The sequence below is a fragment of the Pipistrellus hanaki genome, assembly GCF_964339955.1.
Source record: "Pipistrellus hanaki genome assembly, chromosome: 8".
Classification (NCBI taxonomy): domain Eukaryota; kingdom Metazoa; phylum Chordata; class Mammalia; order Chiroptera; family Vespertilionidae; genus Pipistrellus; species Pipistrellus hanaki.
In genome coordinates, this window is record NC_140510.1 from 7,356,685 (window position 1) to 7,428,773 (window position 72,089).

General features: G+C 38.3%; 1 pseudogene across 1 annotated transcript; it reads right to left on the reverse strand.

Moving 5' to 3' along the window:
- Positions 1 to 43,061: 43,061 nt before the first annotated feature.
- LOC311626903 (glyceraldehyde-3-phosphate dehydrogenase-like) lies at positions 43,062 to 43,740 on the reverse strand (annotated as a pseudogene). The gene has a single exon. The product of its transcript is annotated as a glyceraldehyde-3-phosphate dehydrogenase-like (transcript).
- Positions 43,741 to 72,089: the final 28,349 nt, after the last annotated feature.

The window sequence follows — 72,089 nt, forward strand, 5'->3', positions numbered from 1 at the left end:
ATGGCAAAGTCAACAGTAATTCCTCCCAAATCCAAGATGGCTGGAAAGAGATGGAAGTAACATTCACCTCCTACCACAAATAAACTAAAATGTAGAATAATCAAACCGAATAATCAGTTGAAGTCTAGTTGAGCAGAAGTCTTATAACCAAGAATGTACAGAAGCAGTCACATTGAGACTGCAGAGGAGGGCAGAGGCATGAGAAGAGCTGCCCTGTTCCCACAGGTGCCAACTGAGAGTATAGAGGGCTATCTTTGCTGCAAAGGTCCCTACTAAGGAGCATAGGGTCTCAACCCCAAGCTGGGTTCTCCAGCTCAGAGCTCAGAGCCAACGAGTGGCACTCACATAACATCTGGCTGTGGAAATCAGTGGGAATTATGTCCATCAGGAAGAGACAAGAGTCTGTTAGCAACCCAGGCACCCTTTAAAGGACCAACACATAGCCCTAACCAGTTTGGCTCAGTGGATAGAGCGTCGGCCTGTGAACTGAAATGCCCCAGGTTTGATTCCAGTCAAGGGCACATGCCCAGGTTGTGGGCTGGATCCCCAGTGGGGGGCTTTCAGGAGGCAGCCGATCAATGATTCTCTCTCATCATTGATGTTTCTATCTCCCTCTTCCTCTTTCTTCCTCTCTGAAATCAATAAAAAACATATTTAAAATAATAATTAATAAATAAAAATAAAGGACCAACACATAAAATCCCATTTGCAGCCACTCACCCTGGGTTCTGGCAGACAGAGGATGGCTGAGAATGGACAAAAGTCATGTAAGGACAGACTGGGTTTTGTGGCTCCAGGTCGAGAGTTGAAGGGATAGCCACTCCTCTGCTGAATTCCTGTCCCCGTGGCTCACAGATGCCATCTCTCTTGGGTTGAGAACTCCTCCCTATGGCCTCAGCCTGGGGGAATGCAATCTCACTCTCAAACTTCCTGCTGCCTCTCCTGATGAGTTCACACCCTTTCAAGGAGTCAGCTGCCCAGGCCAATGTCATAGATGTCAAGGAAGACTCAGAGGTATCAGAGAATGGGTTGTGCACCTGAGGTGAGGACCATTCCCTACTTCTTGTGATCCTGAGTGGTGCTGCCCCCCCATGAGAGACCCACTCTCCCTACACTCATGACTCCTAGTGGATCCATCCTAAGGAACTAGGGCTCTTAAGGAGCGCTGGCCAGAACCAAGGACAAACTGAGTTGTGTAGCTCTAGTGAGGAGGACATTTATTTATTTCATAGCTGGCCAATGTTTAATTTATTGGTGCAGAGTCCTCCCTTCACATGGCCAAATTTAGGTCTTTGGGGGACTTATGAACTCTGCTGTCCTCACGACGACAACTTTCTGAGACTGTGCCCCATCATAAAAGTCTAAGGGCACCCAACAGGTAGTAGCTGATATTGGTGTGCCTTGGAATTATTGCTCGGTGCTCAGACCCAGCACTGGCACCGAGTTTGAATCTATATAAACCAGGTGAACACCATTTGTCCCTAACCTGGTGACTGAAAAACTACCTTATACAACTCACGTAATGCCAGAATCTCTTTCAGTGACTGAGCCCACCAGGCAGATGGCAGGTGAAAGCAGGTAAAAGCAGAATTTGGGGTGCCTTGGGTCTTTTGCTAACTTGTTCTGGGGCTCTGTGATGGTGGAAGCCAGCCTTAGTCCGCTACTTAGCCCCTCCCCAGATTAAGCTGAGGCAGGTACAGCTGAGGCAGCCATACTCTGTGGATAATTTTGTAGCTACAAACAGATAACCCAGGGCCAGTCACAAGCAGAGTCTGATATGGACCCACAACACAGTCCTTTCCAAGAAGTTCCAGAACCAAAATACCTAAAGACAGGATTAAGACCACATCAAAGCATGACCCAAGTAGCTCCATAAGTGGGTGGCACATTTAAGGGAGATCTAGACAGGCACCAGTCACTGTTGAGGCAAATTCTGCTTCCTGTGCTCAGAACCAACACAGCTGCTCATACACTGTGGTCAGAGTTGAAGCTCACAGTCAGCCAGTTGAGGGTGAACTCCATGCACAGAAGGGCCAACAGTAACCTGTACTCAACCTCAAAGAAGGACTTACATAATCCATAAGAGGATATTCCTAGAGTATCTCGTTTGGGTAATCAGTGACTATGCTAATGAGACCGACAACACACCTGCTATATAAGGCCACCCTACCAAGACTGGGACACTTGGTAGATCCACATAGTGAATAGAAATAAATACAGAGTGGCAGTCAATATGCTCCAAACAAAAAAACTGAAAAAAATCCCAGAAGAAACATGAAATGGAGGCCAACACACTACAGAAATGGAGGCCAACGCACTACCAGAAAAGTGTTCAAAACAAGGTTGTAAGGATGCTTAAGGCACTAAGGGGATGAAGAGATGAATTCAGTGGGAGCTTAAAGAAAGCTCTCTGGGACAAGAAGAAGATAACATACACATCATAGGGGTAGCAGAGAAGAGAGAGAGCAAGGGATTGAGAAAATATTTGAAGAAATGACTGAAAACTTCTCTAACCTGGTGAAGGAAAAAAACCCCCACACAGTTTCAGGAAGTATAGAGATAAAACCAAAGAGGCTCACACCATGACTCATTATAATTAAAATGGAAAAGATTAAAATAAAAGAGAGATTCTAAAAAGCAGCCAAATAAAGACTGTTATTTAATTTCAAGGGGCAGTTTCCTAAAACCATAAGCTGCTTTCTCAACAGAAACATTTGAGTCCAGAAGGGATTGTCACAAAATATTCAAAACATTGAAAAATGAAGTACTATAACCGAGACTACTTACTTAGTATAGCTATCATTTAAACTTAAAGGAGAAATAAAAGAGCTTTCAGGCCAAGACAAAAAAGTTCATCACCACTAAACAAGTACTAAAAAATATGTTAAGGGGATTTCTGGAGGAGAAATAGAAGGAGAAGGAGCAGAAACCGGTTTGGCTCAGTGGATAGAGCATCAGCCTGCGGACTGAAAGGTCCCGGGTTCGATTCCAGTGAAGGGCATGTACCTTGGTTGCGGGCACATCCCCAGTAGGGGGTGTGTAAGAGGCAGCTGGTCGATGTTTCTCTCTCAATTAACGTTTCTAACTCTCTATCCCTTTCAATTCCTCTCTATGTAAAATCAATAAAATATATTTTTTAAAAAAAGAGAGAGAGGGAGAAGGAGAAGGAGAAGGAGCAAGAGGAAGGGAAGAAGGGGGAAGAGGGGGAGGGGGAGGGGGAGGAAGAGGAGGAGGAGGAGGAGGAGGAGGAGAAGGAGAAACATAGTTATAAGGAATGAAAATGCAATATATGCAACTATCAATAATGAGTTTAAATATAAATGTCTTAAATGCTCCAACCTATTTATGTTTATGTTTATGTTTATGTTTATGTTTATGTTTATGTTTATGTTTATGTTTATGTTTATGTTTATATGCCACAGTGATTACCTGGAATCATGTTTTGAATGTCTTTTTTCCTTTCAAATTAAGTTAAGCTCTTTGCTCTAGTTCCTTTATAAAAGTTATATGTGCGTCTATGTGTGTCTGTTTGTATTGTCTAATATTTTGTTTGGCTTGTTGTTTTTGGTCCAGATAATGACATACCTTTTGAACTATTGACTTTATTCTCATACTGAATAATAAATTAGATTTGAGTCATATTCAATCAAATTCAGAGCACCTGCAATGTACTGAATACATCTTCATTTACCTTAACCCCACCTCACTTAGATGATGGGTTTTATTTATGTCCATGAACAGTATTCCTGAAGTAACTGTTAAATTAAAGAACCTGAAGTCCAATGTCTTTTTCACTGGAGCAAACTGAACAAGGCAAAGGTTTTCATGCTTTATAAATATTTAGGCCATTTGTTTGTTTGTTTGTTTTTAAGCATTAACATATAAGTAAAATTTAAAAAAAAAAAAAAAAGTAATTCTTTCAGTGAAGAGTTACTGAGAAGATGATTTACCTAGCCCACGGCTAACCTAACACCTCTGTGTGCAAGAACTGAGTATCAGAGCTAACTCAATGCCCGATCTCCTCACAGAATTCAAACTCTTGGTACCTGTGTGTTCTAAGAGTTGAAAGCAAGCCACAGATATTTAGAGAAGGCCAGCTTCATTGCAGATTGAAGTAGTTAAAAAAGAAGAACTAGCAGAAACTGGTTTGGCTCAATAGATAGAGCATCAGCCTGTGGACTCAAGGGTCCCGGGTTCGATTTTGGTCAAGGGCATGTACCTTGGTTGCAGGCACATCCCTAGTGGGGGGTGTGCAGGAGGCAGCTGATAGATGTTCCTCTCTCATTGATGTTTCTAACTTTCCATCCCTCTCCCTTCCTCTAGTAAAAAGTCAATAAAATATATATATTTAAAATAAATAAATAAATAAATAATAAAATAAAAAAGAAGGAATAATTGAAAAATGCATTTCAAAGCACAGAGTTTAAATATGTTAAGTAAATATTTTCTAGCATATAATTTTAACTATTTTTTTTTTATTCTTGGTACTATATGTACAGTTACATTCTTAACAATTGCCCTGGGATTATAGAGAGATTTTTTTTTTCAGAGAACACATTAATTTATAAAAAAAAATAATTTGAACTAATGCCAACTCATGCTCAATGTTATATCAAGACTTTGATGCTATGTAGCTGTACCCCCTTCTTGTTATATCTTTATACTTTGTATGCCCATCATCATAGGTTTATAATTATCACTTTACACAGTTTTCTTTTATATCTAATAGAACAAAATTTGTAAAAAATACATCTTTTATATGTTTATGCTATATTTACTTAATGAGTACCTTTATCAGTGTGCTTTATTATCTCATGAATATTTAACTTACTCTCTAGCACTCTCTCATTTCAATCTGAGCAAGTAAATTCCTTTAGTATTTATTTAAGGCATGTTTGCAAGTAACAGATTCTTTCAGGTTTTGTTTGTGGCTTTTTTTTTTTTTTAAATCTGTGAAAATCTTAAATTATCCTTCAATTTTGAAGTCTAGTTTGAGGAATATAAAATTCTTTTTAGATAATTTTTTTTAAATTATCTGGAAATTCCTTCATACAGCTTCTTGGCTTCCATGGTTTTGGATGAGAAATTAGCTGTTAGTTGTACTGAGGACATATATGTGGTAAATAATTTTCTTTGTGCTGCTTCCAAAATCCTCTGACTTTTTGCTTTGTATAGTTTTCTTATAATTTGCCTAGTGTGAACATCTTTCAGTTGGCCTACTTGCAGTATTGAGCTTCTTATATACTTAGATTAACTGTGTGCCTCAAATTGAGATTTTTTTAGGGGTTATCTTCCTTTAAATATTTGTTTAGCCCCTTCCTGTGGTTTGTCTCCTTCTTGGGCTTCCATTAAGTGAATATTAAATGCTAGGTGGCACCCCACATATCTCTGAAGTTCTGTTCTGTTCATTTATTTTTTTGTTTATTTTTATGCTATTTTTTTCTTTATGTACTTTAGACTGGCTAATCTCAACTTACATATTTTCAAGTGTACTGAGTTTTTGTTTTTTTTTCCTTTTGCCTGGTCAAACATGCTGAGTGCCCTAGTGAATTTTTATTTTCAGTATTGTACTCTTCACAGAGCATTCAGTATTGTACTCTTCAATTCCAGAATCACTGATTATTTTTACAATAATCTCTATATTTTTATTTATATTTTCTATTTGTTGAGGAACCATTCTTATACCTTTCTTTGATTACTTAGACATTATTTCCTTTTGTTTTTTAGACATGTTTAGTATAGCTGTTGCAAAGGCATGCTTTAGTATGTCCAAAGAATGATCTTTCTCAGGGACAGTTTCTATTAATAGGTTTGGTTTTCTATCTGTGGTTCAAATGTTTTTAATCTTGTCAGAGTTGTGGGTTTTGTTGTTGTTTTGTTTTGTCTTCATATCTTATTATTTAAGTTAAATATGAAATATTTTCAGTAATACTATAAGTTATATATACAAATAAAGTTGTTCCCTGAACCTAAGATTATTGCTGCTTTTGTTTTTGGTTGTTGTTCTGGATATTGTAGTTTGTTGGTTTTTGAATTCATGTGTGTATTATAAAACATGTATACTCATTAAAATCTTTGTTCAATTAAAGTAGTGGTCAACCAATTATCAGATACATGGTTCCTTAAATTCTTGAGACCAGTGAGTTTCCCTGACTTTGCTAAGGATTTCTGTGTCCATCTTGAAACACACCTTCAACAATAAGCCAGTTTACCACACTGCCTTAATCTTTACTTCCTGTTTGCATGAACACTCAGAATCAGGTAGAGGTGAGAGTCTAGATCTCTCTCTTTTTTGGTCATGTGCACAGCCCTATACATGGGTATGGCCTCCTAGATCATAAACAATATGTCAGAAATGTTTAAGCCTCCTATGGACATCTCATTTCTCAGGTTTTATGCATTTTGTTTAGTTAATTATTTTGTCCAACTATTATACATTGTCTCATGCATCTGTGAACTTAAGGGGAAAAAATTGAAAATTCCTGAAAAATGTTTCAGGGAAAAAGGATTTATTCATTGAGCAAGTTTCAAGTCAGGTCAAATCAAGACAGCCTTGAAAGTGTACTCTTGACTGAACCATTACACAGGCTAAGTAATAACAAATCTCTTAAAATTAGGCTATAATGGAGCTCCAACCTCAGTTTGCCTGCTCTGGTTGGCTGATCCTAGTTTTTCCCATGACTGCATTAGCTCTTTTTATGATTACACTGGAGCTGAAAAAAGGGGGCCTGGGAAGAAATCAAGTTAAATTCCACAAAATGTACTCTTCTTACCAAGATTTAGCCATTATTAAAACAAATGCTGTGAACCCTAAGTTGATTTTTTAGTTGTCATGCTTGCTTTCATTCAGCAGTTGTATGGCCATGTGTGTGAAAGAGATCACAGATTCATGACCACCCATCCATCATCCATCCATTGGTCCTTCTGTCACAAACATGGCATCAAGTTCTCACAAAGCTTCGCTTGAGCTCTGGAATTAGGTAAGGATAATAATATTATTTTTTTGAGGTCAATGTGGGCATCAGTGTTTGAGTGAGTAACCCCAGAATGACAAGGGGAGGCTAACTCTCAGCCCCTGAATGTTTTGAGACATTCTCAAATATCAAATGAAATTTAGAATTTCAGATTTCTGAAATGCTGATTTTTAAAACATTTTTCAAGATTTTTTACTGTTTTAATGGAGAAGAGATTTTTCTGGAGGTTTTTACTCTGTCATTTTCATTTAAATTTTCCAGTATTTAATTATGAAGAAAGGGGAAAAGAAAGCAATACAGTTGAGGACATCATTCTAGATATAAGCATTAAGGCAGGAATTAGCATACAACATGCTAACTAATGAAGCAATTAGTTGAACAGAAACAGTGGAAACTTGTGGAATAATTAGGATAAGTTGTTTGTAGTTAGTAATTGAGAATTTAAAAAATCAAGTTGGAAGACTGGGTAAGATATTAAGGCAATAGGAAATTTTTATTTGTTTATAAAAATACCAGTCAAGATATCCCATCATGAAATTGCAAAATATGACTTCTCATATTCACTGTATTAAATTACTTTTAGCAAACAGGCTTTTGTGCTAAATTAAAAACAAGATTTTACTTGTAGTGTCATTGTTTTTCCTCATATTCATTATAAACAAAGATAATTGAGATATTATTCATTCACAATAATCATGTTGTCTTGGGGTTATAACAACAACATTGGATAGATAAGATAAAGATAAAGATTTCATTCATATGTCCACCATGGTCCAGGAAATCCAATCTGTCTTGGAATTCTGTACTTTCTTCAAAAGTGTGAAGAGTCTAGCACCAGCAATTAAATGATTTTTGTTATCCATGCTCAATGTTCCTTGAGCAAAACAAAATTTATCACTTTTCCCTTACATGGCAATTCCTATGTTCAGTTCTGCCATTTGCCTGAGATCCAGAGAGCCAGAGAGCCAGAGGGATTCAGAGAATGTCACACATATTTCCACAAGCTCTTTATACCTCACATATTGCTATGCACTGAGCTTAGGATGGCTGGTGTATTAACTTTACAATAATAACTATAGGTCTAGAACATATCAGCCTTATCCTTTCATTCTTTTTGTTTTGTTTTGTTAATTCTTACCCAAGGATATTTTTCCATTGACTTTATAAAGTGGAAGGGAAGGGAAAGACAGAGAGAAATATGAATGTGAGAGAAACACATTGATTGGTTGCCTCCTGTACTTAGCCCACCCATGGCCAGGGAACCTGCAATCAAGGTGCCTGTCCTTGACTCAAATCAAATCTGGCACCCTTCAGTCCATGGGCTGAAGCTGTATCCACTGAGCCAAACTGGCTAGGGCTGATCCTTTCATTCTTATTATACTATTAGGGAAAGCCTTATGGAAACTTATTGACAACTTAAACATTGAAATTCATTAATTTTTATTGCTGAGGTCTTGACACATGTTGAATAAATATATGTCTATATATTTTATGGCAGAAAAAATATTATATTTCTTCTGCAAGAAGAAATATCTAGTGTTGTTATTTTTTTTGTTGTTTTTTTTGAAAGTGAAATTTAAAAAGAACAAACAAAAGTAAATGTAAGCTAAATGGATGACTAGGGTTTGGTTAATGAGATATATAACCAGGCAGCAGATACTAGCACAAGTTTGGGGAATTTAAATTGACCATTCAGGGGAGACAGGGTGTATAAAGTAGCAAATAGCCCATGCTCTGAATCTTAGTTACGTGGAGGTCAAGGCCTAGTTCTGACATTTACTAGCTCTTTGGCTTTGGACAAATTAATTGTATTGTGCTTCCCTAGGCCATCTAGAATACCAACAAGGAAAGTGTACCTTCCTAAAAAAGTGTTTCTGAGGATTGAGTTAATACATGTGAACTTCATAGTACATGACCTGTGTAGGCAGGAGCTCAGAAACTATCACTATTGCTATTATGACATAGCCCACTGCATTGCTTTACTTTCAAACAGTTCATCCTCTACTATTTCTTACAAGGTACATGCCCTTGACCAGAATTGAACCCAGAACCCTTGAGTCTGCAGGCTGAAATTTGTTTTAATGTTGTTTTTTTATTTTTTTTTCTATTACCATTTATCCCCTCTATGCCCTCTTCTACCTTCACTCTCACTTCCCTCATAATCACTGCATTGCTATCTATGTCCACAGCATGAGTTCTCTTTCTTTTTTTTCTTTTTTTTTTCTTTTTTGCTCAATTCTTTCATTCCTCCAATATCCACTCCCCCGGCCCACCAGAGGAGTATGTGTCTGTTTTGCTTGGTGGTACAGTGTGTTCATTAAATTCCACATATCCTTTGTTGATATCTGTTATATGCCAGATACAGTGGTAGGCCAGAACCATGTAACTAGTGAGAAAGCAAAAGGGGAAAAAGATGAAATTGCAACAGAGTGAAGTAGTAAATGCAGTAAGACTATTTTAAGTGTGTTGCAGATATGTAAAAATGTAAAAGGAGTGGCTTTAAATGCAGAAAATATTCCTGGAAGAGATAGGTGCTGATTGAGCCGTACATAAAAGGATAACCAGTTAGTTGTAGAACCAAGGGCAAAGGAGTGAGTGCTGCAGTGAAGGTGTGTCCTGCTCTGGCCTCTGCAGAGCCTTCCCACTGCTTTCTAGGAAATAACTCAGACCACTGATGTGTATGTGAAAGGTTCAGTTACTATATCTTGCATAACAAAGTACTCAAAGTTCAGCTTCTTTAAAAAAAATATATTTTATTAATATTTTTACAGAGAGGAAGGGAGAAGGATAGAGAGTCACAAACACCAATGAGAGAGAAACATTGATCAGCTGCCTCCTGCACACCTCCTACTGGGGATGTGTCTGCAACCAAGGTACATGTCCTTGACTGGAATGGAACCTGTGACCCTTCAGTCCGTAGGCAAATGCTCTATCCACTGAGCCAAACTGGTTAGGGCCAAAGTTCAGCTTCTTAAAAATATAAATAAATAAATAAATAAATAAATAAATAAATAAATAAATAAATAAATAAATATAAAATAAAATAAAATAAAATAAAATAAAATAAAATAAAATAAAATAAAAATAAAATAAATTTCTCATTGTTTCTGTGGGTCAGGCAAAAGAACATCTCTAGCTGGCCCCTGACTCGGGCAGGCTGAAATGAGGAGCTACCAGGGATGAAGTCTTCTCAAGGTTTGTGTGAGGAAGTATCAATTTCCAAGCTCACTCACATGGCTGCTGGCAGCCTCATTTTATTGGTGTCTTCCGACCAGCAGTGTTACTCAGTTACCTGTCAAAAGAACCTCTTTTTTTGGAGGAGCTCAGATAAAAGCAACAGGCTTCCTTCGGTGCAAGTGGGTGAGAGAGGTCACCTGATGAGAACCAAGATCTTTTTGTAACATAAGCTTAAAAGTTAAGTCCCATTATTTGTTTCAAAGTCTAGTTGAGTTGTCAGATATAGGATGTCCAGTTAAATTTGAATTTCAAATAAATGACACTTTTAATGTAAGCATATTTGAAATATAACATGGAGCATACTGATATAAAATATTATTTACCTGAATTTTATATGTCACTGTGCATCCTGATTTTTGCATGCTGAGGCTAGAAGAGCAAAGCTGGTGACATTCCATCAACTCTTCCACCTTCTGCTCACTAGTAACAAATCACACTGGGTTCAATTTATACTCAGAGGGGTGGAGAATTATACAAGTGTAGACATTGAGATGTGGGGATCATTGGGTCCATCTTAGAGACTGCTGGAAGCAGTGACTAAAGAAGGGTATTTAATTGTGTCCTTTATGATACCTTCTGAGTTAGCATTCTGAATATTTTTTCTAAGTTTTCTCAGCCCCACACTGAAGAGGTCTAGGCTAGTCTGCTAGGGCTACCATAATAAAATGTGATAGTCTGGGTGGCTTAGACATTTATTTTCTCAAATTGTTAGAGGTTTGAAGTTTAAGATCAAAGTGCAGTCTTCTCCTGGCATGTAGACAGCCATTTCCTTTATGGGCTTTCATCTGTGCTGGTGTGGCGAGAGAGAAAGAAAGAGATCAGGTGTCTCTCCCTCTTTTATAAGGACACTGGTCCCATAGAGTCTCACCCTTATAACCTTCTTCAACCTTAATTAGCTCCCTTAAACCCAAAACTACAAAAATATAGCACTCTGGAGATAAAGACTTTAACATGTTATTTTTCCCAGTGGAGAGGGTAACAGTTTAGTTTATAGCAGGGTCTTCTGTAATAAAATGATAATTAAGTGAAATTTAAGCTGTTGCCATAGCCACTGCCCATCTTACTAGATGATAACAGAAAGCATGTCCTATTCTTATTCTGAGATTGTGAGCAGAGGTAAAAGGAAAAGAACCTTTAGCTCTTTTTTTGCCTAAAATCAAACCCAAGTGAGAAATCATATGATGTATATTTCAGCAACTTTGCAATATAAAGCATATTAGTGGAGTGTTCTCTCTATTTGCTCCATAAAGGGTACAATTATGTTTAGTGTCTGATTGTTCATTGATATTTTATAATGCATAACTTGGGCAATATAATAACCTAAAAGTATATTGTAGTACTTAATTTAGGCAATTTGATAGCTTAAAGGTTAATGTTAAAAGTCAGGCATGAAGGAAACTCCCCTAAACACAGAAATTTTGTAGGAACTTGCTAATAAGGCCAGCATACAAAAGAGAAGCTGAGTGATGATGCTTGAGTAGGGACTTAGAGCTTACTTACTTTGCTGGAGGTTCTCCCAGTCACTCACTGCTGAATCTGAAATGGGGCTGTACTTTCTCTGCCCCTCCTATTTGAATCTATCAGATTAGCATCTGCTTACACAAAGCCTCTTATAGTAATGCTTCATCTTTAATGAAACTCCAAATGGAGCATTTGTTTCAAACTTAACTTCATACTTGGCATGTTACCTGAAAGAACTACATTCTGTCTGACAATCTACCAAAAATAAATAAATAAATGAATAAATAAATAAAAGAAAAGGAAAGGAAAGAAAAGGGGTGGGGGAATTAAGAAAGTAAGTAAATAATTCTAGAAAAGAAGGCCAAATGATAAAGGTTGGGTGAGTCTCACCTATGGGATTTAAGAGTGGGATCTTATGTGACTTTACAAATTCTTTTAAGTAAAAATTAAAACATTCTCCTTCAGGATAAAATTCAACATATTTAGATGACACATAGCCCATAATGATCTCATTTCTTTTTTTTTTTTCTATTGATGTTCACTATATTTATTTATTTTAATGTTATTTTATTGTTTAAAGTATTACACATAGTAGTACATATATCTCCTTTTCCCCCCACTGACCTTTCCCCAGCTTCCCCCACCCCCTGTAACATGCCCTCATCCCACCCCACCCCAATGTCTTGTGTCCATTGGTTATGTTATAGGCATGCATACAAGTCCTTTAGTTGATCTTTTTCCCCCTGTCCCCTGCACTCCCCAGCCTTCCTGCTTTAATTTTACTGTCTGTTTGATGCTTTACTGCCTCTATATCTATCTTTTTGTTTATCAGGTTATAATGTTCTTTATTTTCCATAAATGAATGAGATCATGTGGTATTTTTCTTTCATTGCCTGGCTAATTTCACTTAGCATAATGCTCTCCAGTTCCATCCATGCTACTGCAAATGGTAGGAATTCCTTATTTTTTATAGCAGCATAGTATTCCATTGTGTAGATGTACCATAGTTTTTTAATCCACTCATCTTCTGATAGGCATTTAGTCTGTTTCCAAATATTAGTTATGGTGAATTGTGCTGCAAAGAATATAGGAGTGCATATATCTTTTCTGATTGGTGTTTCTAGTTTCTTGGGATATATTCCTAGAAGTGGGATCATTGGGTCAAATGGGAGTTCCATTTTTTTGTTTTTTTGAGGAAACTCCATACTGTTCTCCACAGTAGCTGCACCAGTCTTCATTCCCACCAGCAGTGCACAAGACTTCCTTTTTCTCCACATCCTCAGCAGCACTTGTCATTGTTGATTTTGTTGTTGATTGCCATTCTGCAGGTGTGAGATGGTCCGGCAATATTGTTTTGATTTGCATCTCTCAGGTATTTAGTGACTTTGAGCATGTTTTCATGTGTCTCTTGGCCTTGCTTCTGTCTTCTTTCAAAAAGTTTCTATTTAAGTCCGTAGCCTATTTTTTATTGGATCATTTATCTTCCTTTAATTAAGTTGTAAGAGATCCCTGTAAATGTTGGAGATTAAACCTTTATCAGTGATAACATTTATAAATATGTTCTCCCATGTAGTGGTCTTTCTTGTTGCTTTCTTGATGGTTTATTTTGCTGTGCAAAAGCTTTTTATTTTGATGTAATCTCATTTGTTTATTTTCTCTTTAGTTTCTATTGCCCTAGGAGTGATATCAGTGAAGAAATTGCTTCAACATATGTCTGAGATTTCTCTGCCTGTGAATTACTCTAATATTTTTATGATTTCCCATCTTATGTTTAACTCCTTTATACATTTTGAGTTTATTTTTGTGTATGGTGTAAGTTGGTGGTCTAGTTTCATTTTTTTCTCTCGCATTTTTCTATCCAATTTTCCCAACACCATTTATTGAAGAGACTGTCTTAACTCTGTTGTATGTTCATACCTCCTTTGTCAAATATTAATTGAGCATAGTGATTTGGGTCGATATCTGGGTTCTCTATTTTATTCCATTGGTCTATAATATCTGTTCTTGTCCAAGTACCAAGCAGTTTTGAAAACAGTGGCTTTGTAATACAGCTTGAAATCTGATATTGAGATCTCACATACTTTGTTCTTTCTCAGAATTTCTGTGGCTATTCAGAGTCTTTTTTTATTTCAGATAAATTTTTGGAGAGTTCTTTCTAGGTCTATGAAATATGCCATTGGTATTTTAATGGCGAGTGTACTGAATCTATAAATTTCTTTGGGAAGTATGGACATTTTGATGATGTTGATACTACCAATCCATGAACATGGTATGCTCTTCCATTTGTTTACATCTTCCTCTATCTCTTTTTTCAATGTCCTGTAGTTTTCTGAGTAAAGGTCTTTTACCTTCTTAGTTAAGTGTTTTCCTAGGTATCTTAATTATTTTGGTGTGATGGTAAATGGGATTGTCTTCCTAGTCTCACTTTCTGTAAGTTCACTGTTGATGTATAGAAATGCTACATATTTCTTGGCATTGATTTTGTATCCTGCTATGTTGCTGAATTCATTTATTAAGTCTAATAATTTTTTATGGAGTCTTTAGGGTTTTCTATGTCCAGTATCATGTCATTTGCAAATAAGGAGAGTTTTACTTCTTCTTTTCCAGTTTGGATGACTTTTATTTCTTCTTCTTATCTAATCGCAGTGGCTAGTATCTCCAGTACTATGTTGAACAGGAGTGGTGAAAGCAGTTCTTAGGGGAAATGGTTTTAGTTTTTGCCCATTGAGTATCATGTTGACTGTGGGTATGTCATATATGGCTTTTACTATGTTGAGATATTGCCCTTCTATTCCCACCTTACTGAGGGTTTTCATAAAAAATAGGTGTTAATTTTGTAAAATGCTTTTTCTGCATCAATTGATATGACTATGTGGTTTTTATCTCTCAATTTGTTTGTGTGATGTATCACGTTTATTGATTTGCGGATATTGTACCATCCTTGCATTCCTAGGATACATCTTACTTGGTCATGGTATATGATCTTTTTGATATACTACTGGATCCGATTTGCTAGAATTTTGGTGAGGATTTTGCCATCTATGTGCATAAGGGATATTGGCCTGTAATTCTCTTTCATTGCTTTGTCTTTATCTGGTTTTGGTATTAGGGTGATGCTAGCTTCATAGAATGAGCTTGGAAGTGTTACTTCCTTTTGAATTTTTGAAATAGTCTGAGGAGTATCGATTTTAATTCTTCTTTGAATGTTTGGTAAGACTCCCCTATGATAGCTGTCTGGCACCAGGATTTTTTTGCTAGAAGCATTTTGATAACTGCTTCAATTTCTTCCATAGTTATTGTCCTATTGAGCTGTTTAGATCCTTCCTGATTGAGTTTTGGAATGTTGTATTTTTCTAGGAATATGTTCATTTTATTTAGGGTGTCCAATTTGTTGGAATAAAGTTGTTCATAATATTTTTTTAACAATCCTTTGCATTTCTATGTGGTCTGTTATTTCTCCTGTTTCATTTCTGATTTTGTTTATTTTAGGTCCTCTCTCTTTGCTTCTTTGTGAGCTTGGTGAGAGTTTCATCAATCTTGTTTATCCTTTCAAAGATCCAATTCTTGCTTTTGTTGATTTTTTGCATTTTATTTTTGGTCTCTATGCCATTTATCTCCTCTCTGATATTTATTATTTCCTTCCCTCTGTTTACACTGGGCTTTCCTTGTTGCTCTCATTCTAACTATTTGAGTTGTATGGTTAGATAATTATTACCATTGTTTCTTGTTTTTTGAAGTAGGTTTGTAGAGCTATGAACTTCTCTCTCAAGACTGCTTTTGCTGTGTCCCATAAATTTTGGATTGCAGGGGCCTGATGGCAGGGATCTCCCTTTTCCCCATCCCGCACGGAAAGAGAGATGAACGAACCGTTCTAAGTGGAGGTGCCTAGGGATTGAGAAATATTAGAAATAAAGAGAGAAAACACAGAGACAGATTTTAAGCTGGGAGCTGGGAGGGCCGCCGACCTCCTCTGCTGGAGAGGCAGACTGACAACCTCCAGAGCCACGCAGCACATCTATTTATACTCCAATCCACCAAGGGGATTTCACAGGAAAACAAGAAGCCTGGGAGGGAACAGGTCCCACCCACTCCTTCCTCCTGGACAAACACAAGCCAGGAACTAAGAACATCTCAGCACTCCCAAGGCGGGAGTGCAACTGACATGATTCTGCCAATATCCCGGGCCCAGTCAGCAACAATTTAAAGAATGTCCAGGTGTCTTCCCATTTGGCCCTCTACATTGGATTGTTGTGTTTTCATTGTCATTTGATGCCATGATGTTTTTATTTCTACTTTGATCTCTCTGGTAACCCAGTCATTGTTTTAGCATGCTATTTAGTCTCCAGGTGTTTGATATTTTTATAGGTTTATCAGAGTTATATATGTTTACCAGAGTTATATCTTCTGGTTGGATTGTTCTCTTTCGTAGTATGTAGTTGCTTTCCTTATCTCTTGTTATGGCCTTTACTTTGAGGTCTATTTTATCCAATAAAAGTATTGCAACCCCAGCTTTTTTCTCATTTCCATTTGCCTGAAAAATATTTTTTCTTCCCTTCACTCTCAGTTTGTGTGAATCCTTTGTTCTGAGGTGGGTCTCTTCTAGACAGCAAATATATAGGTAATATTTCCTTATCTATTCAGCTACCCTATGTCTTTTGGTTGGTATACTTAATCCATTTATGTTTAATGCTATTATTGATAAGTACATGTTTGTTGTCATACTTTTCCTTAATGTTTATGTTTCTTCTTGCTTTTCTCTTTCTTCTTTTTACAGCAATCCCTTTAGCATTTCTTGCATTGCAGGCTTGGTAGTGATAAACTCTCTTAGCCCTTTTTTGTCTGTTAAGCTCCTGATTCCTCCTTCAGTTTTGAATGATTTGATTGCCTTGCTGGGTATAGTATTCTTGGGTTCAATCACTTGCTTTGTATCACTTTGTAAATTTCATTCCATTCCTTTCTGGCCTAGAGTGTTTCTGTTGATATTCTATTAGGAGAACACTTGTAGGTAAGTTTCTGTCTCTCTCTGGTAGCCTTTAAGATTCTTACTTTGTATTTGCCAATTTAATTATGATGTGTCCTGGTGTTATTCTTTTAGGATTCATCTTGTTTGGGACTCTATGTGCTTCTTGGACTTGCATGTTTGTTTGTTTTTGTTTGTTTGTTTTGTTTTTGTTTTTTTCTTGCCAATATCCGGGAAGTTTTGTCATTATTTCTTCAAACATGTTTTCTATTCTTTGCTTCTCTCCCTTCCCTTCTTGTACCCCTATTATCGTTTTGTTTTGTGTTGTTCCAAAACTCCCTTAGGCTCTCCTCTTGCTTTTTAAGTCTTCTTTACAGTTGCTCCTTTGTTTGTGCATTCTTTCCTACCTTATCTTCTAATTCACTGATGTTGTCCTCAGTCTCTTCTAGTCTAATATTTAAGCTTTAAATTGGGCTCTTTATTGCAGCTATGTCATTCTTCATCCCCTGTTGGTTCCTTTTCATGTTGGCAACATTCTCATTCAGCTCTTTATAAGTCTCATTGAGTTGTGTGTATTTAACATTCTGCCATTTGAAAATCCTTAGGATCATTACTCTGAATCTTTCTTTGGTATGTTCCTAGCCTCAATTTCATTTAACTCCCTTTCTGGTGGTTCCTTTTTTTTTTTTTTTTTTTTTTTTTTTTCCCCCCTTTCCTTTGGGGATTGCTTTTTTGTCTTCCCATGTTTCTTATAATGCTTTAATTATAGATCCAATTGCTTTGCTAGCCAGGTTCATTTGGGGATGTTACTACTGGTGTAATCTCTCAGTTCTCCTGGGCTTGGTAATCTAATACCAAGCTCCCTGCTTGAGCTATTTTGGTTCTCTTGATGTAGGCCTATGAACTGGAGAGGTACAACTGCAGTGTCTAGAAGTCAGCAGCTGTGGAGAAGGGTGTCCCAATTTTTGGTGTCTTGCACCCTTGATTGAAATCACACATGGCCAGTAGGGACTCACAGTAGCACCCAGGAACCATCTGTTGGTGTGATGGGGGCAGGGGGCCTGAAGTCTGGAAAGGGGTGACTGGCAGGTCCAGAGTTCTATAGTTGTGGGGTGGGCAGACTCACCTTTTGCTGGTGCACCTGTGGTGGATAGGCGCTCGCACCAAGTGATGGCTCACTGGGGCACCTGGGGTATGTTTGCCAGTGAGGCACATTGAAACACTCTGAAGGACCCTGGCAGTGCAGCCACGTAATTGAGGCATCTGTGGGCAGGTATCCAGGATGAGTGAATTCAGAATTTCTACTGCCAGGGAGGAGGGTGGGTAGTGCACCCCTGTTTGTTCAAGATCACAACCAGGGAGAGCTCACAGTGGCTCCCATGAGTAACCTGTGGGTAGATAGATCAGGATGCCTGCCTGTTGAAAATGCTTATCTGTGGAGGTGTGTTTGCCAGTGCCAAGCTTTTAGGCACTCTGAGGGGCCCTGACACTGAGGTTGAGCAGCTGGAGTGGCTGTGGGCAGTTATTCAGGAAGAGGGAATTCATAATTTCTACTGCAGAGCAGGGCACCCTAATCTGTACAGAATTATCCCCAGCAGAGTCTCACAGCTGCTCCCTGAGTGCACTTTGGATAAATGGGCTCAGGGGTCCTGATCCTTGGAAATGTGCGAGTGTGGAGGTGCCTTTGCCTGCACAGAGCTCTGACACACTCTGAGGGGCCCTGGCACTGAAGTTGCATAACTGGGGCGTCTGTGAACTGTTATTCAGGAAGAGGAATTTCTACTGAATTTCTACTGCAGGGCAGGGCGCCCTTGTCTGTGCCAAATCACACCCAGAAGTCTCACAGCTGCTCCCCCAGGCATGCTGTGGATATATGAGCTCAGGAGGCCTGTTGGAAATTGCATTTCCAACCCCCCCAGGGCCCCCCAGGGGCTGCTAGGCGCTGCCTATGGAATGGTGGACCCTGGATGCCTGTGCACTGGAAACGCGTGAATGTGTTATCCAGAGTTCTGCCGCTGGGGAGGGGGAAGTTGCACTTCCTGCTGCCAAGACGTGCACCTTTGGAGGTAGACATCCCAGGGTTCAAGGGACTGTGAGTGGGACAGCAGTGTTTTGGCTGGAGTGGCTGCTGGGTCGAGGGATAGTTTCAAAGCCTGTCAGGTTGGTAGTGCTGATGAGTTCCAAAAAGAGACCATTCTCTCCTTCAAGATGGCATGGGCTCCATGCCGGATTCCAGCAGTTTGGGGAGTGCTGGCAGCGGTGGTAGCTTCTACATTTCCAAGAGAGCCTGATCTGCCAGCCCCTGCTGCTCCTTTGGGGATTTAACTGACCCTTACTCACACACACACCACACACTCTCCTTTCATAACCTCACTCACTCACTCACTTCCTCTCCCTCACCTCTGTCCTGCAAGCCGCCATCTTCTCCTGATATCAGTCCCCTAATATCCTTAATGATCTCATTTCTGCTTATCTGGCAAAGTCCATCTTTCTCCATCACCTTATGTATCAAACTTAACTCTTTTGTTAGCATTTTCCTGAAAACATCATGAACTCCTTCTCATCTCTGTGATTTTGAAGGTAACTTCTCCTTGCCTAGAATGCACAAATCCAATTTTAATTGCTTACTCTGAGCAAATCTTTGCAATTCCACTGACACGTCAATGTCTCCAGGAGGCTTTTCCTGATGGACACCCCTCCACTTCCTGGGTTAAATGAGCCACACTTGCTCTCCCATGGAAATTGCTCCTCACTGTATTTTAGCATGTATTCTCATTTTATGATTATTAGTTTACTTTCTATTCCTCACTCCCAAATGAAATGATGCATAGGTCTTTCAAGACAGAAATAATTCTATTTATGGCTCCATTTTTAAGTTATAACTTCCAATAGAGTACATGCACAGATAGTGCTAAAGAAGTTTCTTAATGAAATTATGAATTAAGGATGAGGCTTGTAAATTTCCAGTGCCCTACAGTTATAATCAAATGCTATCACATTACTTTCATCAGCAATGACAGTAAATTACACCATGCAAATGTATAGAAATATAAGTTAATCAGGACAATTTACTTGTCTCCTAAGAGAATAAGCCCCTGTGTTTGGTGTTAAAAAGCTTAACATATTATTCTGGCCCTTTAAAGGACTTACAATACAGCTGGGGGTAACCAATGAATTTTAATTAGAATTATAACTAGCATATAACAGTACTACTTTATTGATTTTCTAAAGTGTACTAAGCACTGTGCTAGGAATAAAATAAATTAAATGTAAGAGCAATTTTCCTTAAGAACTTAACATTTTAATCTGGAGACAAACAAGACACAGGTAATTAAATCATTGCTCAATAGTACTCTATTTAAGTATAAACTTGAAACTAATGGAACTAACCTAATGAGAAGGAGACTCTAAATATTTTCTCTTTGATTAACCAGAGCCTCACATATCCTCAATCTAGATGTTTTGATCAGCAATTAAATATTTTTTAAAAATTTCTAGACAAACAGTTGCAGATAAAGCTCATCTTGAGTGGCATCTTCCTATTTGGAAGAACACCTTCACATTGCATAAGAGGAAAAATGATTTCCCTTCTGCCCTTCAGAGTTCTTGTAATAATAAACAGAATAACAAGAGGATAATAAACAAGAATGTCCTAGCATCTGTACTGTGCCTCATGTGTGTGGGGAGATAACCAAAGAAAAATGAGTAACTCTCTTGGGCGGCTTAGAAATCTAGCTTAGATACCATCTTTAGTGAAAGACGAAAGGAACAAAGATGTGGGAGGTCAGTGACAGAGAGTTACCAGGACAAGCTAGGTAAATAAGATTAAGACTTGTTATGCAGATTTAAGAATTCATCTTCTCCATAAATAAAATCATTTTGTGATTTAACCTTTCTATTTTTGGTAGAATGGACAAACCTTTGCAAATAGAGATTCATTTTATAAATGTGAATTTCCTGTACAAAAGCGGGTAACTTCCACTCTGTTTTCAGAATTTTTCCTGTGTCTGGTTTCTCACAACATTCTTCTCAAAATAATTCTATATCAAAGAGTAATATTTTGGGGTGTTGTATTTTGTTGTCCTCCAGATCCTTCTCACAAATATAGCTTCCTATAAGTCAACTGAAAAGTGTACAGACTGAAAGTGGTCACCAACCAAACACCACCAGAAGGAGCACACAGACCGGTACCCAAACAAGGGAGGCCTATTGCTTATGGCAGCAAGAACAGCACACACTATAGGGCAGGGGTCCTCAAACTTTTTAAAGTGGAGGTCAGATCACGGTCCCTCAGAGAGCTGGAGGGCCGGACTATATGAACTACTAATTCCTACTGTAACACCTCGGCTGCGCTCACTGCCCAAAAAACCTGGCGGGCAGGATCAGACTCCTCTGCGGGCCGCATGTGGCCCGCGGGCCGTAGTTTGAAGACCCCTGCTATAGGGGATCAAGTTGTCTGTCAGTGACAAGAGTAGAAAGGGCATATTGTAGGAGTTGAGCTAACTTTACATGATTTATAGCAGAGTTTAAATAAGCAAAATTTCCTCTAGACTAAATGGTCAGGTAGACTAAATGGTCAGGAGCAATTCCATGATTGCATATAATCAATAATTGTTGTCTAGTAGACAAGAGGAATGGCGTGGGGCCAGATTTGTAATTGGTAATGTAGCAGTCATTCATGTTGCTGGGAGAGCAGGAAGTTTAGTTGTTTTCATGTTTTACACACTGTGTTTCTGTTTCTGTCTGGGCTCAGACAGGACGACAAAGTGATCTCTTTCATTTTGCTTATTCAAAGCCATTGATTGATCGAATCCAGTTTCTCAGTGTTGGTTAAAGGAATTTTTAGGGGTGAAATAGACAGGTTTTAGGAAATTTTAGGGATTAGAGGGTCCAATGAAAAATCACAGGGCTACAGAGCTGCAAAAGGTACATTTCCATAAGACAAGGGAACTGGGGGTGGCAGATGTTATGTTTCCATAAGATAAGGGAGCTGAGAGTAGGAAAAGGTACACATTTACAGAATAAAGGGAAGGAAGCCCCTCATTAAAGAGGGGGGAAGAAAAACCCAGGCGGGCTAGAAGAACAATAAGGGAGAAGAAAGAAGGAACCTCATATACATCATGTGAGATTTGCACTCAGGAGTTGCTATAGTGACTAAATCAAAGGGAATAGTGACCAAACCAGGGGATATTGAGGCACAAAATACTGCAGCCTTTATAAACCATGGAAAAAGGGACTCAGTGGGACTCTTGACCGCTCCCCATGTGGGAGACTTTGCTATGGGACTCTTCCCCATTCCCCACTTGGGAGCATGTGCTTTTTTCTCAATAAATTTCCACCTTTGCTATGCCATTTTTCGTCGGTGGTTTCATTCTTCAGCTCCACCAGACAAAGAGCCCATGGAACCATCCTGGCCAGGGAACTCGCTCATTCCAGTCCAAATTTCCCGTTTTATAATTGTGCATCAGCCAGGAAATCTTCATATGTCAACCCTCTTCAAGTGAAATGGTGACTCTGTCCCTTTTCTGTCACCTGTATGATTTTGGAGGCTGAATGACGCCTGACAGCCACTTACATTTGTCTGCCACCTAAAAAGCAGGCATCTCCCTCTCTCTCTTTCACTGCCCCTTTCTGATGCACTCTCCATCTCCAAGGCCAAACAAAAGCGGGCATGGGTCAGTCAAGTAAAAGCCACGAGGGTGACTGCCACCAGAAGAAAAAGTCTCCCATGCCAGGTTAAACTGGTGCTGGGTCGGGTTAGAGTGTTATGCTGCTGCTAGTCTCAAGACAAAGCCCAGCCACTGACTGAATGAGTGCTTGAGTCCTTGCCCAGCTCTAAAGATCAAAGAGGCAAATTTCTCCCCCTGGTTCAAGAATCTCAAATGTCCTTAGGTGAGTAAAGGACCTTACAAGGGTGTCTGGGGTTGAGCTCCTAGATGTGCAGGGGCCTCATAGGGTCTTAACAAACATGTAGCAGTAATTAAACTCTATCTCAGTCAGGTCAAACAGCATCAGCCAGTAAATCCACTGCCTCTGCAGTCCACTTCCCACTAAACTTAACGCCTCAGCCTCCATTTGTGCAGGCCTCTCTAGTAAGGGTCCTAAGTGAATGCTTTTAGATGGGAGCTAAGACAGGCGGGGCCAGCCAACTGCCTTCCACTCCTGGCATAGGAGCATGACCCCCTTACTGTGCGTGGCAGCATTACAGCCAGACTCAGCTGTCAAGTTGGTCCCTTAATTACTAGGTCACTTGCCTCTCCCCTTTATTGTGATCTCTGGGAGATGAATCTGGACTTGTGAGATGTCTTTTTCACTTGGTTATTTTGAAACTAGGTATGTAAAAGGAATGCTAGTGACTCACTTTTCTTGTTTGTTGAAAGAAAAAGAAAGGAATGCCTGAGGCATGGTGATGCATTTTTGAAGGACCTGGAAAGAGGGCTTGAAGGCTAATTGGAAAGTATGAAATTTGTGAAGGTTGCCTGTGTAATAAGAAGGAAAAGAGAAATGTTAAACCAGGGAAGTTTAAACAAAAGCCAGACCACTAGCTAATTTCTAGCCAGCCCATAACCAACAACCCATTATTCCTCCTCCCTCCCCTTCCCCCGCCTGGAGCAAAAAGGGAGGTGTGTGTGTGTGTGTGTGGGGGGGGGGGGGGGGGCAGCTTTGTTCTGAGAAGTGGCTAGTAGGTTTCAAAGCAGCAGAATGAGGTTACTACCATAGGTGATATTCTGCAGAGGAACTTCAAGATTTAATTTTAAGGCAAGGCTTGTGTTCTCAGGACTCCCTACTTCCTGCTTCTGCTCCACAAAACCCCATGATTTATGATAATTTGGCGTTTTATGGCCAGGCCTTTGCCAAGCAGCCCAGGTGCTGGGGAAGGGTAGGGCGGAAAGTCACAAAGCCCTGCCCAGCATCTTGCCATTAACTGTTCCACCTACAATATCAGTAGTAACCGGACTGGGTGGTCTTAAGGTGTGGCTTACACATCACAGAGCTGCTTGTGACATCACAAACCCGAACAGGAGGCGGAAGGAAAGCAGATGGGCTGCAGAGTGGGTAATCACAGCTTGGCTGCTTTGTGCTCCTGGGGGCAGGATGCAAGGGAAGGACGGGTGGTAGCCTTCCTCCCAGTGCTCTCTCCACAGTTCAAAGTATATCCTGTGTCTGCACTTCCGTGGCATTACCAGCATATAACAATTTATTGGCCAAATTAAAAGGGATTAATTCTGTGGCCCAGACCAAATCTTTAATGTTAAAACTGGTTTAAGTTGGATAATCTTAGGTTCAGTATATTTGGCAGTTCTTCCGAGTGTAAGATTTCAACCATTTAACTTTGTGACATCCCAAGGAGCCTTGGGTGACACAAAGATCTATTCTCTCTTTCTAAAAAGAAATATTTCTGAACTAAATTAGACCGATTCAATATATTTGAAATAACATGAAGAAGAACTGTCAATCAAAAATTAATAACAATGTTCTATTAGATACATACACTTTGAATGTTATAGAGGTTTCAGTCTGCTTCAGAAAAGAACTTGTACAGATTCAGAGCTAAGACCAAACAAAAAACTTTTAGAAATGGCATATATCCATCTGGTACATAGGGCAAGTGTGATAATTCTCTGTGTCTGCCAGTGACACTCTGGGTATTTCTCCTGCCCCGAGCCCTGGCGGTGGTGGCAGCAGTGGCAGTGGCAGTGGGTGAGCACACAGCAGGGGTGAGAGTCCTGCTGGGTCAATGGCAATCAACTGGTAATTACGAAGTCCAGGCTGGGTCCCTGACGGTGGTATGGGGTCAGACTGGGCACGTGCCAGGCTCACGGAGGTTCCCCAAGCCTCCTGTGTCTGGTGCAGGCACGTGTGGTCTGGACTGTGACCTCAGTGGTGGTGTAGAGTGCATCATGGGGTGCACATGGGATTGGGCCCAGGTCACATGGAGTCCAAGTATGCATGGTGACCAGGCATGGCACCTAGCTGTTGCTGCTCCCCCAGCCTCCTCCCAATGAGGACCTTGGAAACTCTGCAAGTTGCTGAGGTCTCTGATCCGGAGTAGGACTTGGGGAGTGGCTGTGGTAGAAGCAGAGGCTCATTGGCCAGGAAAGCCCTGAACTCTTGTATGATCTGTTCTCTCTCTCTCTCTTTCTCTCTCTCTCTCTCTCTCTCTCTCTCTCTCTCTCTCTCACACACACACACACACACACACACACACACCCTCTCTCTCACACTCACATTCAGCTCTGTAAGCTCTGTAGGTTACCTTGTTGAAATCCTCTTGCTCTGTGCTTAATAAGAAACTATCAAGGAAAAGTAAAGATTCTCTGTGTTACTAAAAGTATTTACTGTGCTCTATATCATCAGGTCTTCAATTGCTCAAGCAAACCAAATTTTCTAAAATGTTAAAAAGCCATTTTTTTTGTATTTAATTTAAATGTCTATAATTGCCTATAAAGTATTTGCTACCAGAATTAAGTAGATTATAAATTAAGGGAATCTTTCTTTACAAAAGGGGGGAACAAGTAATTTGGTAATCTGAGATTTGGAAAGAGGGTTTAATTCATTTCCACACTTTTCAAGGATAAAAATGTGCTTACTAGTGATTTGTATGTATTGTTCTTGGGTAGAAGCATATTGAAGGGTTAGAGCCACAGCAGTTACAAAATACTTCAGGAAAAAATATTTTTTCCTGCTTAAAAAAATCCCAGAGTCCCATAGTGATTGATGAAACCCACTTTATAAGACAAAATCTATGCCAGGTATGCACTGTTAATCTCAAAATTGTGCTTTCTATTGTCTTGGATGGATCCAGATTCAGCTACATCTGAAAATAATTAAAAGTAATGAAACTGAACAAAATCAAGAGCTAAAAAAGCAATAACCTTAGTCTTAGGTGTTTTATATTGATGGCATTTAAAATTGTACAACTGAATGTATTTGCTATACACATAAACTGATGTTGTAATTTAAAAAGCACCACTTACATCCAGGCAAAACTTGAATCATACTCTAATTTAAAACAAAACATAATAATGTGTGTACCCTGCAACTTGCTGTTTGTGAAATTGCAATAGTTAATGGAACAAAATTTCTTATGAACTTAATACTTACATGTAGGAAATTATACCAATTTATCAAACAACTCAAATTTATAACTGAAAGGCTAAAATGTACCTGAATTTCTAAGCTCTCATCTCATCATTTTATCTAAATGCCACCCATCAAGAGAGAAATTTTAAATGTTTCTCCCTCTTCAAAATCTCATCCTACTTTTAGTGAAATCTGGAAAAGGAGTTTTTTCTGCCTCAAGGAAAATGCCAATACATCACATGGCACATTTTAACTCTAATGATGTGGTGTACAAAGCATTACCTTTTACAATTACATTAAATATTGTCTATAATAACAGATATTTAAGTTGCTGGGTTTATTCCTTCTGACATCACTTCAATGCATTTTAACTTTAAATGTTGGCATGAGCTAGAAAAGGAGGATCCCAAGTGGGCTCCATGCTGTTTCAAAGACTGGATAACAAATTGTACTACTCACCACTGCTCCCGTTTGTTTAATGTACCTCATTGTCAAGCTGTTGATGTTCTGCATAACCAGGTGCCTAAAATCTCCTATAAAGACTCAAATGATGGTTGCATAAAGAAGAGAAATGATATCCCACCTGGAAATTATCTCATTTAGTTTTGAATAAGCTACTGTGCTTGAATTGCTTAAAAATACATCTGAATCAAGAAGATACAGGTTCACTAAGCTTATAAGTCTGATCATCTTTTGCCAGTTTCTTTTGACTTATTCATTATTTGCAGTGTGAATGCCTGTTCCTACTTTTCATTCCCTTTTTTTATTCCAGCAATTTACAACTCAGTGTTGAAATTTCTTGTTAAAACTTCACTAATTCAATGCCTCATGGAAAAATAAAATCACTTCAGAAACTTTCCAGGTTAAACAGATACCTGATGAAACCCTTAAAGGTAGGTGGCTATAGCCATCAATTCACACCAGAGGACTACATGGACCCAGAACAGGTGACAAAACCAATCATGCATTGACAAGGGGTTACACACAGCCAAAACAAACTGGCCTGATTGGTATCAACACTGTTTGCTAACAGGTTTTGGTCAAAAAGGGAAAATGTGGAACCCAAAGAAGAAAGATTTATCTGAAGTGAACCCCAAGAAGAAATTAATCTGCTGAAATGGATTCCCTATGGTCAACCAAAAGCCCAAATTTTATAAATAACTAGAAACTATGGGCTGAGAGTAGGCACAGGGGCAGGTCTTGGCTTATCTTATGAGCCAATGCCCAGCCCCTCCTGACACAGCCCCCAGTCCCCTGTCTGTTGGCAGCCCCTCTTCTGCTGCCCCCGCTCCCATGCACCTGGCCCCACTAGCACTGCTGAAGGTGCAGAGCAATTTGGGCTGGTGCCATCAGCAGGTGTGAGCAACAGCTGCTTCCCTGATAGCCCCTCAGGAGCAGGGGGAGGTGGAGAAGTCCTAAGGGTTGACAGAAGCTGACATCTGCCACTTGGCACCAAGGAATCTGGGCAAAAACTGGGTACCAGCAGTGGGTGCAAGCAGAAGATCCGGAACTGGCAGCCAGTGTGAGCAGGCCTATCTCATAGCCATGCTGTTCCACAGCTGTGCTATATCACAACTGAGCTGTTTGCACTGAACAGTTTCCTTCACTGCACCCCAGCCTGGGGATTTCTGTGGACATTGAATTGATGCCAACCACCATTGGTTGACAGTTTGTATTTTAACTGAGGTGGAATTCCTCCTCTTTCTCTTCCACTTTTTCTTGAATTCCCTTCTTTTTCTTCTTATTTTTCTTTTGCTGCCTAATTTTTTGTTTGTTTTTTCCTATCTGAATGCCTGTAGATGAGACCAAGAAAAATGGTCCTTGCCACATTTGGTGTAGAGCATGCTGGTTCAGAACCAGGATATCAGTGCCTGAGATGGTAATGAGTGAATCCAGGGTTAGGCTGTGCAGTTTGGTCTTATAATTAGGCCCCAGTGGTATGGGAGTTGAATTCTCAGTGGGTTAAAGAAATCACTAGGGAGGGAGCCTCTCATTGTATGCCAGAGCCCAAGTGGAGGGAAAGGGTACCCTTACAGAAGAGAGGAGGGCAGTAGCTATGACAAAGAGATGGTTACATAGAAGGAGACAAGAAATAATAAATATATTAAGGATAAGTGAATCCAGTCTTCTCAGTATTGAACAATGAAGTTAAAGACACTGACCCATAATAAAGAAAATATTATATACAAAAAACCTTCAAATGAAATCTATAAAATTGAATAAGAAATAGAGACACCTTTACAAACTCATGGTTTTCAACATACACAGATAGATGTAGAAACAATCAGTTGTAAAAGTATTTGCAATATAAACGTGTGGTTGCACGTATGTATGGAAATACAAAGCTATATTCCCTGACTCTCCAGTGAAGTGCCTTGGAAAGAGTAGAGGATGTAACAAATACTTAGATTCAGGCTTCTAAATATAGTTCTCCAATGAAAGGAACAGAGAATCCAATTAAAAAATAAGCAGGAGAAGAAAAAAAAATTGAACAGACATTTCATCAAAGAAGATATGCAGATGGCAAGTAAGTACATACAATGTGCTCAATACCATTAGCATTGAGGAGATGTAAATGAAAACCAGAAATGAGATACAATATCTCTTAGGACAACTAAATTTCCTGTTCGCAAGGATGTGGAATAACCAAAAACCTCATAAACTGCTGGTGTGATTGTCAAATACTATAAGCATCTTTGAAAACAATTTACATGTTTCTTATGACATTAAACATGTGTCTTCAATGGGATCCAATTATTTCACTTGTAAGTATTTACTGAGGAGAAATTAAAGCATATGCTTATGCAAAGACTACTGCATGAAGCTTTATCATCTGTAGCAAAAAAACTAAAAACAGACCAAATGTGATGGACATCAATAGCTGAATGGTTAAAAACATTGTATATATATTTACAACAAATACTACTTAGTCACCTAAAAGAAGGATCTACTGATACATGCAATAACATGAATGAATCTTTAAATAATTAAAATATGAGAAGCAAGATATTTAAAAGATACATATTGTATGGTTCCATTCATATAAAATTCTAGGAAGTACAAGCTATATATAGTGGCAAAAGGTCAGAGTTTAACTGTGCAGGAGGAGTGATGGGACAGGGAGGACAGGGTAGCAGGAAATGAAAATATTTAGGGTTTTAATGGGTGCTATAATTTGATAGTTGTATAAATAAAACTAGAGGCTCAGTACACAAAATTTGTGCACAAGGTGTGGGGAGGAGAGTGTATCCTTCAGCCCAGCCTGCATCCTCTCCAATATCTGTCTTCAGACATTCCTCTCGCAATTCAGGACTGCTGGCTCCCAACCGCTCGCCTGCCTGCCTGCCTGCCTGATTGACCCTAACTACTTCTGCCTGCGAGCCTAATCACACCCTAACTACTCCCCTGCCAGCCTAATCAATGCCTAACTGTTCCCCAGCTGGCCCAATTGCCCACAACTGCCCTCCTCTGCTGGCCATATTGTGGTGGCCATTTTCTGTCCACATGGGGGTGACCATCTTTGACCACATGGGGGCAGTCATCTTGTGTGTTGGAGTGACAGTCAATTTGCCTATTGTCTCTTTATTAGATATGATTGTGCATTTTAAATATGTCTATTTTTCTTGTATTCCAATCATTCCCCAATATGTTATGTTAAAAAAAATTTAAAAAAAAACAAAAACAAACAAAAAAAAAAACCCTCAATGGGATTTCCTGCATAATCTCTGGAAGAATAAAAGAAATGTATTTTCCATAAAATTTCCTGTGACTAGAACATTGAAACCCTTTATGAAAGAAGCAGGCATTTTAAATATCAATTTTTTGGGCTGGGTATAGTGTAAAAGTCACTATACAACGACATGATATATACATACATGATTTCAGCCCTCTTTTGCTATGCCAGGGACATATTATGTTATTACACAACAAACGTGTTCACTTACCTTCTCAGAAACCTGATATGGCTCCCTAATGCCTTAATAAATGAAGAAAATAAAGATGTATTGGTTTGAAATTGATGATCATAGTATTGACAATCAGTATTTTCATCTTTGTTCCATGATAATACCATTTATTCATTCTACCCACTATCACAAACAAAATTTTATTGAGTGCTGGCCCTTAAGTTTTTTCAGGTACCTGTCTACAGAAAACCTTCTTTTTTTTTCCAGAATATCTATTTCTTTTCTTTCACTATGTTCACTTTATTTCTGGTTACTGAAGTTCTGTCTGCCTTCAAAGTTCCACTCAGATGTGTTTTAGAAAATCATAAATACTTATTTAGTCCTATAAGGGGACAATCTTAATGACACATCACAATCTTTTTCATATTTTAGCTACAAATATGTATGTATGTCTTACCTGTCCTACCATATTGGTAAGATCACATAAATATTCATCATAGTATAAACATAATTATTTTTCTCAACTCAACCAAACAGACATTTAGTGGCATATCATATAGGTAATTAAGATATTGACTTTGAGTTCTCAATTGATAAAGGACATTTTATCAGTTAGGTGTTGCCACCATAATGCTACTTTTAAAAGTAGCATTTGTCTTTCTCTTCTGACATATTTTACTTAGTATAATATTCTCTAAATTCATTTATGCTGTTGCAAATTATATGTGGAATCTAAAGAGCAAAATAAACAAACAAACAAACAAAAAATAGACTCAAAGATACAAAGAGACGGATGGTTGCCAGATAGAAGGAAGGGTGGAGGGAGCTGAGTGAAAAAGTTGAAAGGACTAAGAAGTACAAATTAGTAGTTACATAACAGTCATGGGGATGCAAAGTATAGCATAGAAAATATAGTCAATTATAGTATAACTAGAGGCCCAGGGCATGAATTCATACATGAGGATGGCCCCAGTCTCAGAGTCCCAGCTCATGCCCCAGCTTCACAGCCCCTCACCCCTTCCTGGAACCCCACCTTGGCCTGGCACTGCCCACCATCACACCTTTGGGGCAATCAATTGGGTCCTGACCCTCTCTTGCTACTGCCACTGGTCACCATCTACAGGGCAACAATCAGGGCCCGTCCCCTGCCTGGTTCCTTCAGTGCCTGGGAGCCAGTGGCAGCCCCGCCCCTGCCACCACCACTGGTTGCCATTTCTCTACAATCGGGCCCTCACTTGCACCCTCCTTGGCCTGGTGCCACCCGCTCACCCGCTCCACATCCTGCCGCAGTCCCACTCGCATCCGGACCCATCAGGGTTGGCAGGGCCTCCACTGCCACCGGCTGCCAGTGCCACATCACTCATGCCTACAATTTTCTGTGTCACCTCCTGGTGGTCACCAAACTCCTGGTCTCCCAGTTGAAAAACCGTCGAAAGACTGCCTGAGAGGACAATTTGCATACTAGGCTTTTATTGTATGGGATAAATAGTATGGTCCAGGTGGGTTCTTTAAATATTGGGGTGTCACTGTATAAAGTATATGATTGTCTAACCACTATGCTATCTATAATCATGAAACTAATACAAACTAATATTTACTATAAACTACAATTCAAAAATAAATTTAAAAATAAAAGAAATGTAAGAGAATAAAAAAATAAGCACCACCTAAAAATATCCCAGAATTACCCCAACATGTAGTTATTTTCCTCACTCCTCAGTTGTGTGGAATTTGGGTTTCACTGTGGTAGGCTGCACTCAGCAGAGCTTGGATCCAGATGCAGGTGAGGGTTGGTCTGCTCCATGTCTGTCTGAGACTTGGGCTGAAGGGCAAATGATGGTTCATGTTATGTCTCCTGTCAGTGATGACAGAGCATCAGACGGCAAGCCCACCCCACAAGCACATCTGAGGTGTCTGCTATGTCATCTCGCTAATATCCCATTGGGCTACAGCGGGCCTCATGCCTCATGATGTATAAGAGCAGAGGAATAGCATTGCAGGGTGGTAAGGCTGTGAAAGTGCATCATTTAGTGCAACAGAAGAATGAGTTCAGAACAAGAATTCAATCTGCTATAACCATATAATTTATATGAAAAGCAACATAAGGAAGATATGAAAAAGAAATTACTCTTACTAGGAATAAAGTATTTTTCAGAAGAGAACACTTTAAAACTAACTTTTAGAGTGAGCTATTCGCCAGGAGCACATGAGGAGAAAAGAGGTTACTACTCTCAGCTACAAAGCGGAGTGCTGAGGTGACATTCCTGAGAGAAGCAGGATGGGTTTGTGCAAGTGGCTGGAGGACTTGCCTTTATAATATCATCATTTTGTTTGTAAATTATTCAACTTGTCATGTTGATAGAAAGTTTTTTTGTGTAAACACACCATATTCCACAGATTAAGCAGCTCCTGAGATGTGTGCTGCTGGCTGTATGAATCATTCCAGCATACATATCTGTTATAAATCAGCACATCACATACTGCATTAACAAAATTCTTTTGTGGCTGTTTCTTTTTTCTAAATTTTTATTGAATTTATTGGAGTGGCATTGGTTAATGAAATTATATAGTTTTGGGTATACAATTCTGTAATACATCATCAGTATTTTGTGCTGTGTGTTCACCAACCAAAGCCAAATCTCCTCCAGTCACCATTACTCTCTCCTGTATGATCTTCTATCTCTTCCGCCACCTTTCCCTCTAGTAATCACCATGTGGTTGTTTGAGGTTGTGAGTTTTTATTTCTTAATATATGCAACTTTTTTTACCCATTCCCCCAAGTCCCTCCACTCTAATAGCTCTCAGTCTGTTTTCTAGATCTATCAGACTTTTTCTATTTTGTTTGCTTGCTTATTTTGTTCAATATATTCAATATATAAGTGAAATCATGTGGTATTTGTCTTTCTCTGGTTGGCTTATTCTATTTAGCATGGTAATATCCAGACCATTGAATCTGATGCAAAAAGTAAGATTTCCTTCTTTTTTATGGCCTAGCATTATTCCATTGTATAAATGTACCACAGCTTTTTTTATGTCTAATTACTTTTTAAAAAAGTTAAATCTTTATTGTTGAAAGTATTACATATGTCCTCGTCTCCCCCATTATTTCTTCTAGCCTGCCCCTATGACCTACCCCAAGCTTTTAACACCCTGTTGTCTGTGTCCATGGGTTATGCACATATGTACAAGTTCTTTGGTTGATCTTTTTCCACGCACCCACCTCCACCTTCCCTCTGAGATTTCATAGTTTGTTCTATGCTTCTATGACTCTGGTTCTATTTTATTCATCAATTTATATTGTTCATTAGGTTCCACATGTAAGTGAGATCATGTGAAACTTGTATTTCTCTAATGGGCTTATTTCACTTAGCATAGTACTCTCCAGGTCACTCCATGCTGTCTCAAAGGGTAAGAGATCCTTTTTTTATTTATTTTTTTTACTGCTGCATAGTATTCCATGCTGTAAATGTACCACAGCTTTTTTATCCACTCATCTACTGAAAGTCATTTAAGCTGTTTCCAGATCTTAGCTATTGTGAATTGCACTGCTATAAATAGGGTGCATACATACTTTCTGATTGGTGTTTCAGGTCTCTTAGGATATATTCCTTAAGTGGGATCACTGGGTCAAATGACAGTTCATATTTAATTTTGGGGGGAAACTCCATACTGTTTTGCACAGTGGCTGCACCAGTCTGCATCCCCACCACCAGTGAACTAAGGTTCCCTTTTCACATCCTCTCCAGCACTTGTCATTTGTTGATGGTAGCCATTCTGACAGGTGGGAGATGATATCTCATTGTCATTTAATTTGAAACTCTCTGATGATCAGTGACAGAATTTTTTTCATATGTCTGTTGGCTTTCTGTATGTCCACTATGGAGAAGTATCTATTTAGGCCCTTTGCCCACTTTTTAAATTGGATTTTTTGCCTTCCTTTTGTTAAGTTGCATGAATTCTTAATATCCTATCTAATAAAAGAGTAATATGCAAATTGACCATCACTCCAAGACACAAGATGGTGGCCCCCATGTGAACACAAGATGTCCACCACAAGGTGGCCTGCAGGGGTGGGAAGTTGTGGGCGGTGAGCAGGCAATCAGGGAGGGCAGTTAGGGGAGACCAGGCCAGCAGGGAAGGGCAGTTAGGAAAAATCAGGCTGGCTGGGAAGCAGTTAGTTATCTATTCAGGCTGGCTGGGGAGTGGTTAGAGGTGATCAGGCTGGCAGGCAGAAGTGGTTAAGGGAAATCAGGAAGGCAGGAAGGCGAGCAGTTATGAGCCAACAGTCCTGGATTATGAGAGGGATCAGGCATTAACTGGTGGTTGGACATCCCTCAAGAGGTCCCAGATTGGAGAGAGTGCAGGCTGGGCTGAGGGACACTCCCTCCCCTGTGCACAAATTTCAGGTACCGGGCCTAGTATTTTTTATAGTACTAGTATTTTTTATAGTAACTGTTTATCAGATGTTTCACTGCCAAATATGTTTTCCCAAACAGTGTACTCTCATTTTGTTTTGTTGCTGTCTTCTTTTGCAGTGCAGAAGATTTTTATTTTGATGTAGTCACATTTGTTTATTTTCTCCTTAGTTTCCTTCACCCTAATAGATGTATTTTCTAGTTGTTCAGAATCAGTGTATACAATTGCAAGCAATTTCTAAATGTATATTTTGTATCCTGCTACTTTACTGAATTCATTCATCAGTACTAGTAGTTTCTTTAGTGAAATCTTTAGGGATCTCTATATACAGTATCATGTCATCTGCAAATAATGACAGTTTTTCTTCTTTTTTCTAATTTTGATTTTCTTTTTCTTATATGTTTGCTGTGTTTAGGACTTCCAGAAATGTTTGAGTATGAGTGGCAAAAGTGGACATGCCTAATTTTAAGGGAACAGTTTTTGTTTATTTTTTCCTTTTGAGTATGATGTTGGCAGTGTGTTTGTCATATATGACCTTTATTATATTGAGTTATGTTTCCTCTATTACCACTTTGATGAGAGTTTTTATCATAAATAGATGCTTGATTTTTTTCTGCATCTATTGATATGACCATGTGATTTGTATCATTCATTTTTATGTTGTGTATAATGATTATTGATTTGTGAATATTGTAGCAACCTTGCATCCCCCAGAATTCCACTTGATCATAATGTCTGATTTTTTTCATGTATTGCTGAATCTGGTTTGCTAATATTTTTGGGGAATTTTTGCATCTATGTCCATCGGAGATATTGGTTTTGGATTTAGGATAATGCTGGCCAGGTAAAATTAGTTTGGGAACCTTCTCTCCACTAGAATTTTGTGGAAAAAATTTAAGATAGATACCTGTTAGTTCCTTTTTTTAATGTTTGATAATATTAACCTTTGAAGCCAGCTTGTCTAGGCTTTTTCTTTTTTGGGGGGAGTTTGTATTACTGCTTCAACTTCATTACTTCTAATTTGTAAATTCAGATTTTTTGATTCTTCATCATTGGATATTAGATAATTGTGTGTTTCTAAAAATTTATCCCTTCCTCCCACATTGTCCAATTTGTTGATATATAGTTGTAATGTATTTTTTTATAATCCCTCATATTTCTTAAAATCAGTTGTTACTTTTCTTTCATGTCTGACTTTTATTTATTTATTTCAGTCTTCTCTTTCCTTGACCAGTCTGCTTAAAAATTTGTCAAACTTGTTTATCTCTTCCAAGAACCAGCTCTTTGTTTCACTGATCTTTTATTTTTTTAGAGTCTATTTTCTTTTTATTTCCTTCTCTGATCTTTATTATTTTCTTTCTTCTATTCCCTTTAGGCTTTGTTCATTTTCTAGTTCCTTTAAGTGTCAACTTTGATTGCTTCTTTGATATTTTTCTTATTTCTTGAGATAGACCTATAATGCTATGAATTTCCCTCTTAGGACTGTTTTCACTATGACCCATAGATTTGGGATTGTCATGTTCTCATTTTTATTTGTTTCAAGGTAGCTTTGGATTTCTCCCTTGATCTCATTATTAACACATTTATTCTATAAGATCATGTTATTTAGCTTTCATGTTTTTGTTTTTTTCTTGTGATTGTTTCTAGTTTCATACCATTTTTATCAGAGAACATATTTGATATGATTTCAACCTTCCTAAGTATATATTGAAGCTTGTTTTGTATCCCAACATGTGGTTTATCCTACAAAATGTTTCATGTGCACTTGAAAAAAAATTGTATATTGTGCTGCTTTAAGGTAAAATGTTCTGAAGGTGTAAACTAAATGCATCTGATCTAGTTTGTAATTTAAGGCCATTGTTTCCTTGTTGACTTTCTGTTTGGTAGATCAATCATTGATATCAATGGGGTGTTAAAATATCCTTTATAACTGTATTATTGTTGATCTCTCACTTTGTGTTCATCAAGATTGCTTTATGTATTTAGGCGCTTCCATAATGGATGCATAAATGTTACAAAGGTTATATCCTCTTGTTTGATTGCTCCCTTTATCATTCTGTAGTGTTCTTATGTGTTTCTTATTATACGTTTTTTAAGAAATCTATTTTGTCCGATATATATTGCTACCCAATATTTTTATTTCCATTTACATGAAATATTTCTTTCCATCCCTTACTCTTATTCTGTGTGTTTTTTACTTTCTGAAATGTATGCTATCTATAAGGTGGGTCTCTTATAGACAGCATACATAGAGGTCTTGTTTTATTATTAATTCAGCTAAACTGTCTTTTGATTGGATCTCTTAAGCCATTTACATTTAAATGAACTCCTTTGCCTTGATTTTTGGTGTCTGTGGGAAGCTCTTTATTTCTTCTTCAATTTTAAATGATATCCTTGGTGGATGAGTAGTCTTGCATGTACATCCTTGCTTTTCATCACTTTGACTATTTCATGCCAATCCTTTCTGGCCAGAAATGACTGTTGAGAAATCAGCTGACAGTCTTATGGGAGATCTCTTGTAAGTAAATAGCTGTCTTTGTTTTGCTACTTTTAAGAGTCTCTGTCTTTAACTTTGTATTTTAATCATGATGTGTCTTGGTATGAACTTCTTTGTGACCCAGTCACATGTCAGCAGAAGTCCCAAGGCACCCAGAGATCAGCCTGAGATCCTACTTCACCTTCTTCCACCTGCCCATTGTCTGATAGGCTCAACCACTGAAAAAAGCCTTTACTGGTATTCAAGTTTCATGAAGTAGGTTCTCAGTGAGTCATCAGGTAGGAGTGTTTGGTGTTTATCAGATTGATATATAGTTTCAAACTGAGTATCAGTCAGTGCCCCAGAGTATATTAAATCTAGCTGCCACCCATGTGATGATCGCAGACCTTTGTGGTGGGGCAATTGCAGGGGCTGACCGGCAGACCCTAAGTGACAGATGAATAGATTACTCTGACATATGTTTCTGTGAAGGAGAAGCTAAGGGGCTGTTTTGCTTTAGGTACATAAAGCCCTGTTTGCCTGCCTCCTTAGGCTTTTAGTGTTACAACTGCTTGAACTAAAATTAACCTCTAGATACAATCAGCAGGATGAGTATCCTTGAGAAGCACATGCTTCTATAAGGTCAGGTCTAAAAGATTAAACAGAGACCTTAGAAAAACACTCAGGGGTTCAGACTAGCTTGGAAAAGTCAAGGTAGGAGCTGCCTTTTGGATAATCTTCTTTACAGACATTCCAACCAAGTCTCATGCTTCCTCACATCTCCCCCCTTTTTATTTTGCTGGCTAGGGAAGACATAGGGAGGCAGCGAACTTTCTATTTGGAAAGACAGGGTTTGTGAAGCCCATTCACTGCTCAAGTTCTGATTTTGTAGAAGCCTGGACTCTGTAGACATCAGCTATTGTCAGGGGATGAGATAATGTTGATGAGATGATGTTACTCCTGCTGGGTCGGTCTGTCTGACCATGCTTAACAGTTCTGTTTGCTGGATTCATAGCTGAGTTACTTCAGGCATGTCTTGAAAAGAAAACTTTAAGAAAAACTTAATCCTCTGTTCACATACAAATATATGTGTTCTAAGATTTAAAATAATATGATTACTTTTCAGATTAATTCAGGTGCTCTATTAGATTTATTATTCAGTATACTTATAATTCCTTTTAAATATATTTTTATAAACCTTCTATGACCTTTATAAACATCTTATAACTTTTACAATTATTCTTAAGTATTCCTACTCTAATTTCCTTTCTTCCTATTATATTCCTTTCTTTATATTCCTTTTTACAATTTTTACTTACTTAACTCTAGTTCTTCTTTACTTGTATAGACCCTCTGTAACTTATACATACCTCTTATAATTTATACATACCTTCTGTAATTTATATATACCTTCTGTAACATACCCTTTTAGTTTGTCTACTTTACTTTCTTTTACTTTTATCTCTATATCTTCTAATATACAAAAACAAAAAATTCCTTCTAATTAGTTATAATTAAAGATTAGTTCTACACAAGTCTCTGTATTTCTAGCTTCAGAGAAGTTGGAGTGGTATTCAGAGAGGTATGTCTCAGAGCCTATCTTTCCTCTATTTGGCCTATCACCCTTGCTCTGCCCATGCCTTTCTAACTGCCTACTAGATCCCCCTCAAGGATCTTGGCTCTGAATTATTTTAGGGAAAGGAATGCCGGGTTCCTTCTGTAGTTGCTTTGTGCTGAGGCTGGTCTAAGGTTTCTCCTTAGAGATCCTTCCTGTCTGTCAGAGGGACGATGAGGCCTGGGCACAGAAGGAGGTGGCAATGATGCTTAGAGGTGGTATTCCCTAGGTGTAAGTAGGGCTTATAAATTCTGTTGAGACAAACTGCATTATAAAATTTAGTATCATTGGGAAAAAGCTAGAACAGTTTCTAATAATTTCCTGTTGAAACAATTTTTCTCCCTAAAATCAGCCTCATTTTTATTAAATACTAATTTACTTACTGTATTAAGTCTAGTTATAATTTGGCCTGATTGTTTGCATAACAAGATTGTAAACACAACAAGAATAACAGTTGAGTACATGGGCTATTTAAAAAAAAAATGCTTTGCTGGAATCTCATGAGAAGTTTACTGCAAAGAAGTTAAGCCACATAGTTGCCATCAGGCTTTGGAATTGGGTGCATTACTGAAGCTGAGATTTCTGCAGGTGTTTTGAGTTTCCTTTCTTGCTATATCTCAGGAAAGCAAACTTCCTTCCTTACCTGGAAAGACTTCTATGAATTATGTGACCAAGCAAGGTACCAGGCTATTTATTCAAAGGGTGTATCAGCTTCAAAGTCAGCCTTTATTCCTTAGAGCTTTCTGGTGACATCCAGAGTCCTGACATGTCTCTCTTTCAGACATGACATTCCAGTAAAGTTTTGCTTAATAAAACTATAATTGGAAACTGACGTATGTCCTCTTATGAAGAAATCAGATTCTCATTGGATTCATGCAAACAAACACATTGCCACGGGAATGATAATTACCCAAATTATAATTATTTTTAGTTTGTTTAGTCCTATAATTAAATTCTTTTTCTCCTGATTTTTCTTGATAATATTTCTACAAATCCATATATTTTATAGAGTAATGTAAATTACATGGAATCTTATCCTTTCTGTAAGGCACAATATTCCACAATATTATAACTTATAAAAATTAGTTATAAATGTAGCTATATTATAATCTATTTAATATGCATATATAAATATAATATAATTATATTTGACAGAGCTTCCCTTTACCTTAAGTATAAAATTTACCTTTATAATGAGAGAAAGCAAATCTTAAAATTTAAACCCTGAGAATGTAGTCAAATATATTATACTAGAGGCCTGGTGAATGAAATTTGTGCACTGGGGGGGGAGGGGTGTTCCTCAGCCCAGCCTGCACTCTCTCCAATCTGGGACCCTTTAGGGGATGTCTGGCAGTCAGACATCTCTCTCACAATCTGGGATTGCTGTCTCACAACCACTTGCCTGCCTACCTGCTTGATTGCCCCTAATTGCTTCTGCCTGCCAGCCTGATCAACACCTAACTGCTCTCCTGCTGGCCCAATTGCTCCCAACTTCTCTCCCCTGCCAGCCCTATTGCCCTCAAATGCCCTCCCCTGCTGGCCCAATCCCCCCTAACTGTCCTCCCCTGCCAGCCCTATCACCCTCAAATGCCCTCCCTTGCCTGCCTAGTCACCCCTAACTGTCCTCGCCTGCTGGCCATCTTGTGGCAGCCATCTTGTAACCACATGGGGACAGCCATCTTGTGCGAGGGTGTGATGGTCATTTGCATATTACCTCTTTATTATATAGTATTATTAAACAGTATTAAGTTTAATATTTATTTAAAGTAATAAATGTCCTTATTAACATAACATTTTAAAATAATATATGTAAAACCTTTGCTTTCTAGGGAAATACAAAAAAAAAAACCTTTTTTTCCTTACTTTCAGAAATAGCCTTATTTTTCTAACAGTAAACATACTTACATTCTTAAGAAGCATAATAGAAATAGTGAATTCCTTAGCTGAAAAACAATTCTTTCAAACTTGGAAATCCCAAGCAGGCTCCAATGACTTACTACACAGATAGTTAAGCCCTGTTCACCTGCCTCCTTAAGGTTTTCTTGTTGCAAACACTTGAACTAAAATTAACCTCTAGACACCATCAGCAGGGGAAGTATCCTTGAACAAGCACATTATTCTCCAAGGTCAGGTCTAAAAGACTAAACAGAGGCCTTTGCAAAACACGTGTGTTCGGCCCAGGTTGGAAAAGTCAAGGTAGCGGCTGCCACCTTTGGCAAGGTTTCCCCAGGGCTCCTGACCTTTTGAAGAATCCTCTTCATAGACATTCCAATCAAGTCCTGTGCTTCCCCACAGGTAATGTCTCAGGGGGTGACATTAGCAGAGTTTATCAGGCCCAAACAAGTCACATTTTGGCTGCATGTAGGGAGGGCTCTACTCCGTTGTGTGTGCAAGAGAAAAATAGCCCCTTAGAACTGCAAAACTCAGTCTCTCCAAAACATTTTTTAATCTTCACCTGAAGATATTTTCTCCATTGTTTTCTAGAGAAAACAGAAGAGAGGAAGGAGGGAGGGAGGCAGGGAGGGAGAGAGAGAGAGAGAGAGAGAGAGAGAGAGAGAGAGAGAGAGAGAGAGAGAGAGATAAACATCAATATAAGATAGATTGGCTGCCTCTCATATGCACCCTTACCAGGGCCAGAGAACATGCAATTGAGGTACCTGTTCTTGATTGGGAATTGAACCCAAGACACCTTGGTTTGTTGGACAGTGCTCTAAACACTGAGAAAAACTTGCCAGGGCTGCCTGTCTAAAATTTTGTCAGGGGCCCGAACTCAATCAAACTGAGCCACTGGGAGTTGGGATGGTGGCATTAGTGGGCCTCCCATTTTGGGGAGGTGCTATTGAGGCCTGTAGGAAAGGGGAAAATTAACCTCTGATTAAAAGTTTACAACTCAGTCTCTCCCAGCTTCTGCCCAGACCTCAATAAGGCAGGACCATCCGTTGTCAAGATAGTGGGCCCACTTGGATCCCTAATGGGGAGGTATCAGTGAGGTTAAAAAAAGGTGAGGAGAATGGTCCCCATACCAAAGCCACACTGCTTTGTCACAGACACCCACTCAGACAGCCCACACCTCTACATCCTAGCACAGGTAGCTGGGTCCTCAGCAGAGCATGAGCTCCACAGGGTGTGACATGGAGGATGGGGCTATTGCATTTTACCAGGATGATGCTCTAAAAAGGCCAGTGCTTCATTCAAGAAAGAGAGCATCTGTGGCACGGAAGAGTGACTCAGCACAGGGGCCTGGCAGCTGGCCCCTCAGCTCTCTTCCCAGTGCCACAAACTGCAGCCTCCTCTCACATGACTCCATCCCACTCTGCACTCCCTCTGCCGGAGATCAGGCTGAGTGGCTGCAAATGACATTTTGTGTATTGGCCCTTTAAGAGGGCACCTATACCTACCTCCCTGGTGGATAGAAACGCTGGTGATTTTCACAGCCCGATGCTATGTGCCTGCCTCTTATCTGTTCAGGTCCTCTGAGCCAGGGAGTCTGCTCAGGGGGACTTTTATGGCTGATATATTCCTTTGGAATCTCAGCTTTCTTGTGTGGGAACAGGTTCAGACATTTTTACATATCTGCTCCTCCTACTAATCTTGTGGCTTTTCTATAGATCATTGGTAATCAGACTTTAATTCAGATGGTTAATTCACTTGGTTATTCAGGTGGGTTGTTTTATATTTTAGTTGTAATTCCAGTTTGGCCTTGGGAGGAGATGAGTGTAACATCCATCTAGTACATACCATCTTGAATTTTCCCCCCAATATTGAGAATAATGGTTTGAAACCAGGTCACAAAGCATAGTTTGTAATTTGTGCAATACTGGTATAATCTTTTAACTTGTTGAGAGTTGGTTTCTTTATTTGTAAAATGACACTTATATTCTTTTACTTTATATCATATAAAACTATTTTATCATAAGTAGAACAAGTTAAAGCATCTTGACAACTAAAACAGTATTGCAAATTGAAAATATCTCATAAGAAAATTAAGGAAACAGGAGAGAATGTAACATCTATCTACTTAGAGACGATGAAATTTCAGGTAAACCTAGAAGAGAGGAAAACTTTTAAATACAACAGAAAGGAAGGAGCTGGTAGATCCAGCAGTTCTCACGTGTGTGACTGCCTCAGAGATTTTGCTCCCTGAGGCCATTTGGCATTTTTTAATATATATATTTTTTTCTTATCACAGCTAGTGGGAGGGCTAACTGGCATATTTAGGCTCAAGGCCAAGAATGCTGGTAAACATTTTATAATGCAGAGGAGAACAGTCCCCTAAAACAAAGAATAATCCAGACCAAATTATTTCCATTGCTGAGGTTGAGAAACCCTGCTACAGTGAGTCACATAGCAGTTAAATCAGAAAACGTTTGCTGGATTCTGCATGCTAAAATGGGACATTGGTACTTTTGTATAAAATGAGAAACTAAAGTTTACTTGTCAAGAAGTGATGGATTTTGCATGATAATAAAAGAGAATCATTTTGAATATAAACATTTGGATGTAATTTAGCAAATTACTTATGTGATTATTTATTGCAGACTAAATATAAAGGTAAATTAGATATGAAATAAATCTTAATTGATTCACTCAGTCTATAATATTGTGTCACTCATGGTGGGTCTCAAACAATCTTTTGCATCATTTCCATTTTCAGTGAGTAGGACACATGGGGGATTGGAGTCATTTATCCCCTTGGGTAATGCAAAATGGTATTGTGACATGTTTTATCCAATGACATAGGCGTAGAGTGAGGCATACTGTTCTGAGGGAAAGCATTCAAGCATTGTTATGCGATTATCTGCTCTCTTTATTCTCTCTCTCTCTTTTTCCCCGCCTGGGACAGTGAACTTTATTGATGGTGCACGACAAAATAAGGATCCCTATGCCCCTTCCCTTCTTTAGGGGGTCTGTGATGGAAACGGTAGCCAGGAGATTATCGGTGAGTTGGGCGATCAATTTGGGGCAAGGACTCCACAGCAGCTGAGGGCCTCTTTTCCTCTTGCTGGGAAGAGACCTTGGCAGCACCAGGAGAAACAGGGATGATGTTCTGGGCAGCCCCGGGGCCATAGTACCACAGCATCCATGGTTTTCTGGGTGGCGGTGATGGCATGGATTGTGGTCATGAGTCCCTCCACGATGTTTAAATTGTCATGGATGACCTTGGCCAGGGGGGGCAAGCAGTTGGTGGTGCAGGAGACATTGCTGACAATCTTGAGGGAGTTGTCATACTTGTCATCACAAACATGGGGCATCCGCAGAAGGGGCAGAGATGATGACCCTCTTGGCTCTGCCCTTCAAGTGAGCCCCAGGTTTTTCACTGGTAGTGAAGACACCATTAGATTCCACCACATACTCAGCACCAGCATCACCCCATTTGATGCTGGTGGGATCTTGCTCCTGGAAGATACAGATGGACTGTCCAATGATGACAAGCTTCCCGTTCTCTGTCTTTGCTATGCCTTTGTACTCACCACTAGTAGAATCATACTGGAACAGGTAGACCATGTAGTTGATGTCACTGATGGAGACAGTATCCACTTTTCCAGAGTTAAAAGCAGCCCTGCTGACCAGCGCCCAATGCGGCCAAATCCGTTCACTCTGACCTTCACCATCGTGTCTCAGGGTTGTGGCTGCTGTCACTGCGCAGGAGTGGCTGTCAGACTAACAGGAGGAGCAGAGAGCCTCTCTCTCTCTTCTCTTGCTGTGTAACACAGATGGGTATGTTTTCCAGATTTGCAAATACAAACTTGGGGAGCCTTCATTTCAGAAGCATGCCTTGCTCTGTCTTGGCTGACTATGAAATATGTGTGATACGGGATCAGTCACCACTCTTTTGACTTCAATCTTCACACATTTCAAATTAAGTTTAAGACAAATGCTTTCCAAAATCTTCTTTAGCTCCAACATCTTAAAACTAAATAGATATTACAAATTTATGAGAAGATGCTCCTTTTTAACCCTAAATACTTTGTTTTATGTAGACATCTGATAGGAGATTAAGCAGCCCAATATTCAAATCATTTGGAGCTTGATTATATCCCAAGCTTCCCAGAGGCAGAGTCATTTTATTATGAGTAAATACCTATCTTTACTCATTAGAAAAAATGAGAAGACGGGAAAGTCTAATTACCAAGGAAAACTTAGCTATTTCAGACTCATATAATTTGACTGTATTACTTAGATATCTGAAGATATGTGCACATAATTATTTCACATATAAAAACACTAAAATTCCAGACTTTAGAGTCCACAATCAGGCTGGTTCAGTTTGTGAAGTATGAACCATAATGTGCACCCAGCTCCTATCATGGTCCATGACACTGGAAAGCCTTGATAACTTCATGGAATTGACTGGGCTATTTTAGTAAATATCTCACTTAGATGTGTTTTATTCAGCATCTTTTACATATGATTATTCTTTTTTCTTTTCACTGCACAGTGAAAGATTTTAAAGACTATGGCCTGGATTTCTTTCCTATCCTGTTTTAATTATTAGTGATATCAATATTACTATTACCGCTTTTTATTTTGAGATCATTATAAATTATCATACAATCACCAGAAATAACATGGAGATATCATGTATCCTTTTAAAGAAATGTACCCAGTGGTAATGTTTTGTAAAACTATAGTATAATAAAAATAATTAGTTTATTAGTGTTGATACAGTCATAATACAGAACTGTTACACAAGCAGAAGCATCCTTCATGTGGGCCACACTCACTTTCACAATAACTCCTGACAGCCGTTAATCAGTTCTTCATTTTATTACTTTATAATTTCAAGAATATTATCTTGCCTAATAATAGTCAAATATGTAAATTGATGTACCTTTGCTATGCCCATAGCCAATCAGAATATGCGAATCAACCCACCAAAGATGGCGGTTAATTTGCATACACAAGCAGGGCAGGCAGCACCATGGCCCGCTTCTGGGGGTGTGGGTCTATGGGGTGTGGAGGAGGCCCTGCGGGCAGCACCAGACATTGCCCATAAGGTGCCAGTAAATCGGCCCAGGAGGCAGGATGGGCAGCGCCAGATGCCACAGGAGGGGTTCAGGTCCATCACAGGCCCCAGAAGGGACAAGGGCCTTCCTAGCCACTCCTGTGGGGCCCTGGGAACATCGCTGCCCCAGGCAGGCATGGATGGGCCCGCCTAGCCACTCTCATGGGGCCGTGGGAACATTGCTGCCCCAGAGAGTCTTGGCTGTGAGGACCAGCTGTGGCTACAGTGGGAGCTGCTGTGCAGAAAACACCCCTATGGAAGAGGACTTGCTTCAGTGGTGCATTTGTGCTCACTGAGTCTGCCTCTTAAGTGTGTTACTTGTGGATGTGTAGAGCTAGAATCTGCTATTGTCAGAAGCTGTCCGGGTGCACTGGCTCTAGGGCCTCCGGGCAGGTGAAAAGTCAGCCACTGTCTGGGGCCACTCTACAGGATCTACAAAGGGATCTGCAGATGTTTGCTATTTGTATTGAGCTTAGAGGTGCCCAGGTGAGGCCCAGCTATGAAGCAAGGCAGGCTCATGCTAATTCAGGGTCTTGGGCCTTTTATTGATAGGTTGGGCCTTTTATTGATAGGTTCGGGGCTCCCTGAACCAGCTGTAGCTTGTTTGAAAGATTTTAGCAAAGTCTGAAGCCTAAGCCAGGACAGGCCATTCATTCATATGGAAAGGCTTATGCAAACAGCTTGAGTGGGGCTGTAATTAGATGGGACAGGGTCTTGTGGAATCCCCAGGATGGAGCTAACACTGTGCTCCAGGCTGATGGAGACTTAGATATGCCTGACAGTCAGCCATGAGACAGGGGATGCCCAGTGAGCACCCTCATCTGGGAGAAAGCCCCTCCTCCCCCAAGTTCCTGCCCTGATGCCAGATAATCCAATTCTCCCCATATGTGTCTGAGTACACCAAAGCCTCCAGAACTGTACTTAATAAGTAATAAATTTAGATTCTAAATAAAAGTCTGAGTATTTTTGTGCACTGGCCCTTTAAATGGAATACCTGGGTCTTAAACAGCCACCTTATAACTCAGCCCTCTTCCCCACTGTTTTTTACAGCCTGTAGTTGCAGGGACTTCTCTTCTGAGCTCTGGAGTCCTAGACTGGTGTAGGGCTTGGACACCTTGCTTCTCACGGGTGGCCTCCACAGAGATGATATCCCTCGTGATTAAAAAATATGGCACACACAGATGTTGGACCAGCCTGGTCTGCACCTCCGCCCCTCCTACCAGTCTAAATGTGCTTTCTTCTTTACTTCTCTAGTTGTAAGACTTTCATTCAGCCAGATTTCAGGCAGCTCTGAATTATCTGTATTTTATTTATTGATTGATTTTTTAAAATATATATTTTATTAATTTTGTACAGAGAGGAAGAGAGAGGGATAGAGAGTTAGAAACATCGATGAGAGAGAGTCATCGATCAGCTGCCTCTTGCACACCCTCTACTGGGGATATGCCCGCAACCAAGGTACATGCCCCTGACGGGAATCGAACCCGGGACCTTTCAGTCCCCAAGCCGATGCTCTATCCATTGAGCCAAACCGGTTTTGGCTGATCTGTATTTTAGTTTTAATTTTGATGTGGTTGTGGGAGGCAGAGAGTACAGGTATTTACCTTTGCTGCCATCTTAGTTCTTTAGATTCAAGATGTACTCTTTAATTTTTTTTTTCATTCACCATAATTCCTTAGAGATTTATCCAAGTTGTTGAGGATATCTATAAGTTAATTCTTTTTTTAATTTTATTTCTAAGTATTATTCTATAATGCAGATTTATTGCAGCTTTTTAAAACCATTTAGCCATTAAAGAACAACTAGGTTGTTTCAGATTTTTTTTGTTTTGTTTTTTCCTATTAGGAATCATGCTGTTATCAAACACCTCCCATCAGAAAAAAGCTCAGGATAAATTCATTTATTTCATAGGTGAATTTTACTAAACAGTTAAAGAAGATTTATTGGCAGTCATTTTCAACTTCTTCTAAAATATTGAGTTGTATACCTGTACACATTTTATAAAGCCAGCATTACACAGATATGAAAGTAGGACAAAGATACGACAAGAAAAAAAGCTTATAGGCCAATATCCCTAATAAATACAATATGAATGCAAAAACTTCAACCAAATATTAACAAATTAATCTACCAGTATATAAAAATGATCCTACAACATGACCACATGAAATTTAGCTCTAACATAGAACTGTGGTTCAAATACAAAAATAAATTGGCATACACCATATTAACAGTTTGAGGGGGGAAATTATTCTCTCAATAGATTCAGAAAAAACATTGGACAAAATTCAACACACTTTAGTGACTAAAACAAACACTTATTGAAATTTTTCATGACAACTTTAACCCTATAGATCAATTTGGGAATACTTAATATTTTTACTCTTTCAGTCCATGAATATAATGTTATATTCACTTATTTACCTTCTCTGATTTTCTTTATTCTGCATTTTATAAAAGTTCAGTATACAGTGTCTATTTATATATTTTTAAGTATCTACCTATGCATTTCATTTTCTTTGGGGCAATTGTACATTGTGTTGTGTTTTTCATTTCATTTCCATATGTTTTTTGATAGTAAGTAGAAGCAAAATTGACTAATACTCTTTTTTGGGCTGTCAAGCTCACCTGTTGTTTTAAACGGGACTTATTAAGCTAAGGTAGGGATGAGCCTACCAGGATCACCTTTTCTTGTTATGTTGAAGGTTAGGAGTAATTAGACCTGGGTATTGGATTGATAATAAAATAACCTTTTACTATGTTGTCCCATTCCTGAGGCCCAGATCAGTGTGTTTTTCTTCTTCACTTTCCCCCATTCTCTACTGCTTCTTGCATTATTTTTATAATTTATTGTTGGTTTATCTGGGAGAAACAAAAGGAGATGAATCTATATTGTCTTGTCCAAGTTAGAATCCACTCTGTGCTTTTGGGATAAAAATGAAAATATATTGCTGGATGAATATAACACCTATGTTAAATATACGGAATATCAATAAAAAGTAACTTTATGTGTAGGAATAATGAAACTCAAATTTTTCATCAATTAATATCAAATTTTCCTTTTGTATTCCTTTCATATAAAATGCTTATATATTTGAGTATAAGTTATATTTCTTCCTACATATTATACAGAGCTTTAGATTACTGTTCTGTATCAACTTAGTTCTCTGTATTAATAATGAAGTGACCCCACAGATGTTAACACTGCTTTGCTGAGTAACATTATCAATACAGGTCTATTTTTCTTTGAATCTCTAATGCCATTTTGAGAACAATCATGCTAGGAGAATGATCTCTATTCCAAATACCTATGGACTAGCTGAATAGATCCACTTCTACTTATCATAGCTTTAAACTTTGTTTAACAGTTATTTTCCCCAAGAAAATGGAGAAATAAAGGCATCTGAAATTGGAAAAGTAAATGTGTTCAGTGTCAATAATTCTATCCTGCTGTTGGACCATGTATTTCACTAATGTCTTGTTCCTACTTCTCCTATTTCAGACTCTCCACCAGCTGGTGATCAGTCTTTTAAACATTTTTTATCATATCTTCTTTCACTGAGATTTCTTGTCACTGAACTCCATATTTTTTGTCTTTTCACTTTGCTACCTTGTTGCACTCACCTGCCCCTGAGTGAATGTGGTTAGAGGGTGACTTAAGAATATGCTAGATGAAGTTTGTAGGGTTTCAGACATTGCCTCAAGGCCATGGCTGTCATCTTTGCTCATTGTAAATGTAATGGAAACTTCTGCTCTTTCCTCAGAAATGTAGTGTTGCATTTACACCTCAAAGCCATACATAAAAATCAATACCCCCAAGTTGGTTAGAGTTGGTGACAACAAAGTTACATGAATTTTGTGATAAAATCATAGATACTTGCAGTTGAAAAATATAAGGTGTCTGGAGCCTCTTACATTTGGGAACATACAATGTTCTTTTTAATTCTAATTCATTTAAATGTAAAAATAGACTTTAGTTAAGCTGAACACTGGCCAAGTACTATTTATATTCAAGAAAAATGCCTCCAAATTTCCTATAGAGTTATGAAAAAAAGCATGGTTAATTTTTATAAACAAACAAACAAACAAAACACTATGCCCCAGACTTTCTATATCAAATTTTCTACTCTCTACATCAATAATTTTTATCAGCAATCTGCCTTTTCTTTTCTTTTTTTTTCCTCCTTTTTTTTTTTTTTTTACAGCAGGGGGGATTGGAGTGGGGCATATAAAAGATTAGTGTGCTTGTGCATAGTGCATGAGCATGTGGCTACTTACATATTTTTAAATCCTGAAAATTGAAGCAAATAAAACATAATCATTCAAGTAAACTGAAATAATGAAAAATTCCTTTAGTTACAGAAGAAAAGGACCTTAGATTCAATGAAGTTCAGTAAATGAAATACATTATTTTCCTAATCTTGCTGACATTAAGTCCCCATTCTACATAACATTGCTACTCAAAAGTGATGTGATTGATGGTACAAGAGTGTCAGAGGCCATTTTGAAGCCCTTTTTCATATCATAATAGAGGCATTTTGTATTCTGAGAATGCAAGTCATTACTATTCTATTTGTTGTGAATTTCTATAACACTTTATTCCTGTGCATATTTTATTCTTAGACTCTGTGATACTCACAAGACTTTTGTGACTTGGATAATGAAATGGCTAAATATTTTACCAAGACATACATGCAAGGAGTTCACAGAATTGTCCACTGAAAACTCAATTTCAGATCATTGAAAACTGAAACGTATTTTATTTGCAAAATGGTCAGGAATGTTTGAATTTCAGAGTGTGGCCCAAACATGTCAGCTAATTGTCTTATTCAAATCCATTACATGGGCATTAGCCGATATTTCGATACATTTTTAGAAGAACATAAGAAAAGCTGGCAGGCCAAAGCTGGTTTGGCTTATTGGATAGAGCATCGGCCTCCGGACTGACAGGTCCCAGGTTCGATTCCAGTCAAGGGCATGTACCTTGGTTGCGGGCACATACCCAGTAAGGAGTCTGCAAGATCAGCTGATCAATGATTCTCTCTCATTGATGTTTCTAACTCTCTATCCTCTCTCTTCCTCTCTGTAAAAATCAATAAATATATATATATATAAAGCAGGCAGTTTGTGTCCTTAATTAACCAGCAACATTTTTAAAATAATGGAGAATGTTTCTACATCCTAATAATCAGAACATAATATATATTTTAAAATATATAGTATTTGTGGAGCAGTAGAAACTGCCTACTACATTCCCCCTTCAATGACTCCTGCTCTAAATTCCCTAAGGAAAAGGCATATGTTTCTCTTCCGTAGCTGCTTCCTGCTAAAGAGGAACACCTTTTCCTTCCGAGCCAAGAATGCTCTCTGTCACAGGGCGGGTGCGGCCTGGGCAGAGAAAGAAATGGAAATGGTGTCCAGTCAGTAAGAGCAGGATTACCAGAGTACAAGTAGGGCTGGTACTCTGAAGACAAGTTATAAATCTCATTTATTCCAATTCAAAGAATTGGAGAAAAATGAAACATTAGTTTAGAGGAAACTAGTTAAGAAAACAGAATAATTCAGGATTCAGTTCAGTTCATAGGCACAAAATAAAACTTTGAAAGTAATTAATTGAACTGGAGTCTAATATCTACAACGGTACATTATAGATTATATTGAAACAATTTATCTCCCTAAAATCATCCTGTTTATTTTTTTAATTAAAGAGCAAAATTAAGACCAATTAATTTACTACATTAAGTCTGTTAGGTCGCCAAAGGAAGAATGCATGGGGGATTAGGAATTTATTCAATTATCCGCACACCAGGTGGCTGAGCCTGGATGGCTGCAGCACCCAGTGAGGTGGGTCAGAGGCTTTTAAGGGACTTTTGTGGGCTTTTTGCTGGACAGAGGGGAGAGAATGGAATGTGGTCACCATAAGTGAAATATGGTCAAAGGGAAAGTCCATAGTGAAATGACCTGAAAAGCCAGTTCCTGGGGGAGGGGTATTGATTCAATTATTTGATCAGACCTAACAAAGTCTAGGTTCAATTTGGCCTGAGTATTTGAATAAACACAAGAATAGTAGTTGATCATATAGGCTCTTAAATCTGCTTTGATGGAATCTTATAAGGAATCTCTAGATTGAACTTTAATTAGCCTCTCAGTGAAGGAACCAAGATACATACTTGCTATCCATCTTTGCCTGAAATACCTATAGGTTTGGTGAATTATTCAAGTTTTCAAGGTCCCTAAAATATCTTGAGGTTCCTTCTTTACTGTTTCCCAAAAAATCAACCCTCTGAAAAGACTGATATACAGTAAACCATATAAATAAGCAAGCATTTATTATATTCCTAAGTGAATCTTAACTCATTAAAACTTTATTGTGCCAGCCATAAGTCTAGGTATATCTCTGAAACATTACAAAGTCTTGATGAATAAAACCATTTTCTAAATGCATCCTATTACATATATTGGATTCATGAAAACATTTTATCATGGCAATAATAATTCTCACTCACTAAGAGTTTTCAAATTTTGGAGTGATAAGGTAGGGAGAAAAATATAAATGCTTTTATATTGCTTATAAAGGTATAATCTATCTAATCACTTTAAGGGGAAAAAAAAGTTTTCTTATATCCAGAAAGCAAAAGGAAGATTATTGTTTCTTTAACAGAGTGAAAAAGAACCAAACTCTAACTCTGCATTAACTTACTTTTGATTTTTAAATTTATTTACTTAAATTCATTATTCAGCTTAAGCATATACTTTTCTCTCAAGATTTCTCTACATAAACATTCAATACCTTTCTTAGTCTTTTTTAGTTTATCTCTTCTTCCCTATTCAGAAATAACCAGCTTTAGAACAACTCACTTTCTTCCTATTTTATTAAAAAAAATCTCTATACTTTATATCTTTTATTACTAAACCACATGATTTTGCCAATTCAATTAAAATTTTTAATTTTGTAAACCTCAATTTTTTATGATAACTAAAAAGTAAGCAACTAGCATTTTTTAGATTTAAAAATATATTTCATAACTTCTAGAAATATAGGCTCCTCCATTGGCAAATATAGTTAAACTTTTAAAAGTACATACTTGGAATAAATACAAATATTTATTAGTAAATAAGTATTTATTAATAAATACAAGTATTTATTAAAAGCTCCAAATCTATTTTCTGACTTTTCTTTAATAGAAATTCAAATGTTTGGTGAGCTTAGGACTTGTCTAGCAATAAGTATTTCAGTATTTCATAATATCTAGATATTCAATAATTTTTAAGAAAATTCACTAATTTAAAAAAGAACATCTGAATTAAGTTAAATCAATCTACTCAAATGGCTAAGGTTTTTCCTATTTATTTTTAAAATATATTTTATTGATTTTTTACAGAGAGGAAGAGAGAGAGAGAGAGAGAGAGAGTTAGGAACATCAATCAGCTACCTCTTGCACACTCACTACTGGGGATGTGCCCACAACCAAGTTACATGCCCTTGACCGGAATCATTCCACAGGTCAAGGCTCTAACCACTGAACAAAGCTGGTTAGGGTAAGGTTTTTCCTTTTCAATGAGATGAACATCTCAGAAGCTTGCATTTTAAATATGGCCCATATAAGAGTTCTTAAAGATCAGATATTTCCAAGTTACAGGGAAAGAAATACGAGCACTTTCTAAAAAACACTTTGGTTTCATAAAGGTAATTATCTACCAGCCCTTTGAGATGAATAGGAAAGGTTTTGGGGAAGGTAAAAAATAATAATAATTTGATGGGCTTTGAATTATTTCTGTAGCCATACCTCTGACCTCTTAAAATATTTATTTTTAAAATAAGGATAGTTGTTTTCATATCTTAAGAATTGGTTTGTTACCCAAATGTTGGCAATGAACTGACAAATCCACCACCAGTTTCTGGAGTAGAACGTTTTTGTTTTCTTCAGGCCCTGGAGCAAATACAGAAGTAACTAGTATACATGTAATACATGGTTTAGGATCATTTCTGAGTCATAAAGGCTTGTGTATATGGAACATCAGTATACCAATTTATACTGAGGCCAGGCTGAGTTGTAAAAGAAGATGAGTTCTTTTTTCTTTTTTTTTTTCTTTTTTTAAGTTTCTAATCAAATTTCTTTCAGGTGGCAAATATGCATTCAAGGGTTTTGGTGGGCATTTTCTCTGTTTTCTGTGTCCCACACGGAAAATGACAGGTTCCTGAGTGGAGGAGCTAGGGATTAAGAAATTAGAGAAAGAGACAAGAAGCAGAAATAGAGTCATAAAGCTGGGCTCTAGGTGGGCGCAACCTCTCTGATGGAGAGGCAGTCACACCCACCACAGACAACACAGCAGTTATTGGTATCCAAAGGGGAGTTTAAGGTCAAAAGGAGTTTCGGGTGTTCCAAATCCTATTCATCAAGAACTGAGTAAGCTCCTCATTTTTTGGTATAAGGACGAGATTTATCATATCAAGATCTGGGTAAGTCAAGGCCCTATTTGTTCCTCATTCCAAGCACATGGATAAAGATAAAAAATCAGTACTGATAACAGGATTCTACCAGTGCCCTCGGGCTCAGCTGATAAGAATTAAAAGAAGGCTCTCTACAAAGGGTGTTTCTCATGGTTTGGTAACTGGTTTCCCTTCTTGGATAGTTGAGCTGAGAGATAGAAGCAACCTTACAAATTTTAGATTGTTTGAGGCCACCTGAAAGTAGACACTCTGTACCCGTCATCCAGAAGCATAATAGGGTGGGCAACCCCTTAACCCAGCACCTGGCAGCCACCCTAGGAGCCCTTCTAAGGGCAACCCTTACCAGTGGTCACAGTGGTGGCTGGGCTCTCTGGACTCACTCTGCTTAGGCAGTCTTAGCTCCACACGGTCAAGTATGGCCCGTACTTCAAGAGAGGTGTCCCTCAAGTGATGACTCCCAGCCTAGCTGGCCTCCTGGAGATCCCCCCATTCATTGCTGCATAAAAGAAACTCCTAGCAGTTCCATTGCCACCGAAAACTCATTTTATAACTCTGGCCTTTAGTGTTTGTGCTGAAAATCTGTGGCCCTGCCTTTCATGTTCCCAGCGGCCCTGGTCCTTTAAGAGGCTTAGTAGGGAGAGAAAAGCTGCCCCTGGAAAAGGAGGGTTCCTGATAAGCTGTCCCAGAGGCTTTCAAGGAAAGTTATTAAAGTTTATTATTGATATATAAAGAAAATATAAACATTCAACCAGTTTAAAGATTAGCTTCCTTTTGTAGAAGTTCCTTTAAAATCATTATTTTGCTGACTGGCTGGTGTTGCCCAGTGGTTGTTTGATTTCCAGTCAGGGTGCATGCTCAGGTTATGGGCTCAATTATCCCTACACACACAAAAAAAAGACGTAATTTAGTGAGGAATAGTTTCTGGTAAAGGATGGTAAAGTTTCTAAGTGCCAGAAAGTTATTTTCTGTAAAATACAAATTTGAAAGTGTCTTTTAAAAATTTAAGTAAATGAATAATTCAAATATGCATAAATGATATAAAATGCATTTAATTTTCATAAAAATATTATTTACCCAGTGGATTTAACTTCATCTCTGAAATCAGTTCTGGTGTCAGCATTTTTGGATCTTCCACTTTTTCCAGTGTTTTTAATTTCAGGGGGAAAATATGACCTCCAGGTTGTATAATTTTGGGGTCTTTGTTTGCATTAACATCACATCTTTTTAGTGAATAGGCTTCCTTCTTAAACTTGAAAGAGTAAATAATTCTTATTGAGATATTGACTTTGGTGCTAAATCAAGGATTCAATGCATTATATGCATGTTCTGTCATTATGATTTTAAAGCAAGGCATTGAATATTGGAGAAATCATCTTAATGTAAGAAACAGTTGGACTGATGTTTTCTGATTGCTATTTTTCTTCATTATATAACTTTGTTTTTCATCTATTCAATTATTTGAATCAACCAGATGTTTTAAACTGTCATAATTACTTGTATAAAAGAAAGACAGATTTTTAAGTGGAGAAAAATGGCCAGTAGAATTGGCCAGAGGTAAGAAGATAAATGCTTTTAAATGTGAAATATTCAACATAGACCCTGAAAATAATATATAAAAATCTGATAAACTTGAATTGATTTATTGATTTCTTTAATAATTTATTGATTTATTTACCATGTTTCAAGATCTGTACTTGTTATTGAGAATTCAAAAACAAAAGTAATGAGATTTTGTTGATAATTTGGTTAAATTCTCAAGGGGAGGCTATTTCCAAGCATGTTTCCTTTATACAATAAATATAATTGTGACATGCATGGTACTAGGTGCATATGATAAGCATAAAATAAGGAAGAAACAATTTCTACCTTCATGGAGTTTATAGCCTAAATGTAAAGAACTAACAAGTTTAGTCAATATAATGACAGTGAAAATTGTCATGAAATACCTGTAGTACTATGAGATTCTTAATTGAATAAGAATAGGAAATTAAAAATGAGGAAAGTTGTCCCTGGAAAAGAATCATACAAGCTTTACTGAACAAAAGAATCATACAAGCTTTACTAGCTTTACTGAACAAGCTAGTAAGTTGTCAATTTCATTTTTGTTATCTGTATTTCAATTCTCATTTTAGGTCTGGCTTTGATTTGAAATATCTATAAATACTTGGTCAAATCACATTGATAAGTATTTAATAAGTATAACCTGGAATTTTTATTACTATTAGTATCATTATAACATATGTTCTACTTGTACTTTGATTAATAAAACAGAAGTTTATTTTTGAACATAATCTAATTGGTCACAAATAGTTAATTCTGGTGACTTTTACCCTGGGAAATAGAAAATTAGCAGAGTAATACTCCCACTCTTATGGAGAAAAAGAGACAAAGTATAACTGGACAACCAATGGGTCCAAGCTGCCTGTCTCTATTAAAGCCAATTAATTAGAGATAGTATTGAATCATATATGAGTGTTTATTCTAATAATGCCAGAACTACAGGAGAGCAGCAGGTCTTCTACAAAAATCTGCTCTACCGCTCCCCATAAGCCACTGCTTATATTGGCTAGAGGGACAAATATTACATGGGGGAAAAAGACAATTACAGTCATGGGAAAATAGTAAGGTATAGTGGTTACAGTTTACAGGCAATGTGAGCTAAGGCAGAGGTGGGAGGTTGCACAGAGTGGGTGCCTCTGGGCACTCCTGGGACCAGATTATAGGCAATAAGGGTTGGGTTTGCAAAGGGTGGGAGCTTCTGGGACTAGATCGTTTCAGCCATGAGTTTGTACATCTTTCCATAATGGTGGTGTTTCTCAGGAAGGGATGTACTGCATTCTGATGTTAGCGCCCATCACACAGGATGTGCAACTCTCGGCCAGGTTAGAATGTGCTTTCTCTAAGCAAAATAGAATAATCACGGTTAACAGAGCATTATTGATATTTCTTATAATTATAATTAATTCCCAATATTCTATTTCTGCCCCTAACAAAAGTAAGTCAAATTAATTTATATGTCCAATTTATTGGACAGGTGAGAATACAGAACAACAGATGAGACCAAAATATAAGGACAGGTGGTACATACAGGGAAAGAGGAGGTGAGAGAACATGTTCACATGGACTTTGTAAACAGTTGACAAAATGAGGAAGACCATGTTCAAATGTTCAGGATAACAAAACTTCTGGGTGCCACTGAAATTGGGGTCATCTGCATCTTCTTGATCTTTCACTAGCTGGTCACTCACAGCAAAGATCACTGAAGGTTTTATAAATATCTAGGCTGAAGGTCTGGGGAGGGAAATAGATCTGTATAAAGTATCAGAATTTCTACTTGGATTTCTCCCTTTTCTATATTATGGATTAAAAACCTTAATCTAAGGGGAGAGTAAAGGAGGAAGCAGTGCTGCTTTAAGATATTTATTAAAATTTTATACTTAGCAGAAAGAAATGTTTAAGGAAATAAGATACCAAATTAAAGCCAGCCAAAGAATATAATCACATGTTAAAACCACAACTTAACCAAAGAAAGAGCACGAGATGAGAAAAGCCTGCCTCCAAGATCAAGGGACTCATTGTATGCCTCATATTAAGGCTTAATCAAAAGAGTAGAAACTGAACTTCCACTCCAACCCTAATAACAAATTTTAGGTAACAAGATATAGGAGGATAAATTTGGGAGAACAACAGTTACCCTTTCTAAAATTCAGAATCACATAGACCTTGATACTAAACACAAGAATTCCTCTGTAGGCCTTTAAAGCCTCTGGTGCAATGAGGATAATGATAGCAACAAAAACTCCCCAAAACAGCCAAATTCCTAGCTGCATTAATTCAAACTAAACTCTAATTCTCCTACTAAAGGCCAAGCAGAAGAATTATGTTGTTAGCTGTGTACATTTTGTAGAAGCTCATTTTCAGGGACATTTCCTACTTAGTTGATTGTTTTCATCTTGAAGTGGTGTCGAATTTTGTCTTGTTTTCTTTTCCCCCCATCTATTAAGATGAGTACATGTTCAGTCTGTTGATAGTTGTTTTACATTAAGTGACATTTGGATGTTAAACAAGGTTTACATTAATAGAATAGATTCCATTTTATCATGGTATAACAATCCTTTTTATACGTTTATGAATTTGATTTGAGAATATGTTGGGGAAGATTTTTGCATACATATGTATGCAAATTTAAATATGTATATTTAAATTATTATTCTACTTTTTGTTTCAATATATCCTTGCCCCATTTAACTGCCCTTTGTTGTAACTAAAAATCAATTAATTATACTGTGTTTTAAAATAAATTCTTTATTCTGCTCTATTATTTGTCTGTCCATTTGTTTTAGTTACTTAACTTTACACTAGGTCTTAAAATCAGTTGAGTTCTCTTACTTTGATGATCTCTATTTCAAGATTATTTTGCTTATTGTATTTTCCTATATTTTTCATATAAAGTTTAGAAATTGTTATTATGTACAAAAAAACTTGTTAGAATGCAATAAATTTATGTATTACATTATAGAGTCCTGGCATATAAACAATATTGAGTCTTCAAATTTATGAATATTGCATAATTTGAAATAGAAGTCCATTATCAAATTTATAAAATAAAGGCTTTAAGCCTTGATTGGTGTAAGTTTTTAATCATGAATTGATGTGTTTTTTGTCTGTTGGCTTGTTTGCATTGAGATGAACATGCGATATCTCTTTAGTATATTATGGTTAAGTATACTAGCTGATTTTCAAATTTTCAACCAGACTTACATTCAATAGGGAATACTGAAAATGAAACAGAAAAAAGACATTAGTGGAAAAATTGCTGAAATCCAATAAATTCTATAGATTAATAAATAATATTGTATACAGTTTATTATCTTAAATTAATTTATCATGATTGTACCAGGTATTAACACAAAGGGAAGATAAATATTGGCTACACAGAAACTATAAATATCCTGAGTCTAAAATTACCTCAAAAGGTTGAAGGGACAGATAAAGATAAACCAACAAACTTATATACTTGTATGCATAGCCCACTGACATGGGCAATAGGGTGGTGAAGACCTTAGGGAGTGGGTAGGGCTGGGAGGTGGGGGTATAGGAGAAAAATGTGAGATATCTGTAATGCTATCAACAATAAAAATATATTTAAAAGTAAAATCACCTCAAAATGACAAGAAAACACACACACACACACACACACACACACACACACACACAAAACAAACAAACAAGCAAACATAGAGATCTGGAGATCAAAGATGGAAGTAGAGGAGGTGGAAGTTATACTTACCTCTTACCAGAACCAAACTGAAATTACAACCATATAGGATGTTCAAGTTGAATGATCAACCAAAGACTAGTTGAACAAAAGTCTTATAACCAACAATCTATATACGAAGCCATAATGAGACTGACAAGAAGAGCAGAGACACAAACAGGCTAGCCCTTCTCCAGTGGGCACTGATTAAGATTTCACAGGGATATCTTAGCTGTAAGGGTTTCCATTGAGAAGCATGGGTCTTAACCCCAGGCCTGTCAGCCTAGCCCAGATCATCAGAAGTAGTAATAAGAACCCATATAGCATCTAGCTGTAAAAATCAGCAGGGATTCTGTCCACCATGTAGGGATGAAAGTCTCCTAGAAATAGCAGCCAGAGTACTTGTGCTGTGTCCCTGTCCACAGACACCATCTTTCTTGAATCAAACACTCTCCTCCATGCAACATCAGCCAAGCAGAATGCAATGTATTCAGTCTAAGGACTCCTTGTTGACCCCACCCTGTGGAGCTCACTTCTTTCAGAGGAGTCAGTTGACTGGGCCCAGGGTGTAGAAATCCAGGATACAGAGGTCAGTGATTAACTTGTGTTGCTCTGGGTCAGGGCCATTCCCACCACCTTACTGTCGGCCTGAAATGTACTTCCTACTCATGAGATCCATTAGCCCTAAATTCCAAAATTCCAGAAGCCTGTCTTGCTGAGTTCAAGACTCCCTATGAGGTACAGACTGAGTTGTGTGACTTTAAGAAAAGGGCCATTTTCCGTTTGCATTCCAGTGCAGTTTTCTCTTCACTCATCCAAAGCTTGGTTTGTTTGGCTAAGCTCCTGGCCTCACCCTATCAACCCCTAAAGACCCCGTTCCACAAAAGTCTGCAGGCACCAGGTGGAAAATAGCTAGACTTGATATTTCTGGGGAATTTTGCTGAGTGAACTCAAACCCAACACTGGCACCCACTTTGAACTTGTATCAGTCTGGTTAACAAGACTCATCCCTACCTGATGGACTCACTAAGAACCTACCACAGTCAACTTGAGTATCACCAAAGTCCTTTCAGTGACTTATCTGAACAGGCAGCGAGCAGGCAGAGACAGATAGAGCAGATGTCAGATAGCCTGGGCCCTTTGGTTGACTAGCCACTGTGTTGAGTACTGGTGGAGGCCAGACTTGGTTTGCATCTTAGTCCTTCCCATGTATACCTCTACCCAGCAGAGGTAGCTATATGCTCTAGACTGCTTATAGCCACAAAGATATTGCTCATGTCCAGTCACAAACAAGATCTGACATTGATCTGTATCAGCATCACTCCCAAGAGGGCCCAGAACTAAAACACTCAGTGGCCAGCTTCAGAAAATATCAAAGCAGGATTCTATTAACTTCACAAATCACATATTTCAAGGGATATCTTGGGAGTCACTAGACCCTACTGAGACAAATTCTGCTTCATGTGGTCAGCACTGCATAAAAGCTCCTACACAATGGATAGGGTTGATCTTCACAGCCAGCCTTGAGAGTCAACTCCATGCATGGATGAGCCAGCAACAGTAAAAACTCAAAACATAAACCACAAAAGGGACATTCCTGGAGCACCCAGATCAGGTTATCAAGGAGAATGCACCACTGGATACCACAGGATACCTATTACATAAGTCCACCCTTATGATGACAAAGTTGGGCTTTCCTAAATAATCCAGGATAATGTCCCATCCCAAGGCATGTCCCCCATCCTGGTCTGGACGTGCAATGTAGGTCCACTGTGGAAATGTTCTAATACCACTTCATTTAAAAGTTTCTATTCTCAGGCTAAAAAACTCAGTGTCCCTCAGTAAAATTTGAATTAAATATTTTTATTTTTGCCATTACTTAGAACTTTGTTTAAAATACATTGTTTGTTAAGAAATATATAAAAAGAAATGTGAAGAAAATGTCTTAGTAATGGTAAATGCATATCCACATTTTCTGAGTAAAGTAATAAATTATTTCTTTTCCAAGTAGTACATTTCTAAACTATTAGACACTCTGGAGTCTAACCACCCACTTTCAGTGTTTAGAATGCTCAGCTAGAATTGAAATTTGATCCTATTAAACTTACTATTTTCATTAATAAAATTTTTTAATTTAAAATTCATATAATAATTTTCAATAAACTAACAAATAATTACAAACTAGGGGCTGACAGGGAAATTTCTTCATTTCCCTAGATATAACTGATGTGTGCTTAGTGGGAAACTGCTCATATGAATGGTACTTTTAGTAGAAAAATCTAGGCTTTGCAATTTATTTGGTTCTTTATAGTGTTATAAGACCATGAATTTTTGTCAACACTTACTTTTTAAAGCACTTTAGAAATAAAATCTATATTCCAATTCCCCCATTTCTCACTTAGTGGAATCTGAATAAAAGAAGTCCTGTTGTACATGTGACATCCTTTCTAATGCAATAATAAAAGGCATCTATACTAATAAAAAGGTAATATGCAAATTGGTCACAACACCCTCACAGTAACAACTGAACAGCAGGCTGCATGGGGTGACAAGACTGGCAGGGATTATGAGGGATGATCAAGTGACTGAACAGCAGGCTGTATGGCATGACTAGGCAGATAGGAGGAGCAGTGAGGGTCGACCAGGCCAGCAAGGGGAAGGAGGGTGCAGTTAGGGGTGACCAGGCTGGCAGGGGAGCGCAGTTAGGGACAACTAGGTCATCAGAGGGGGCATTAAGGGGCAACTAGGCCAGCAGGGGGTGGTACTTGGGGGCAACCAGGCTGAGGATGGAGCAGTTAGGGGCGAACAAGCTGGATGGCGGGGAGGGGGGGTAGTTAGGGGTAATCAGGCAGGCAGGCAGGTGAGCAGATAGGAGCCAGCAGTCCCAGATTGTGAGAGAAATGTCCAACTGCCGGTTTTAGCCTGATCCCTAAGATTGGGCCAAAACCAGCAGTAGGACATCCCCTGAGAAGTCCCAGATTGGAGAGAGTCCAGCCTGGGCTGAGGAGACCCTCTTTTCTCTCTGTGCACAAATTTTGTGCATACGGCCTCTAGTTTATAATAGCCATGGTTTGATGACATTAATTATAACATTAATGTTACAATTAACATCCAAAAAATTTAAATTCCAGAAAATTTAAATTCCTGATAATCTGCATACCTCACAGATTTGTTTTCAGTAGTCATAATCCCATTTTCTACGTTAGGAAACTGCAGATCATTTTTGCTAAAATTATGTATTCCATAATTGGTAGAGCCAGGTTCTGAACACTAGCCCAATGCCTTTCCAACTATATTTTATACCATCAGTTAAAACCACTAAATTGTAATTGACTCACCTCTATGGCTTTAGCTTTTAAATCTCTACAAGTGCTGGATAGAATTTAGATCCTCTGCCTCCGTGCTTCCTGCATCACTCTGCACTCACAGGGATGCTGCAGGAGAGTGCTTACTTTTAGGAAACATCAATGTAGTTGACCAGAGATGAGAAACATAATGACAGCAAGTCTAGACTTATGTCTTTAGTGAAGAAATATTTCCAAATACATCACAAACAGGAAAAGATCCAACTTTCAGCCATCAATATCTCATTAATATAGAGGAAGTCAGTACATCTGATTTATTGGCATATCTTTCCTTACCAGAGCAGAAATGTGTTCATGTCTGGAGCTTTATATTCCAAGGAATTAAGTGATATATGTGTTATTCTGGATCATACATGTTCTTTTTAAAATAAATTACATATATATATGCATACACAGTGGTAATGGTACAATAAAATTGAAACTTAAAAATGAAATGTCAGCAATATAAAAATTTTAAAGCTCTTATAGCAATATTAACCCACCATACAGCACACAATGTCTAGATTATGGAGGATTTACTGGCCTAAGTAGCAAACCAAAAACTTCCTTTATGAAAATGAGAATAATAAATTTGATCCAATTTTCATGTGTTATTGATGTATCGTATTATTATTGGTGCTTCAGATAGCATTTGTGACAGGGTATCTGCTTTGGTGTTGGGGAGATATGAACTGAAATCCAGGGTTTTGTCTTTCCTTAACTCTTGGCCTCATTGCATTGATTTATCTCTTTGCCCCTCAATATTCTTATCTTAAAATGGAAAAAATAATATTATGTGTACAATAGCAGATAAAGTGTAGACTCTGCTTAACTATAATGTTAACCCCTTTTCCATGGGAAATTTTTTAAATTAATAAAGAGTGATATAGCATGATACAGAACAAGTGAATCAAATATGTATGGTCATCACTCTCACCCACCAGGCTTCTAATTTCTCATTATGTTATTGAATTCATGATATATTTTTAAAACTATTAAATTCACTTACAAAATTTTAGTCTCACAGAAGTTGAGATGTACAATAATTTTGGAAAAATGTAAAGAGACATAATAAATATTCCAAAATAATAACAAAGCAAATGTTACATAATGATTGAGAAGCATTAAACTGTGCTTGCCAGGTGAACCTCTGTTGGCAGCAAGGATGGAGAAAGGGGAGAGGGCCATGGAGCAAGGAAAAAGCTGAAGGAGACAGTTTATTTTCCTGCTCTGCCTTGCTGTCTTCATGTGCAAATTGATAATGTCATTTTTGAGCAAACATAGAATGTTTTTCATTTAATTATTTTATGTCTTAAACAAGCATATCATTATATTATAATTAACATGTTGAACAGTATCCTGTAAATAATAAAATGTATAATCAATATTTATAACTTTAAAAATATTTTGGTGTTAAAACAGTTCAACAAAATAAAAGATCTACATTCTAAATGAAATGACACAAAAGATCTATCTGGCTCAACCTACCCTTCAGATGCAATTGTTCAAGTGAACAGTCTTTTTGTTTTTTTGTTTTTTTAAAATATATTTTATTATTGATTTTTTACAGAGAGGAAGGGAGAGAGATAGAGAGCTAGAAACGTCATGAGAGAGAAACATCAACCAGCTGCTTCTTGCACACCCCCTACCGGGGATGTGCCTGCAACCAAGGTACATGCCCTTGACCGGAATCGAACCTGGGACCTTTCAGTCCGTAGACCGACACTCTACAGCTGAGCCAAACCAGTTTCGGCTCAAGTGAACAGTTTTGTCTGTTAGTTACTGACATGTCTCCAAGTGATATCCTTCTACTATGGCTTCTTAATTATACTACCTAATAAAAGAGTAATATGCAAATTAACCATCACCTTGCTCCACAAGCCACGCCCAGAAGTCACACTGACCAGGCAATCAGAGTGAATTTGCAAATAAAACCAACCAAGATGGCTACAGCCACAGAGAGCAGGAGGGAGGCGTTTCCCTGGTAATGGAGGAAGCCAAGCTTTCCACCTTCCCTTGCCAGCCTAAGCCTCTACTCAAGGCTACAAGGTTTCAATTGTAGAAGATAAACAAATCCAAACATGGAGTGAGCAGAAAGCTTGGCTCAATTTCAATTGTAGAAAGTAAATATATTCCAGATGCGAAGGCTTAGGTCGCTGGGGGGCGTGGCTGGCCTGCAAACCACCACAGGCCCCTTGCTCAGGCCTTCCCATCCCCCAAGGTGACCCACACCTTGATCCGGGACACCCTTCAAGGCAAACCAGCTGCTCCCCCCCATGCACCAGGCCTCTATCCTATCAAATAAAAGAGTAATATGCAGATTGACCATCACTCCAACACACAAGATGGCTGTCCCTATGTGGTCAAAGATCCTGTCCCTATGTGGACACAAGATGGCCAGTATGGAAGGGCAGTTGGGAGGAACCAGGTCTGCAAGGGAGAGCAGTTGTGGATGATTAGGCAAGTGGGGGAGGGCAGTTGGGAGGCACCAGGTCTGCAAGGGTGGGCAGTTAAGAGGGACCAGGCCTACAAGGGAGGGCAGTTGAAGGCAATCAATCCTGCAGGGGAGGGCAGTTAGGGGTGACCAGGCCGGCAGAGGAGGGAAGTTGGGAGCAAACGGGCTGGCAGGGGAGCAGTTAGGCATTAATCAGGCTGGCATGGGAGTGGTTAGTAGGGGTGTCGAACTCAATCAGAGAAGGGGCCAAAATCTAAAATCCAGCCTAAATCGCGGGCCGAATGGTTTATTGAACAGTCATAAACTGACAATGTCATAAACTGACAGCGGAGTGCAGTGATGACAGCGCGGTGCGGGCCACATTGCAAGGCCTGGCGGGCTGGATTTGGCCCGCGGGCCTTGTGTTGGGGGTGATCAGGCTGGCAGAGAGAAGTGGTTAGAGGCAATCAGGAAGGCAGACAGGAGAGCAGTTGGGAGCCAGCAATCCTGGATTGTGAGAGGGATGTCCAATTATCTGTTAAGGCCCAATCCCACTGGGGTCCCAGATTGGAGAGAGTGCAGGCTGAGCTAAGGGATAACCCCCTGCCCTTGTGCACAAATTTTGTGCACTGGGCCTCTAATCCTATATAATAAAATTCTAGAATGCAAATCGATCAAATGGCAGAATGACCAGTCACTATGACATGTGCTGACCACCAGGAGGCAGATGCTCAATGCAGGAGCTGCCCCCTGGTGGTCAGTGCACTTCCACAAGGGAGCACCATTCAGCCAAAAGCCAGGCTCACTGCTGGCGAGTGCAGTGGCAGTGACTGGAGCCTCTCCCACCTCTGCGGCAGTGCTAAGGATGTCTGACTGACAGCTTAAGCCCACTCCAGTCAGTTGGACATCTCCGAGGACTCCCCGACCGTGAGAGGGTGCAGGCCAGGCAGAGGGACACACACCTCCTCCTCCACCGAATACATGAATTCAGAGCACTAGGCCTCTAGTTATTAAGAGAAGTGTTGGCTTTCCATTGTGACAGAGGAAATATGAGCTCTAATTCAATGCACACACACATGTAGTATCACACTTCCCCTCCTTCATCCCAAGAATAGAGTTTCTCTTTTAATATGATTGAAATGATTAGTAAAATATTACAGCTGTAAGTTAAATATAGCTGCCTTTAAAGAATCACAAAGTGTATAGTGATTGTACTTTCTAGTGTGCAAACTCTATGGTGAGTGATTCTGCTATTGATCCTATAGTTTTTGTTCACCTGGAATCTATAGAGCTTACACAGTCCCTGCCCCATGGGAGGTGTTTGATAATGAGGCAGCTATCAATTTAATAAACAGATGCTCTTAAAGAAAGTTTGTATATTTATTTTTTCTTTGCAATTTACTAATCATGTATCTTTATCTTTTCTTTTCCCCAAAGCACCTTTGTTTTATTTTCTTCCTATTGAAGCTCTGTCTGCCTAGAAACACCACTCTCAGAGACCTTTATCTGATTGCTGCAGGGTAACCAGGCTATTCTCAAGCTTATCATATTAACAAGTGTTTTTTGTTTGTTTGTTTGGTTGGTTTTTTTAATCCTCACTACAGAATATTTTTCCAATGATTTTTTTTTTTTTTGAGAGAGAGAGAATGTAAGGGATAAAGAGAAACATCTATGTGAGAGAGATACATAAATTTTCTGCCTATCGCATGAGCCTGAACCAGGGCCAGGGATCAAGCCTGCAACTAATATATGTGTTCTTGACTGGAATAGAACCAGAACCCTTCAGTCCTAAGGCTGACTCTCTATCCATTGAGCCAAACTAGCTAGGGCAACAAATTTTAATACGTAGTAATTACAAAAGCATCTAAACACTTGTGGAAAAGACAGCCATACACAGAAAGTGAGTAGAAACACTATTTTTTTTTTCATTTTGGCATAAATTCAGCAACATATTTTTTTTTATGTCATCACTCATTTAGTAGAGAAATGTAAAAATTTATCATGTGCCAGACACTGTGCTGACACTGAGTATTATAGATACACTCCTCAAGATGTTTTCAGTAAGGTAATGGGATGTGGAGCAAACTCAGAAGGCAGAGTGGGTACACAGAGGAGAGAAGAACCTAGAATTACATGGAGGAGATAATCTTTGAAAGTCTACAAAGAGTTTGCTCATTTGACTAACGTCTTTTTTTTTTCTCCTCACATATCCACAATTTTATTTTATTGAATTAATTAGGGTGACATAGGTTTATAAAATTGTATAGGTTTCAAGTAAAATTCTGTAATACATATCTGTGCACTCACTACCCCAAATCAGGTCTCTTTCCATCACCTTTTATCCCCTTTATACCCTCTTCTACCTCCACGAACTCATCCTTCCCTCTGGCAATCACCATACCTTGTCTGTGCCCATGAATCTTTCTGAACTTTTTTTCTTTCCTTAATCCCTTAAAGCAGTGGTTCTCAACCTTCCTAATGCCATGACCCTTTAATACAGTTACCTCATGTTGTGGTGACCCCCAACCATAAAATTATTTCTGTTCCTATTTCATAACCATAACTTTGCTACAGTTATGTAAATATCTATGTTTTCTGATGGTCTTTGGCAACCCTGCTCGTGGTCCTAAACATGCCTTAAAGGATAAATGGGCAACTAGTAATATGGAAGAATGAAATCAAAGCAAGTACTCCTGAAATTTGAGAGATACAGCATACAACAAAAACCCATACCATAGAATGCTTGCCTCACAAGCTCATGAGGTAGAGAGGTCAGATAATAAAGAAACTTGAAGGCCACAATGTGTGCCTTTTGGTGAAATTTAAGAAAACTCTTTGGGTTTAAGGTAGATCACTTTTACAGCTGTATTTAGGAAGCTATTGCATAGCCTAGGAAAGGACTTAGAAGTCCTGAACTTAAGAGATTGTCAGTAAGGTTATTGAGAAGTGGGTAGAACTTAGAATGAAATAAGAGGTTTGAAAGCAAAGAATTCATATATGAACAATGATCTATCCAAAAATCACACATTTTTGAGGCCTGTCTTGATAATAGAACTGAAAAGGTGTTAGCTGAGTCAATAGTGCTCTTGGGAACATATACACAGTTCTTCACCAAAAAAGGTCTTATCTCATTGGTTTCAATTCGGTGAACAAATATATTATTTATTACCTAATATATTATATAGCAATCCTGGCCTTCACAAAGATTATTTTTGGTCAAAAAGAAAACACACACTATAGTTTCACTATTTCAAACATTATAATAAGTGTCAGATCATGGAGTAATAGCAGTACATAGAGGAGTCAGAGAAGGTCAAGCATAATAATTCTTCAGGCAAATCACTTAACTTTGACTTTTTAAACATATCAAACCAAGTAGTTTTCCAAAACCAAGGTTAAAGTGGAAAGTGATTATTAATATTTCTTTAATGAAAATAATTGATATCTAGCCAAAACCGGTTTGGCTCAGTGGATAGAGTGTCAGCCTGCAGACTGAAAGGTCCCAGGTTAGATTCCGGTCAAGGGCATTTACCTTGGTTGCGGGCACATCCCCAGTATGGCGTGTGCAAGAGGCAGCTGATCGATGATTCTCTCTCATTGATGTTTCTAACTCTCTATCCCTCTTCCTTCCTCTCCGTAAAAAAATCAATAAAATATATTTTTAAAAATAATAATTGATATCTAAAGTACTGTGATGCAAGACATAGTAAACTCATATTTCCAATATATTGTTTAAAGAAAAGCAAATAGGATAGAATTAAAGACATTAAAAAAAAAAACTCAAGTGAAAAAGAAGAGTTAAAGACATAATTTACAGTTCTACTCCACAGCTTTTTCTTTGAGTTTAACACCACATGGCAACTTATATCAGCGGGCATTCACAGTGCATGCCTGGAGGCAAACAGAATGCCGGGTCACCGTGGTTACCACAGAGCCCTTCTCCTGGGAATGAATCTTCAGTTTTAGAAAACTCTTTTACTTTCATGCCATTCAGGCACTCCTTTGAGTGTTTTCTCTAAATAAAAGAAAAATAAGCAAAAATAATACATTCTACATTTCTGTGCATGCTTATTCTGATCTGGTTGACAATTTTAAACTCCTTATTTCAAAGAATTATCAACACAGTCATTTAGAGTCATGGCAGAAAATACTATTAACCAATAAAATCCCTGCATGTATATTTTAACTTAAAGTAATTAGATGATGGAAGGCAAAGCATCAGAAAGAAGTTGTTGAGAGGGTCCACCCTGAGCCTGGGAAAGGAGGTTACATGCTACATTCAGGGAAGCTTTCCCTCCTTATTATTCAGGCTATTAACATTAATGGATTCTGGAAGACAAAGTTAGGGGTTGAGTTTTCCATCTTGCTGTGCAGAAACTGAATATTGCATGATACAGAATAAATGGAGTGTTACTGAGGCAATTTTGTCTCAAATGAAGCTATACCCTTACCCTCACTCCTTTTTTAGTTGGAGCTTAGGGGAAAAAATAGCATAGCAATAAACAAACACCGGCCTATTTTGCAAAAACTACTAGGTGTGAGTTGGATTAGGGTGACTTGGGGAGCAGTTTGCCCTGGTCTCTCTCCATAAGCAAGGTTACATTATTCCAGCCCCATTGACAGTGCAGACCTGTCCATCGACAGTGTAATTTGAACTTGATCTAAAAGTAAAAGGCTTACTACAGGTATTTTCCCACCAACGAGGTGTTTGCTCTCTATGTCTATGAAAAATTAGGCATGGAATTAAAATGGATTGCCTGACTACATTGGCTGTAAAGATCCCATTTTTCATTAAGTTCTGTGAGGCTGAGTGATTTCATAAAATGGTTTTTTAGTGCATGAGGCACAGGATATTGAAGATAATAAAGATAGGCTATTCCACCGCCCAGGAGGGGACATTATTCTAAGGGATGCAAATTCATTGCCATTTATGGCTGAGCAGTTTAGTACAGTTGAGGATGCTCACACGTCCAGATTTTGGTGTTTCCTATTAATGACACATCTCATTTAGAATTGGGAAGGAGAGCTGAAATTGGTGTGTTGGATCAGATGATGATTTCTGCTGTATTTACATGCATGTATGCATGAAGAAAACAATTTTTGCGGTGATTTAAAATGACTCAGAAAAAGAAAAAATAAGAGAATGGAAAAACACATTTTCCTTCCCAGAACTACCAAAATGAGTCTGATCAGAAGTGTTTGAGTCAAAAGTTATACACATCATTGCTGATATTTATGCAGAAATGGTTGGCTCTAGTGCATTTTTACATGAGAGAGAAATTGCAAGTGTTATATTTCCTTAACTTGGTAAATATCTCTTTGCTGATTTTTAAACTATTGAGAACATGTTTTGCATTAAAAAACCTCATTATAAGAAAGCATTTGCTGCCGGGACCGGTTTGGCTCAGTGGATAGAGCGTCAGCCTGCGGACTGAAAGGTCCCGGGTTCGATTCCGGGCAAGGGCATGTACTACCTTGGTTGCAGGCACATCCCCAGTGGAGGCTAGGCAAGAAGCAGCTGATCAATGATTCTCTCTCATCGATGTTTCTAACTTTCTATCTCTCTCTCTTCCTCTCTGTGAAAAATCAATAAAAAATATATATTTAAAAAAAAAAAGAAAGCATTTGCACAATACAATGAGATTTCAGAATTATATCCAGAAAATTAAAGTATAATATAATTGGTCTGTTAAAAACTACAAATGGTCATACTTCAAGTAGGAATAAATTAATTAAGGTGACAGGTAAAGGCAGATGGAGGGACTTTTAAAAAAGAGAGAATTATATTTATCTTGAAATTTTTAGCATAATTTCATAACTAACTTTTAATAATCTTACCCTAGTTCAGTGATCAAGAGAATAATATAACAGAGGAAAAAATGTTGTTCTAAAAATGGTTTTTGAGTGACGTGAATTAGCAGAACCCCCTCAGAGCCAAACACATAGCATGGCTTCTGTAAATCTTTGGATATTCTTTTGTAAACTGTAGACAGAAGAGTGCTCAAGCATGTTCCAGATATCTTGGTTCCATATTTTTTTATTGATTATAAAAAACTATTGAAAATGAAATATGAAATATATATGCTCAACGCAGGAGCTGCCCCCTGGTGGTCAGTGTGCTCTCACAGGGGGAGCACCCCTAAGCCAGAAGCCGGGCTCATGGCTGGAGAGCGCAGCAGTGGTGGCAGGAGCTTCTCCTGCCTCCAAGGCAGTGCTAAGGATCTCCAACTGATGGCTTTGGCCTGCTCCCCATTTCCCCGAGGGCTCCCAGAGTGTGAGAGGGCACAGGTTGGGCTGAGGAACCTGCCTGAGTGCATGAATTTCATGCGTCAAACTTCTAGCCATAAATAATGCTGCTATGAACATAGGGTGCATATTTCCTTTCTGATTGGGGTTTCAGGCTTCTTAGGATATATTCCTAGAAGTGGGATGACTGGATTAAATGGCAGTTTCATTTTTAATTTTTTGAGGAAACTCTGCACTGTTTTCAGTAGTGGTTGTACTAGTCTGCATTCCCACCAGTATACTTGGTAGGATTCCTTTTTTCCCCACACTCTCATGAGCATTTGTTGTTTCTTGAAACATTATCCTACTACCTTTCTATATAATTCACATAACATAAAACTTAACACATTTATGCTTTTTAATTGATTTTTTAGAGAGAGAGAAAGAGAAGAAAGGAGAGAATAGAGAGACAGAAATATCAATGAGATAGAAACATCATAGATCGATGCCTCCTACACACCCATACTGGGAATCAAGTTCAATGTCTAGGAATGTGCCCTAACTGGTTATCGAACCATGACCTCTTGCAACCACTGAGGCCCACCAGCTGAGCAAAACTTACCCAGTTAGAGTACATAGTTTTTTAGTATACATGTATTCACAAATTTGCTCAAATATTACCACAATCTAAGTTTAGAATACATCCTTCATCTAAAAATAAACTCACAGCCATTATCAATCACTGCTCTTTTATTCTCAATTCCATACTCCTAGTTCTAGGCAAATACTAATTTATTCCCTTTCTATATTCTGAATATTTCATTTAAATGGCTCCATGCAAAATGTGGTCTTTTGTAACTTCCTTTTTTTTATTTAGAACAATATTTCTAAGTGCATTGATATTGTAGCATGTATCAATACCTCATGTATGATATATTTACTGATAAACAGCATTGCAACATATGAAAATACCATATTTTGTTTATTTATCCAGCAGTTGAAAAACATGTGAGTTTTTGCTACCTTTTGGCTATACACATTCATATAAGTTTTTGGGTAGACATATGTTTTCATTTCTCTTGAATACACATTTAGGAATAGAATAGCACCTTTATGTTTAATATTTTAAAGAATATGTCAAACAATTTTTTAAGAGGCTGCCCATTTTACAGTCCAGCTAGCAGTGTATAAGAGTCTCAGTTTATCAATATTCTCACTACCGTTTGCTATTTTCTATATTTTG